Raw genomic sequence first — 71873 nt, 5'->3', positions numbered from 1 at the left:
TGGACTTTCTATTTACTTTTATGTTGTGTCATCACCTTCTGAAACAAGCGCTAGAAACTGAGAGAGCACAGCTGTCAAGATTTATGCATTGTGTGTAGCTAATGTTGGGTGTATCATGAGTAGATCTTGTCTACCATGAATTACAATGTTTAGTCGCTGCTTGAACTTTGGAGGTGCTCTGCATTTATGTTTTGCGGTCTCAGAAAGGGCTAGCGAGATACCACTATTGTCATATTATATCATGGTTGTTTGGACAACATGTTGCTGTTTGAGATATCTTATTATTGCTCACTAGTTGATTATGTCATTGATATGAGTTAATATAATCTTTAAGAGTTATTGTTGACATGTTTAGTTATAATGTTGGCTGAAAACCTCGGTCCTGTTTAAGCCTATTTATGCAAACAAGAGCAAAATAGTTCGTAAAAGTTTTTCTTTCTCACTTTCAGTTTATCAACTGAATTGCTTGAGGACAAGCAAAGGTTTAAGCTTGGGGGAGTTGATACGTCTCCAACGTATCTACTTTTTCTCACCCTTTTCCTCTTGTTTTGGACTCTAATTTGCATGATTTGAATGCTTAGTACTAGCACTAAAAAGAAAACCCAAAAAGATTTCCTTGTTCTTCTTTTGCTTGTGGGAGCTTTCCCGTGTAAATAGTTTTTCTTGTCTTTGCTTTTCCCTTTTATTTGCTTGTTCAAGAAAACCAAAAACTCCAAAAATATTTCGGTGTGTTTTCTGAATTTCTTTTCTTTTTATTCGAGTTGTACCATGGAGAAGACCACGATGAAAATGTTGAGTGGCTCTCATATGAATAACTGTTGACCTAATAAAGAGCCCATTTTACCTTGTCTTCTCCTGTTGAATAAAATGTTTTGCAGATTCCAGCTTAGTCCACGACATTCTTGCACCATTATTATTTTCATATCATTCGATCGTGCAAGTGAAAGGCAATAATGACGATATTCGATGAACTGGTCGTGGCAAAGAGAAACTGGTATGAACTCGACTTGTTCTGTTTGTGTAAATATGTTTAACCAAGTATCCATGCTTCAGCCCATTATGATTAAACATGTTTGCAATGACAATTAGAGATTATAGTTTCTCATGCCATGCATAAGTAGCTGGGAGTTGATAATGATTTATCTTGGATATCAACATAGCGTTAAAATGATTGTGATGTAGTATGATGATATGATATCCTCCTCTGAATGTTCGAGTGGCTTGACTTGGCACATGTTCATGCATGTAGTTGAATCAAAACTAACATAGCCTGTATGATATTTATGTTCATGGTGTTCATATCCTACTCATGCTAGTGTCCAATGTTACTTATGCATAATGCATGGTTATGATCGTTGTTGCTCTCTAGCTGGCCGCTTCTCAATCTAATTGCTAGCCTTCACCTATACTAAGTGGGAACTTTGCTTGTACATCAAAAACCTTGAACCCAAAGTTATTCCAGATGAGTCCACCATACCTACCTATATGCGGTATTACCCTGCCGTCCTAAGTAAATTTGCATGTGCCACCTCTAAAAACTTCTAAAAATTATCCTTTTTGTGTGCCTGGATCGTCCATGGAACGACAGGAGGTGGTCGGTATCTTCCATGCTAAGTGGGTTATTCTCAGGTCGAGTGCTTATTCACTCGCCATCGCACGAGAAAATGGGCGGTAATAGGGATTCCCAGTCCCGAACTCAAAAATGCAAATAATTAAACAAAACTCCCTCGGGACTGATGTTGGTATGGACGGCACCCGTTGTTTCGGACAAGCCATGGAGTGTGATTGATGGTGGATGGGGAGTAAACCTTTACTTTTATCGCTTCGGAACCGCCACTAGTGTGCTTAGCATGGAAGATGTTGATAACTGATGGTCGTGAAGTGAATAAGAAGGGTGCATGTCTCAAAATACCATTTATCTTTGTTTTATAAATTGTGCTCTGGCACCTCTGCAAATCACTGCTTCCCTCTGCGAATGGACTTTCTATTTACTTTTATGTTGTGTCATCACCTTCTGAAACAAGCGCTAGAAACTGAGAGAGCACAGCTGTCAAGATTTATGCATTGTGTGTAGCTAATGTTGGGTGCATCATGACTAGATCTTGTCTACCATGAATTACAATGTTTAGTCGCTGCTTGAACTTTGGAGGTGCTCTGCATTTATGTTTTGCGGTCTCAGAAGGGGCTAGCGAGATACCACTATTGTCATATTATATCATGGTTGTTTTGACAACGTGTTGCTGTTTGAGATATCTTATTATTGCTCACTAGTTGATTATGTCATTGATATGAGTTAATATAATCTTTAAGAGTTATTGTTGACATGGTTAGTTATAATGTTGGCTGAAAACCTCGGTCCTGTTTAAGCCTATTTATGCAAACAAGAGCAAAATAGTTCGTAAAAGTTTTTCTTTCTCACTTTCAGTTTATCAACTGAATTGCTTGAGGACAAGCAAAGGTTTAAGCTTGGGGGAGTTGATACGTCTCCAACGTATCTACTTTTTGGCACGCTTTTCCTCTTGTTTTGGACTCTAATTTGTATGATTTGAATGCTTAGTACTAGCACTAAAAAGAAAACCCAAAAAGATTTCCTTGTTCTTCTTTTGCTTGTTTGGAGATTTCCTGTGTAAATAGTTTTTCTCGTCTTTGCTTTTCCCTTTTATTTGCTTGTTCAAGAAAACCAAAAACTCCAAAAAAATCCAAAAATATTTCCGTGTGTTTCTCTGAATTTCTTTTCTTTTTATTCGAGTTTTACTAAGGAGAAGACCACGATGAAAATGTTGAGTGGCTCTCATATGAATAATTGTTGAACTAATAAAGAGCCCATTTTACCTTGTCTTCTCGTGTTAAATAAGATGTTTTGCAGATTCCAGCTTAGTCCACGACATTCTTGCACTATTATTATTTTCATATCATTCGGTCGTGCAAGTGAAAGGCAATAATGACGATATTAGATGAACTGGTGGTGGCAAAGAGAAACTGGTATGAACTCGACTTGTTCTGTTTGTGTAAATATGTTTAACCAAGTATCCATGCTTCAGCCCATTATGATTAAACATGTTTGCAATGACAATTAGAGATTATAGTTTCTCATGCCATGCATAAGTAGCTGGGAGTTGATAATGATTTATCTTGGATATCAACATAGCGTTAAAATGATTGTGATGTAGTATGATGATATGATATCCTCCTCTGAATGTTCGAGTGGCTTGACTTGGCACATGTTCATGCATGTAGTTGAATCAAAACCAACATAGCCTGTATGATATTTATGTTCATGGTGTTCATATCCTACTCATGCTAGTGTCCAATGTTACTTATGCATAATGCATGGTTATGATCGTTGTTGCTCTCTAGCTGGCCGCTTCTCAATCTAATTGCTAGCCTTCACATGTACTAAGTGGGAACTCTGCTTGTACATCAAAAACCTTGAACCCAAAGTTATTCCAGATGAGTCCACCATACCTACCTATATGCGGTATTATCCTGCCGTCCTAAGTAAATTTGCATGTGCCACCTCTAAAAACTTATAAAAATTATCCTTTTTGTGTGCCTGGATCGTCCATGGAACGACAGGAGGTGGTCGGTATCTTCCATGCTAAGCAGGTTATTCTCAGGTCGAGTGCTTATTCACTCGCCATCGCACGAGAAAATGGGCGGTAATAGGGATTCCCAGTCCCGAACTCAAAAATGCAAATAATTAAACAAAACTCCCTCGGGACTGATGTTGGTATGGACGGCACCCATTGTTTTGGACAAGCCATGGAGTGTGATTGATGGTGGATGGGGAGTAAACCTTTACTTTTATCGCTTCGGAACCGCCACTAGTGTGCTTAGCATGGAAGATGTTGATAACTGATGGTCGTGAAGTGAATAAGAAGGGTGCATGTCTCAAAATACCATTTATCTTTGTTTTATAAATTGAGCTCTGGCACCTCTGCAAATCACTGCTTCCCTCTGCGAATGGACTTCTATTTACTTTTATGTTGTGTCATCACCTTCTGAAACAAGCGCTAGAAACTGAGAGAGCACAGCTGTCATGATTTATGCATTGTGTGTAGCTGATGTTGGGTGCATCATGACTAGATCTTTTCTACCATCAATTACAATGTTTAGTCGCTGCTTGAACTTTGGAGGTGCTCTGCATTTATGTTTTGCGGTCTCAGAAAGGGCTAGCGAGATACCACTATTGTCATATTATATCATGGTTGTTTTGACAACGTGTTGCTGTTTGAGATATCTTATTATTGCTCACTAGCTGGTTATGTCATTGATATGAGTTAATATAATCTTTAAGAGTTATTGTCGACATGGTTAGTTATAATGTTGGCTGAAAACATGGGTGCTGTTTAAGCCTATTTATGCAAACAAGAGCAAAAGAGTTCGTAAAAGTTTTTCTTTCTCACTTTCAGTTTATCAACTGAATTGCTTGAGGACAAGCAAAGGTTTAAGCTTGGGGGAGTTGATACGTCTCCAACGTATCTACTTTTTCTCACGCTTTTCCTCTTGTTTTGGACTCTAATTTGTATGATTTGAATGCTTAGTACTAGCACTAAAAAGAAAACCCAAAAAGATTTCCTTGTTCTTCTTTTGCTTGTTGGGAGCTTTCCTGTGTAAATAGTTTTTCTCGTCTTTGCTTTTCCCTTTTATTTGCTTGTTCAAGAAAACCAAAAACTCCAAAAAAAATCCAAAAATATTTCAGTGTGTTTCTCTGAATTTCTTTTCTTTTTATTCGAGTTGTACTAAGGAGAAGACCACGATGAAAATGTTGAGTGGCTCTCATATGAATAATTGTTGAACTAATAAAGAGCCCATTTTACCTTGTCTTCTCTTGTTAAATAAAATGTTTTGCAGATTCCAGCTTAGTCCACGACATTCTTGCACTATTATTATTTTCATATCATTCGGTCGTGCAAGTGAACGGAAATAATGACGATATTCGATGAACTGGTCGTGGCAAAGAGAAACTGGTATGAACTCGACTTGTTCTGTTTGTGTAAATATGTTTAACCAAGTATCCATGCTTCAGCCCATTATGATTAAACATGTTTGCAATGACAATTAGAGATTATAGTTTCTCATGCCATGCATAAGTAGCTGGGAGTTGATAATGATTTATCTTGGATATCAACATAGCGTTAAAATGATTGTGATGTAGTATGATGATATGATATCCTCCTCTGAATGTTCGAGTGGCTTGACTTGGCACATGTTCATGCATGTAGTTGAATCAAAACCAACATAGCCTGTATGATATTTATGTTCATGGGGTTCATATCCTACTCATGCTAGTGTCCAATGTTACTTATGCATAATGCATGGTTATGATCGTTGTTGCTCTCTAGCTGGCCGCTTCTCAATCTAATTGCTAGCCTTCACCTGTACTAAGTGGGAACTCTGCTTGTACATCAAAAACTTTGAACCCAAAGTTATTCCAGATGAGTCCACCATACCTACCTATACGCGGTATTATCCTGCCGTCCTAAGTAAATTTGCATGTGCCACCTCTAAAAACTTATAAAAATTATCCTTTTTGTGTGCCTGGATCGTCCATGGAATGACAGGAGGTGGTCGGTATCTTCCATGCTAAGCGGTTTATTCTCAGGTCGAGTGCTTATTCACTCGCCATCGCATGAGAAAATGGGCGGTAATAGGGATTCCCAGTCCCGAACTCAAAAATGCAAATAATTAAACAAAACTCCCTCGGGACTGATGTTGGTATGGACGGCACCCGTTGTTTCGGACAAGCCATGGAGTGTGATTGATGGTGGATGGGGAGTAAACCTTTACTTTTATCGCTTCGGAACCGCCACTAGTGTGCTTAGCATGGAAGATGTTGATAACTGATGGTCGTGAAGTGAATAAGAAGGGTGCATGTCTCAAAATACCATTTATCTTTGTTTTATAAATTGAGCTCTGGCACCTCTGCAAATCACTGCTTCCCTCTGCGAATGGACTTTCTATTTACTTTTATGTTGTGTCATCGCCTTCTAAAACAAGCGCTAGAAACTGAGAGAGCACAGCTGTCATGATTTATGCATTGTGTGTAGCTAATGTTGGGTGCATCATGACTGGATATTTTCTACCATGAATTACAATGTTTAGTCGCTGCTTGAACTTTGGAGGTGCTCTGCATTTATTTTTTGCGGTCTCAGAAAGGGCTAGCGAGATACCACTATTGTCATATTATATCATGGTTGTTTTGACAATGTGTTGCTGTTTGAGATATCTTATTATTGCTCACTAGCTGGTTATGTCATTGATATGAGTTAATATAATCTTTAAGAGTCATTGTCGACATGGTTAGTTATAATGTTGGCTGAAAACATGGGTGTTGTTTAAGCCTATTTATGCAAACAAGAGTAAAAGAGTTCGTAAGAGTTTTTCTTTCTCAGTTTCAGTTTATCAACTGAATTGCTTGAGGATAAGCAAAGGTTTAAGCTTGGGGGAGTCGATATGTCTCCAACGTATCTACTTTTTCTCACGCTTTTCCTCTTGTTTTGGACTCTAATTTGCATGATTTGAATGAAACTAACCCCGAACTGACGTTGTTTTCAGCAGAACTACCATGGTGTTGTTTCTGTGCATAAATAAAAGTTCTCGGAATAAAGTGAAACTTTGCGAGGATTTTTTATGGAATAAAAGAGAATTACTAGAGCCAAGAACCACCAGAGAGGGGCCCCTGGGTGGGCACAACCCACCAGGGCGCGCCCCCCTCTCCTGGCGCGCCCAGGTGGGTTGTAACCACCTGATGGCCTCGCAGACCTCAACCCTGACACTATAAATTCCTATTTTCGGAGAAAAAAATCAGGGAGAAAGAATTATCGCGTTTCACGAGACGGAGCCGCCGCCAAGCCCTGTTCTTCCTCGGGAGGGCAGATCTGGAGTCCATTTGGGGCTCCGGAGAGGGGGATCTTCGTTCTTCGTCATCACCAACCAATCTCCATCGCCAATTCCATGATGCTCCCCACAGGGAGTGAGTAATTCCTTCGTAGGCTCGCTGGGCGGTGAGGAGTTGGATGAGATTCATCATGTAATCGAGTTAGTTTTGTTAGGGCCTGATCCCTAGTATCCACTATGTTCTTAGATTGATGTTGCTATGACTTTGCTATGCTTAATGCCTGTCACTTTGGGCCCGGGTGCCATGAACTCAGATCTGAACCGTTTATGAATTCATCATTATATCCATGTTTTAGATCCGATCTTGCAAGTTACAGTCACCAACTACGTGTTATGATCCGACAACCCCGGAGTGACAACAACCGGGCCCACTCCCGGTGATGACCGTAGTTTGAGGAGTTCATGTATTCACTATGTGTTAATGCTTTGTTCATGTTCTCTATTAAAAGGCGGCCTTAATATCCCTTAGTTTCCAATCTGGACCCCGCTGCCACGGGAGGGTAGGAAAAAAGATGTCATGCAAGTTCTTTTAATAAAGCATGTATGACTATTTACAGAATACATGCCTACATTATATCGATGAACTGGAGCTAGTGCCGTATCGCCCTAGGTTATAACGGTCACATGATGAATATCATCCAACAAGTCACCAATCCAATGCCTACGAATTTATTTATATTGATCTTGCTGCGTTACTATTGCTATCATCACTGTTACACTTGCTACAAATTACTGCTACCACTGTTACTGCTGCCGTTGCTGCTGTCACTATAATCAAAACTATCAAACTACTTTCCTACTGATCACTTTGCTGCAGATAATTAATCTTCAGGTGTGGTTGAATTGACAACTCAGCTGCTAATACCTTCAAATATTCTTTGGCTCCCCTTATGTCGAATCTATAAATTTGTGTTGAATACTCTACCCTCGAAAATTGTTGTGATCCCCTATACTTGTGGGTTATCACGTACTAAGCAAAATAGGATGCATAAAGGATAAACATCACATGCAATCAAAATATGTGACATGATATGGCCATCATCATCTTGAGCCTTTGATATCCATCTCCAAAGTACCGTCATGATCTCCATCGTCACCGGCTTGACACCTTGATCTCCATCGTAGCGTCGTTGTCGTCTCGCCAACTATTGCTACCACGACTATCACTACCGCTTAGTGATAAAGTAAAGCAATTACATGGCGATTGCATTTCATACAATAAAGCGACAACCATAAGGCTCCTGCCAGTTGTTGATAACTTTTACAAAACATGATCATCTCATACACAAATTTATATTTCATCATGTCTTGACCATATCACATCACAACATGCCCTACAAAAACAAGTTAGACGTCCTCTACTTTGTTGTTGCAAGTTTTACGTGGCTGCCATGGGCTTCTAGTAAGAACGTTCTTACCTACGCATCAGAACCACAACGATTTTTTGTCAAGTGTGCTGTTTTAACCTTCAACAAGGACCAGCCGTAGTCAAAGTCAATTCAACTAAAGTTGGAGAAACAGACACCCGCCAGCCACCTGTGTGCGAAGCACGTCGGTAGAACCAGTCTCAACGCGGTCATGTAATGTCGGTCCGGGCCACTTCATCCAACAATACCGCCGAATCAAAGTAAGACATTGGTGGTAAGCAGTATGACTATTATCGCCCACAACTCTTTGTGTTCAACTCGTGCATATCATCTACGCATAAACCTGGCTCGGATACCACTGTTGGGGAACGTAGCATGCAATTTCAAAAAAATTCATACGCTCACGCAATGCATAGCAATTAGAGGGGGAGAGTGTGTCCACGTACCCTCGTAGACCGAAAGCGGAAGCGTTAGGTTAACGCGGTTGATGTAGTCGAACGTCTTCACGATCCAACCGATCCAAGTACCGAACGTATGGCACCTCCGTGTTCAGCACACGTTCAGCTCGATGGCGTCACTCGAACTCTTGATCTAGTAGAGGATCGAGGGAGAGTTTTGTTAGCATGACGATGTGGTGATGGTGATGGTGATGTGATTCGCGCAGGGCTTCGCCTAAGCACTACGACGCTATGACCGGAGGAGTAAACTGTGGAGGGGGGCACCGCACACGGCTAAGAGAATTCTTGGTGTGTCTTTGGGGTGCCCCCTGCCCCCGTATATAAAGGAGGGGAGGAGGAGGCCGGCGGCCTAGCAGGGGCGCGCCAAGGGGGGGTCCTACTTGGACTCCCAGTCCAAGTAGGATTCGCCCCCTTCCTTCCAACGGAGAGGGGAAAGGGGGGAAGGGAGAAGGAAAGGGGGGCCGCGCCCCCACCCCTTGTCCAATTTGGATTGGTCTTGGGGGGAGGGGCGCCACTACTACCTCTTGAGCATGCGTTGGTTTTCCCTTGAAGAGGAAAGGGTGATGCAGCAAAGTAGCATAAGTATTTCCCTCAGTTATTGAGAACCAAGGTATCAATCCAGTAGGAGACTACACGCAAATCACCTAGTACCTGCACAAACAATCAAGAACCTCGCAACCAACACGATAAAGGGGTTGTCAATCCCTTCACAGCCACTTGCAAAAGTGAGATCTGATAGAGATAATAAGATAAATATTTTTGGTATTTTTGTTGTATAGATTGAAAAGTAAAGATTGCAAAATAAACGGCGATAGAAATAGCTTGTTGACGGGAGATTAATATGATGGAAAATAGACCCGGGGGCCATAGGTTTCACTAGTGGCTTCTCTCAAGATAGCATATTTTACGGTGGGTGAACAAATTACTGCCGAGCAATTGATAGAAAAGCGCATAGTTATGAGAATATCTAGGCATGATCATGTATATAGGCATCACGTCCGTGACAAGTAGACCGAAATGATTCTGCATCTACTACTATTACTCCACACATCGACCACTATCCAGCATGCATCTAGAGTATTAAGTTCATAAGAACAGAGTAACACATTAGGCAAGATGACACGATGTAGAGGGATAAACTCAAGCAATATGATATAAACCCCATCTTTTTATCCTCGATGGCAACAATACAATATGTGCCTTGCTGCCCCTGCTGTCACTGGGAAAGGACACCGCAAGGTTGAACCCAAAGCTAAGAACTTCTCCCATAGCAAGAAAGATCAATCTAGTAGGCCAAACCAAACTGATAATTCGAAGAGACTTGCAAAGATATCAAATCATGCATATAAGAATTCAGAGAAGAATCAAATATTGTTCATAGATAATCTTGATCATAAACCCACAATTCATCGGATCTTGACAAACACACCGCAAAAAGAATTACGTCGAGTAGATCTCCAAGAGAATCAAGGAGAACTTTGTATTGAGATCCAAAGAGAGAGAAGAAGCCATCTAGCTAATAACTATGGACCCGAAGGTCTGTGGTAAACTACTCACACATCATCCGAGAGGCTATGGTGTTGATAGAAGCCCTCCGTGATCGATTCCCTCTCCGGCGGAGCGCCGGAAAAGGCCCCAAGATGGGATCTCATGGGTACAGAAGGTTGTGGCGGTGAAAAATAGGTTTCTTGGCTCCCCTGGATGTTTTCAGGGTATAAGAGTATATATAGGCGAAAGAAGTAGGTCGGTGGAGCTACGAGGGGCCCACGAGGGTGGGGGCGCGCCTACCCCCTGGGCGCGCCTCCCTGCCTCGTGGCCGCCTCGTTGCTACCTTGACGTCCACTCCAAGTCTCCTGGATTGCGTTTGTTCCAAAAACGATCCTCGCGAAGGTTTCATTCCGTTTGGATTCCGTTTGATATTCCTTTTCCGCAAAACACTGAAATAGGCAAAAAAAACAGCAATTTGCACTGGGCCTTCGGTTAGTAGGTTAGTCCCAAAAATAATGTAGAAGTGCATAATAAAGCCCATTAAACATCCAAAACAGATAATATAATAGCATGGAACAATCAAAAATTATAGATACGTTGGAGACGTATCAAGCATCCCCAAGCTTAATTCCTGCTCGTCCTCAAGTAGGTAAATGGTAAAAACAGAATTTTTGATGTGGAATGCTACCCAACATAATTTGCAATGTAATTTTCTTTATTGTGGCATGAATGTTCAGATCCGAAAGATTCAAGACAAAAGTTTAATATTAACATAAAAATAATAATACTTCAAGCATACTAACTAAGCAATCATGTCTTCTCAAAATAACAAGGCCAAAGAAAGCTTATCCCTACGAAATCATATAGTTTAGTCATGTTTCATTTTCGTCACACAAAATGCTCTCATCATGCACACCCCGATGACAAGCCAAGAAATTGTTTCATACTTTAGTATTCTCAAACTTTTTTCAACTTTCACGCAATACATGAGCGTGAGCCATGGACATAGCACTATGGGTGGAATAGAATATGATGATGGGGGTTGTGTGGAGAAGACAAAAAAGGAGAAAGTCTCACATTGACGCGTCTAATAAACAGGCTAGGGATATGCCCATCAATTGACGTCAATGCAAGGAGTAGGGATTGCCATGCAACGGATGCACTAGAGCTATAAATGTATGAAAGCTCAACAAAAGAAACTAAGTGGGTGTGCATCCAACTTGCTTGCTCACGAAGACCTAGGGCATTTGAGGAAGCCCATTGTTCGAATATACAAGCCAATTTCTATAATGAAAAATTCTCACTAGTATATGAAAGTGACAAAATAAGAGACTCTCTATCATAAAGATCATGGTGCTACTTTGAAGCGCAAGTGTGGAAAAAGGATAGTAGCATTGTCCCTTCTTTTTTTTGGGCCTTCCCTTTTTTTATTTCGCCTTTCTTTTTCTTTTTATTTGGCCTTTCTCTTTTTTCATGGGACAATGATCTATTAATGATGATCATCACACTTCTATTTATTTACAACTCAAAGATTACAACTCGATACTAGAACAAAATATGACTCTATATGAATGCCTCCGGCGGTGTACCGGGATGGGCAATGAATCAAGAGTGACATGTATGAAAAATTATGCATGGCGGCCTTGCCACAAATACGATGTCAACTACATGATCATGCAAGGCAATATGACAATGATGAAGCGTGTCATAATAAATGACACGGTGGAAAGTTGCATGGCAATATACCTCGGAATGGCTATGGAAATGCCATAATAGGTAGGTATGGTGGCTGTTTTGAGAAAGATATAAGGAGGTTTATATGTGATAGAGCGTATCATATCACGGGGTTTGGATGCACCGGCGAAGTTTGCACCAACTCTCAAGGTGAGAAAGGGCAATGCACGGTACCGAAGAGGCTAGCAATGATGGAAAGGTGAGAGTGCGTACAATCCATGGACTCAACATTAGTCATAAAGAACTCACATACTTATTGCAAAAATCTACAAGTCACCAAAAACCAAGCATTACGCGCATGCTCCTAGGGGGATAGATTGGTAGGAAAAGACCATCGCTCGTCCCCGACCGCCACTCATAAGGATGTGGAACGGTTTGAGCGGCAAAGCCGAAAATTTGGATAAGATAAGTTAAAAGTTTCGTTCGCAAATTCTTTAGCTGACAAGGACACAGTGAAGATTTTGAACGAGTTTCAAATAGAACGCACATGAAGAATTTGTGAATAGATTGGGTTGAGTTTAGCATAGAGGGGGTAGGGTCCGATCACATTCACTTAGCAAAAAAAACAACTTGAAGAATTAGCCATAAGTGAATGCTGTAGAGGACATAAACTCATATATATATATATATATATATATATATATATATATATATATATATATATATATATATAGCCAATGAAGAAAAACGACGGAAGTAGTGAAGACAATGCAAAGTTGAAGAAAATGAATAGCTGAGGAATTTCAAAACTGAGGAAAAACTCAAATTGAAGATTTTCAACTTTTGGTGGTGGCGTGACCCACCGTATAAGAATTATGATTTCAGACACCGCGTACAATTGTCGTAGGGTTCTGAGAATCAAATTATTCGTTAATTTCTTCACACTAAGAGTGTTATTCTTCATTGATTGAAGAAAAACTTTTCTTCATGTGTTGCACATCTAAGTCATCAATTTGCATAAGTGTTAGGATGAGTGTCCTTTTCAAAGAACATTCGAAGATTCTAAGATATTTAGCTCACACCGCAACTTGCTAAATCTCTTCTCATCCAAGGGCTTTGTGAAGATATCGGCTAGCTGTTCTTCAGTCTTCACATGCTCAATAGAAATGCCGCCCTTCAACACATGATCTCGAAGAAAATGATGACGAATCTGAATGTGCTTTGTCTTCGAGTGCTGAACTGGGTTGTGAGAAATCTTGATGGCACTCTCATTGTCACAGAAGAGAGGCACATTCTTCACGTTGACACCGTAGTCCTGGAGAGTTTGTTTCATCCACAGCAATTGAGCACGGCAAGAACCAGCAGCAATGTACTCAGCTTCAGCAGTAGACAATGATACGCAGTTCTGTTTCTTCGAGGACCAACAGACCAAAGATCGTCCGACGAAATGACATGTACCAGATGTTGACTTGTGGTCCACACGATCACCAGCATAGTCAGAGTTAGAATATCCAATGAGATCAAAAGCCGAGCCCTTGGGGTACCATAATCCAAGTGTTGGTGTGTGAGCTAGATATCGAAGAATATGCTTCACAGCCTTATGGTGTGATTCCTTCGGTGTAGCTTGAAATCGGGCACACATGCAAACACTAAGCATTATATCTAGCCTAGATGCACATAAGTACAATAAAGAACCAATCATGAAGCGGTATACCTTATGATCGAAGTCAATACCATTTTCATCAGTGCACAGATGGCCATTTGTGGGCATAGGAATTTTGACGCCTTTGCAATCTTGCATGCCGAATTTCCTCAGTACATCCTTGAGGTATTTCTCCTGAGATATGAATATGCCATTGCGTTGTTGACGAATTTGAAGACCTAAGAAGAATTTCAATTCTCCCATCATAGACATTTGATATTCTTCACTCATCATATAGGCAAATTCATCACTATAACGTTGGTCAGTACAGCCAAAGATAATATCATCAACATATATTTGGCACACAAACAGTTCACCATCATAAGATTTAGTGAAAAGAGTAGGGTCGAGTGAACCAGGGTTTGAAGCCTTTCTTCATGAGGAATTCCTTCAAAGTATCATACCACGCCCGAGGGGCCTGCTTGAGGCCATAGAGGGCCTTGTTGAGTCTGAAGACTTTGTCAGGATGCTTTGGATGTTCAAAACCTGGGGGTTGAGCAACATATACTTCTTCCTCAAGCTTACCATTGAGGAATGCTGAAAGATCGTGGATGTCGCCTAGAGGGGGGGTGAATAGGCGCTTTAAAATAATCACGGTTTAGGCTTGAACAAATGCGGAATAAACCTAGTGGTTAATTTGACAAGCACAAAACCTACAACAACTAGGCTCACCTATGTGCACCAACAACTTATGCTAAGCAAGATAAACAACTAGGTGATAGCAAGATATATGACAAGAAAGAATATGGCTATCACAAAGTAAAGTGCATAAGTAAAGGGCTCGGGTAAGAGATAACCGAGGCACGCGGAGACGACGATGTATCCCGAAGTTCACACCCTTGCGGATGCTAATCTCCGTTTGGAGCGGTGTGGAGGCACAATGCTCCCCAAGAAGCCACTAGGGCCACCGTAATCTCCTCACGCCCTCGCACAATGCAAGATGCCGTGATTCCACTAAGGGACCCTTGAGGGCGGTCACCGAACCCGTACAAATGGCAACCCTTGGGGGCGGTCACCGAACCCGTACACTTTGGCAACCCTTGGGGCGGTCACCGAAACCCGTCAAATTGCTCGAGGTGATCTCCACAACCTAATTGGAGACCCCGACGCTTGCCCGGAGCTTTACACCACAATGATTGAGCTCCGAACACCACCAACCATCTAGGGCGCCCAAGCACCCAAGAGGAACAAGCTCAAGGGTACCAAGCACCCAAGAGTAATAAGCTTCTCAACTTGTAACTTCCACGTATCACCATGGAGAACTCAAACCGATGCACAAATGCAATGGCAAGGGCACACGGAGTGCCCAAGTCCTTCTCTCTCAAATCCCACCGAAGAAACTAATGCTAGGGAGGCAAAAGAGAGGAAGAACAAGAAGGAGAACACCAAGAACTCCAAGATCTAGATCCAATGGGTTCCCCTCACATAGAGGAGAAAGTGATTGGTGGAAATGTGGATCTAGATCTCCTCTCTCTTTTCCCTCAAAAACTAGCAAGAATCCATGGAGGGATTGAGAGTTAGCAAGCTCGAAGAAGGTCAACAATGGGGGAAGAACACGAGCTAAAAGGATAAGGTTGAATGAGGAAGAAGACCCCCTTTTATAGGAGCTCCCGAATCCAACCGTTATGTGCTCAGTCCGCGCACGAGCGGTACTACCGCCCGGGCGGTAGAACAAATAGAGCGGAGCAAAACAGAGGGTGAGGCAGAGCCGAATGAGCGGCACTACCGCTGGAGCCAATGGTACTATCGTTGGCCGCAGCGGTACTGCCGCTTGGCCCAGCGGTACTAGGGGCGGTGGTAGCCGCGGTACTACCGCACACGAGCGGTGCTACCGCTCCTACTGCTGCTACTACTGCCACTGAACTCGACACGAGAAAACCACGTCTCGAGTCGAGGCGGTACCAGCGCGGAACCGGAGCCGTACTACCGCTTATGGCCATAGGCGGTACTACCGCTGTGGGATGGCGGTACTACCGCTGGTGGCGATACGCGGTACTGCCGCTCCGGTCCAGCGGTACTACTGCTGGCGCCAACCTTATGCCAAGGCCACGAAAACAAGTACACTCCAAGGAAGACTAGAACTGCCAAAACTTCTGCAAATGAGCTCCGAATTGAGCAAACTCAAGCTTGTTGGATAGAGGAAGAAGAGGCAGGGGAGGTATGCCAACAAATAGAGGAGTGAAACCTCCAACCGAGAAGAACCGGCATAACCTCCAACATCGAAAACATCATAGAAGATGTGAGTGAACTCCGTTTTCGATGAACTCGAGCTTGTCATCAAGATGACCATAAGCTCCAAAACTCACAAAGAGAAGAACCAAACAAGAACCAATAAAGATGATGCAAGGATGCAATGGTTTGAGCTCTCTATGAACGATATGATCAAGCTACTCATCGAGAGCCCCCCTTGATAGTACGGCAATCGATCCTATAACCCGGTCTCCCAACTACCATCATGAGACCGGTAAAATAGAAAACCTATCAAGAGCAAACCTTTGCCTTGCACATGGTCCACTTGAGCTAGATGATGACGATCTTGACTCCCTAAAGATGGACCACCTTTCTTGATTGCGTTGGCTCGATGAAGACTAGTTGATTGCTCCCCCATACTCCACTATGGGTGAGCCACCCTTCCGCACATCTTCACAAGTCCATTGTCACCACAATGGCTTCAAGCATTTGATCTCTTCGTGATGCTTTACTTGAACTTGCCCGCTTCACTTGAACTTGCACACTGCAACCTAACCCCACAAAGAACTCTCACAAAGACCATGGGTTAGTACACAAAGCGTAATTGACAATGCTTACCATACCATGGGATCGCTTGATCCCTCGGTACATCTTGTGCGCTTTGTGTGTTGATCAACTTGATTCACTCTTGACTTAGTCTAGATCAACCTTGACTCTTTCCAACTCTCTTCATTTGGATGATGTCTTGAAGGTAAACATGAATGATCACACAATCTTCTTCTTCAAGACATGCTTGCAATAAGCTCAACTCTCACATGACCAATCTTTGGATAATTCCTTAATAACACCTTGGTCACCACATAAACTCCTTGAAACCAACACATGGACTTCAAGAAATGCCTATGGATAAATCCTTCAAATATAACTCAAGGCAACCATTAGTCCATAGAGATTGTCATCAATTACCAAAACCAAACATGGGGGCACCGCATGTTCTTTCAACGGGTACAGAAGGTTTCGGCGGTGGAAAATAGGTTTCGCGGCTCCCCTGGATGTTTTCAGGGTATAAGAGTATATATAGGCGAAAGAAGTAGGTCGGTGGAGTCACGAGGGGCCCACGAGGGTGGGGGCACGCCTACCCCCCTGGGCGCGCCTCCCTGCCTCGTGGCCGCCTCGTTGCTTCCTTGACGTCCACTGCAAGTCTCCTGGATTGAGTTTGTTCCAAAAACGATCCTCGCGAAGGTTTCATTCCGTTTGGATGCTGTTTGATATTCCTTTTCTGCGGAACACTGAAATAGGCAAAAAAACAGCAATTTGCACTGGGCCTTCGGTTAGTAGGTTAGTCCCAAAAATAATATAAAAGTGAATAATAAAGCCCATTAAACATCCAAAACATATAATATAATAGCATGGAACAATCAAAAATTATAGATACGTTGGAGACGTATCAGCCACCTCTTATGGCAGCCTCCCTGATGCGGAGCATCCCTCGACCATCCCCATGGACGTCACACCACCACCACAAGCACTGAGAGGAACGATGAAAAGAGCACGTGCACGCACCATCGAAACCGAGGTGAACTCTTTCCTCTTCGAGATTCATTTGGATTCACACGTGAGTCAGATTCTACCTCAAATGGAAACATTATGCATTCTTAGGTACTTCGAAGATCGTCACGAGGAAGCACGGAGGAATCACCAAGTTCGCCGGAGACCCAAGGAGAAGGAGGAGGAAGAAGGACGCGTGAGAAGCACGAAGCAAAGGAGGTCCCGACCACCCCGTCCCTCCCCTACAGCCGGCGGATCCCCTGGCTACCCCGGGTGCCCGGCCACTCCGGCCCCTGGTGCCTGCTACCTCTTGAGCACTGCGTTAGTTTTCCCTTGAAGAGGAAAGGGTGATGCAGCAAAGTAGTGTAAGTATTTCCCTCAGTTTTTGAGAACCAAGGTATCAATCCAGTAGGAGGCTACGCGCGAGTCCCTCGCACCTACACAAAACAAATAAATCCTTGCAACCAACGCGATAAGGGGTTGTCAATCCCTACACGGTCACTTATGAGAGTGAGATCTGATAGATATGATAAGATAATATGTTTGGTATTTTTATGATAAAGATGCAAAGTAAAATAAAAGCAACGGAAATAACTAAGTGTTGGAAGATTAATATGATGGAAAATAGACCCAGGGCCATAGGTTTCACTAGTGGCTTCTCTCAAGAGCATAAGTATTTTACGGTGGGTGAAAAAATTACTGTTGAGCAATTGACAGAATTGAGCATAGTTATGAGAATATCTAGGTATGATCATGTATATAGGCATCACGTCCGAGACAAGTAGACCGACTCCTGCCTGCATCTACTACTATTACTCCACACATCGACTGCTATCCAGCATGCATCTAGAGTGTTAAGTTCATAAGAACAGAGTAACGCTTTAAGCAAGATGACATGATGTAGAGGGATAAATTCATGCAATATGATAAAAAACCCATCTTGTTATCCTCGATGGCAACAATACAATATGTGCCTTGCTGCCCATACTGTCACTGGGAAAGGACACCGCAAGATTGAACCCAAAGCTAAGCACTTCTCCCATTGCAAGAAAGATCAATCTAGTAGGCCAAACCAAACTGATAATTTGAAGAGACTTGCAAAGATAACCAATCATACATAAAAGAATTCAGAAGATTCAAATATTGTTCATAGATAAACTTGATCATAAACCCACAATTCATCGGTCTCAACAAACACACCGCAAAAGAAGATTATATCGAATAGATCTCCACGAGAGAGGGGGAGAACATTGTATTGAGATCCAAAAAGAGAGAAGAAGCCATCTAGCTAATAACTATGGACCCGAAAGTCTGAGGTAAACTACTCACACTTCATCGGAGAGGCTATGGTGTTGATGTAGAAGCCCCCCGATCGATGCCCCCTCCGGCGGAGCTTCGGAACAGGCCCCAAGATGGGATCTTGTGGGTACAGAAGGTTGCGGTGGTGGAATTAGGTTTTTGGCTTTGTATCTGATCGTTTGCGGGTACGTAGGTATATATAGGAGGAAGGAGTACGTCGGTGGAGCAACGTGGGGCCCATGAGGGTGGAGGGCGCGCCTGGGGGGGGGGGGGTAGGCGCGCCCCCTACCTCATGGCTTCCTCTTTGCTTTCTTGACTTAGGGTCCAAGTCTCCTGGATCATGTTCGTTCCAAAATCACGTTCCCGAAGGTTTCATTCCGTTTGGACTCCGTTTGATATTCTTTTTCTGCGAAACTCTGGAATAGGCAAAAAACAACAATTCTGGGCTGGGCCTCCGGTTAATAGGTTAGTCCCAAAAATAATATAAAAGTGAATAATAAAGCCCAATAATGTCCAAAACAGAAGATAATATAGCATGGAGCAATAAAAAATTATAGATACGTTGGAGACGTATCAAGCATCTCCAAGCTTAATTCCTTCTCGTCCTCGAGTAGGTAAATGATAAAAACAGAATTTTTGATGCGGAATGCTATATGTAATCATTCTCATTGTGGCATGAATGTTCAGATTTGATATGATTCAAGATAAAAGTTTAATGTTGACATAAAAACAATAATATTTCAAGCATACTAACTAAGCAATTATGTCTTATCAAAATAACATAGCCAAAGCAAATTATCCCTACAAAATCATATAGTCTGGCTATGCTCCATCTTCCCCACACAAAATATTCATATCATGTACGACCCCGGTTTTAGCCAAGCAATTGGTTCATACTTTTAACGCGCTTCAGCCTTTTCAACTCTTACGCAATACATGAGCGCAAGCCATGGATATAGCACTATGGTGGAATAAGGTATAATGGTAGGGGTTATGTGGGAAGACAAAAAAGGAGAAAGTCTCACATCAACGAGGCTAATCAACGGGCTATGGAGATGCCCATCAATTGATGTTAATGCGAGGAGTAGGGATTGCCATGCAACGGATGCACTAGAGCTATAAGTGTATGAAAGCTCAAAAGGAAACTAAGTGGGTGTGCATCCAACTTGCTTGCTCACGAAGACCTCGGGCATTTGAGAAAGCCCATCATTGGAATATACAAGCAAAGTTCTATAATGAAATTTCCCACTAGTATATGAAAGTGACAAAATGAGAGACTCTCTATCATGAAGATCACGGTGCTACTTTGAAGCACAAGTGTGGTAAAAGGATAGTAGCATTGTCCCTTCTCTCTTTTTCTCTCATTTTTTTATTTGGGTCTTTTCTCTTTTTTTATGGCCTCTTTTTTTTATTTTTTTATTTAGTCCGGAGTCTCATCCCGACTTGTGGGAGAATCATAGTCTCCATCATCCTTTCCTCACTTGGGACAATGCTCTAATAATGATGATCATCACACTTCTATTTACTTACAACTCATGAATTACAACTCAATACTTAGAACAAAATATGACTCTATATGAATGCCTCCTGCGGTGTACCGGGATATGCAATGAATCAAGAGCGACATGTATGAAAGAATTATGAACGGTGGCTTTGCCACAAATACAGTGTCAACTACATGATCATGCAAAGCAATATGACAATGATGGAGCATGTCATGATAAATGAAATGGTGGAAAGTTGCATGGCAATATATCTCGGAATGGCTATGGAAATGCCATGATAGGTAGGTATGGTGGCTGTTTTGAGGAAGATATAAGGAGGTTTATGTGTGATAGAGCGTATCATATCACGGGGTTTGGATGCACCGGCGAAGTTTGCACCAACTCTCAAGGTGAGAAAGGGCAATGCACGGTACCGAAGAGGCTAGAAAATTGTGGAAAGGTAAGTGTGCGTATAATCCATGGACTCACATTAGTCATAAAGAACTCATATACTTATTGCAAAAATTTATTAGCCCTCGAAGCAAAGTACTACTACGCATGCTCCTAGGGGAAGGGTTGGTAGGAGTTAACCATCGCGCGATCCCGAGCGCCACACAAAGGAAGACAATCAACAAGTACTTCATGCTCCGACTTTGTTACATAACAGTTCACCATACGTGCATGCTACGAGAATCACAAACTCCAACACATGTATTTTTCAATTCCACAATTACTCAACTAGCACAACTATGATATTACCACCTTTATATCTCAAAACAATTATCAAGCATCAAATTTCTCATGATATTAATTAAAGAAAACTGCCATGCTATTTTAAGACTCTCAAAATAATATAAGTGAAGCATGAGAGATCAATAGTTTCTATAAAACAAATCCACCACCGTGCTCTAAAAGATATAAGTGAAGCACTAGAGCAAAACTATATAGCTCAAAAGATATAAGTGAAGCACATAGAGTATTCTAATAATTTCCGAATCATGTGTGTCTCTCTCAAAAGGTGTGTACAGCAAGGATGATTGTGGTAAACTAAAAAGCAAAGACTCAAATCATACAAGACGCTCCAAGCAAAACACATATCATGTGGTGAATAAAAATATAGCTCCAAGTAAAGTTACCGATGGAAGTAGACGAAAGAGGGGATGCCTTCCGGGGCATCCCCAAGCTTTGGCTTTATGGTGTCCTTAGATTATCTTGGGGGTGCCATGGGCATCCCCAAGCTTAGGCTCTTGCCACTCCTTGTTCCATAATCCATCAAATCTTTCACCCAAAACTTGAAAACTTCACAACACAAAACTCAGCAGAAAATCTCGTGAGCTCCGTTAGCGAAAGAAAACAAAAGACCACTTCAAGGTACTTTAATGAACTCATTATTTATTTATATTGGTGTTAAACCTACTTTATTACAACTTCTCTATGGTTTATAAACTATTTTACTAGCCATAGATTCATCAAAATAAGCAAACAACACACGAAAAACAGAATCTGTCAAAAACAGAACAGTCTGTAGTAATCTGTAACTAACGCAAATTTCTGGAACTCCAAAAAATCAGCCAAAATAGGAAGACCTAGGAAATTTGTTTATTGATCAGCAGCAATTGGAATCAATATTTTATCACATTCTGGTGATTTTTAACAATTATTTTCGTGAACAGAAAGTTTCTGGAAATTACAGCAAGATCAAATAACTATCATCCAAGAAGATCCTATAGGTTTAACTTGGCACAAACACTAATTAAAACATAAAAACACATCTAACCAGAGGCTAGATCAAATATTTATTCCTAAACAGAAGCAAAAATAAAAAAAATAAAAATAAAATTGGGTTGCCTCCCAACAAGCGCTATCGTTTAACGCCCCTAGCTAGGCATAAAAGCAAGGATAGATCCAGGTATTGTCATCTTTGGTGGGCAATTCTTCAATAAGACATCTATCATCCTTTAGAGTTTCTTTCTTTCTATTAATTATCAAACTTTTAGGAACAAGATCGAAAAAATCATTTGTAGCAAATGGTTCCTTAATGATAGCAAAAAGATTGGGATGAATACTTATAGATTTAAGATCCGCAGTTTCTTTACTAGAGGATTCACCCTTATTTTTAGGAACATACATAAGCTTGGCAATTTTAGTGGGAGGACTAGGAGTATTCTTTACGGAAGAAAAAGCAGTTCCCAAGTTGGTAATGATACCCTCAAGTTTATCGATTCTAGTGGAATCTTGATTTATTCTTTCATTAACTATGGGTTCCTTCTCCTTAATATTTTTCAAAGTGACTCCTACTTTGGATCTATATTGGGTAATTTGATTGTGGATCTTTTTATCCAAATTTTTGATGAACTCTATAGTAGCAACTTTATTTTCAATAATTTCAAGTCTTTGCATTACATGCTCCAAAGTTAACATAGTTCCATTAACCAAAAGAGGTGGTGAGCCAAACAAATCTATCATAGCATTATAAGAATCAAAAGTATGGCTACCCAAGAAGTTCCCTCCGGTAATGGTGTCAAGAATATATCTATACCAAGGATTGGCGCCTACATAAAAATTGCGGAGAAGAACGGAAGTAGATTGCTTCCTGGTAGATCTATTTTGAGCATTGCAAATTCTATACCAAGCGTCTTTTAGATTTTCTCCCTCCCTTTGTTTAAAATTGAGAACTTCATTTTCGAGAGACAACGGAGGAGATAAAGGACTAGCCATGACGACAAGGCAAGCAAAAGAAAAAGAGGCGAATGAAAAAGAGAGGGCGAATAAAACGGCAAGGGTGAAGTGGGGGGAGAGGAAAACGAGAGGCAAATGGCAAATAATGTAATGCGGGAGATAAGGGTTTGTGATGGGTACTTGGTATGTTGACTTTTGCGTAGACCTCCCTGGCAACGGCACCAGATATCCTTCTTGCTACCTCTTGAGCACTGCGTTGGTTTTCCCTTGAAGAGGAAAGGGTGATGCATCAAAATAGCGTAAGTATTTCCCTCAGTTTTTGAGAACCAAGGTATCAATCCAGTAGGAGGCTACGCGCGAGTCCCTCGACCTACACAAAACAAATAAATCCTCACAACCAACGCGATAAGGGGTTGTCAATCCCTACACGGTCACTTACGAGAGTGAGATCTGATAGATATGATAAGATAATATTTTTGGTATTTTTATGATAAAGATGCAAAGTAAAATAAAAGCAACGGAAATAACTAAGTGTTGGAAGATTAATATGATGGAAAATAGACCGGGGGGCCATAGGTTTCACTAGTGGATTCTCTCAAGAGCATAGGTATTTTACGGTGGGTGAACAAATTACTGTTGAGCAATTGACAGAATTGAGCATAGTTATGAGAATATCTAGGTATGATCATGTATATAGGCATCACGTCCGAGACAAGTAGACCGACTCCTGCCTGCATCTACTACTACTACTCCACACATCGACCGCTATCCAGCATGCATCTAGAGTATTAAGTTCATAAGAACAGAGTAATGCTTTAAGCAAGATGACATGATGTAGAGGGATAAATTCATGCAATATGATAAAAAAACCATCTTGTTATCCTCGATGGCAACAATACAATACGTGCCTTGCTGCCCCTACTGTCACTGGGAAAGGACACCGCAAGATTGAACCCAAAGCTAAGCACTTCTCCCATTGCAAGAAAGATCAATCTAGTAGGCCAAACCAAACTGATAATTCGAAGAGACTTGCAAAGATAACCAATCATACATAAAAGAATTCAGAAGATTCAAATATTGTTCATAGATAAACTTGATCATAAACCCACAATTCATCGGTCTCAACAAACACACCGCAAAAGAAGATTACATCGAATAGATCTCCACGAGAGAGGGGGAGAACATTGTATTGAGATCCAAAAAGAGAGAAGAATCCATCTAGCTAATAACTATGGACCCGAAGGTCTGAGGTAAACTACTCACACTTCATCGGAGAGGCTATGGTGTTGATGTAGAAGCCCTCCGTGATCGATGCCCCCTCCGGCGGAGCTCCGGAACAGGCCCCAAGATGGGATCTCGTGGGTACAGAAGGTTGCGGCGGTGGAATTAGGTTTTTGGCTCAGTATCTGATCGTTTGGGGGTACGTAGGTATATATAGGAGGAAGGAGTACGTCGGTGGAGCAACATGGGGCCCACGAGGGTGGAGGGCGCGCCTGGGGGGGGGGTAGGCGCGCCCCCCTACCTCGTGGCTTCCTCTTTGCTTTCTTGACTTAGGGTCCAAGTCTCCTGGATCATGTTCGTTCCAAAAATCACGTTCCCGAAGGTTTCATTCCGTTTGGACTCAGTTTGATATTCTTTTTCTGCGAAACTCTGAAATAGGCAAAAAAAACAGCAATTCTGGGCTGGGCCTCCGGTTAATAGGTTAGTCCCAAAAATAATATAAAAGTGAATAATAAAGCCCAATAATGTCCAAAACAGAAGATAATATAGCATGGAGCAATCAAAAATTATAGATACGTTGGAGACGTATCAGTGCCCGGCCCTAACCTGGGCGCAGCCCCTGCCGGCCCCGGGTGCCCGCACCCCCCTGGGCGCTGCCCCAGCCGGCCCCGGGTGCCCGGCCTTGGAGCACCGGGTGCCCGGCCCCCTCCCGCCGGGTGCCGCCAGCCACCACCCCGGGTGCCCGGGCCAATGGCGTAGCCTCCCTGACCGGACCGGGTGCCCGGTCCTCCGCACCCCGGGAGCCCGGACCCCTCCGAGATTGTCTGCGTTTTCAGGGTCATTTTGGACCTTTGTATCCCTCTCCCCCCCCCCCAATTTGGTCCCTAGACTATATAAACACCTACCCTAGCTCATTTAGAGGATAGCAAAGAATATGAGAGATATTGAGAGAGCTTTTCTCATCTTCCTCCCCTTGGAGATCATGCCCTCCTAAGGGAGAATATCCTCTTGTGGATATCAAGACCCCATCTAGGGAAGGATCCCCATCATAGGATCATCAAGACCTCTCTCCTCTTAGGATTGGGATGAACTAGTTACCTCTTGTATCTTCTTGTGTTGGATTTTGACCCTTGTATCTCTCTTTTTGTGATTGGATCTAGCACATGTGTGATTGGATCAAGTCAATTTGAGTGTTCCTCTTGTTTTTCCCCTTTGTGTTCTTCTTGTTCTTGGGGATTTCCCCTCCAATTCATGAAAGATCTCCATATAGGGTTCCACCCTACAACACTCCCTCTCTCCACTATGGCCCAATAGGCCCGTTAACTTTCCCGGGGGGTTCCGGTAACCTCCCGGTACTCCGAAAAATCCCCGATCTTCTTCGGAACCATTCCGGTGTCCGTATATAACCTTCCAATATATCAATCTTTACCTCTTGACCATTTCGAGACTCCTCGTCATGTCCGTGATCTCATTCAGGACTCCGAACAAACTTCAGTCACCAAAACACATAACTCATAATACAAATCGTCATTGAATGTTAAGCGTGCAGACCCTACGGGTTCGAGAACTATGTAGACATGACCGAGACACATCTCCGGTGAATAACCAATAGCGGAACCTGGATGCTCATATTGGCTCCTACATATTCTACGAAGATCTTTTATCAGTCAAACGCATAACAACATACGTTATTCCCTTTGTCATCGGTATGTTACTTGCCCGAGATTCGATCGTCGGTATCATCATACCTAGTTCAATCTTGTTACCAGCAAGTCTCTTTACTCGTTCTGTAATGCATCATCCCGTAACTAACTCATTAGTCACATTGCTTGCAAGGCTTATAGTGATGTGCATTACCGAGAGGGCCCAGAGATACCTCTCCGATACACGGAGTGACAAATCCTAATCTTGATATATGCCAACTCAACAAACACCTTCGGAGACATCTGTAGAGCATCTTTATAATCACCAAGTTATGTTGTGACGTTTGATAGCACACAAGGTGTTCCTCCGGTATTCGGGAGGTGCATAATCTCATAGTCAGAGGAACATGTATAAGTCATGAAGAAAGCAATAGCAATAAAACTAAACGATCATAATGCTAAGCTAACGGATGGGTCTTGTCCATCACATCATTCTCTAATGATGTGATCCCGTTCATCAAATGACAACACATGTCTATGGTCAGGAAACTTAACCATCTTTGATTAACGAGCTAGTCAAGTAGAGGCATACTAGGGACACTGTTTTGTCTATGTATTCACACATGTACTAAGTTTCCGGTTAATACAATTCTAGCATGAATAATAAACATTTATCATGATATAAGGAAATATAAATAACAACTTCATTATTGCCTCTAGGGCATATTTCCTTCATGATATTCGAGTGAACATTTGGTTATCATGTGATGTTACCTTTGCTTCACAATACTTTACAAAATCCTTGGTGCATAGGTATCCTCCTGAGTCATCACATGCTCACTATACCAAAAACGTCATTATCGGTTTTGTTCTTCTTTCTCGTTGTCGTGTTCCAGCATCCCCGTGACGTAGTCACCTGTGTCTGGCTAGACGATGATGGATGTTATCACACCGAGATGGCCATAAGAATATCTCTCCATCGTCAGAGGAGCAAATCCCTCTCTCGAGCAATCTAGTCCCTTGTCAAACTTTCCGATGAACCTGTAAGTTATCGTTATGATCACCGTGTTACAGGTGACGTTTGAGCAACCTTAAAGTTCACCGTATGGTAAGAAGTGACTATGATTCTCTCATGGTCTAAGGAGCAAAATCACATGTTTAACACTCTATGTTATTACAATTGATTACAGACAATATTATCTCAATTCGTAACAAACAATTCTGGATCGATTCAATATGATCGTTCTTCCAACGTTATAATCTCAATGTTGTTTTAGGAGTATCGTTAAACTTAACGATATCCTAAGATCCGAAAAACATGATCAGCAACAACACTTAAGCTAGTCTTAGAGGCGAGACTAGAAACCTTTATTTTATCCATTTATCATTTCACATGTGCATATGAGTTTTTCACTGAATCGCATATTCCAGGATAATAACAATTATAACATGGAATATAGACACTTAGTTATAAATATGGAAATATAATAATACATATTATTGCCTCTAGGACATATTTTCAACAGTCCCCCACTTGCACTAGAGTCAATAATCTAGTTAGCACTTTTAACTTTTACACCAATGTCAATCCGGTGTTAGTCCATGCTTTGCTTGTGGTATAGACTTCGTCCTACCGAATCTCAAAATCTTTAGATCCATGTGTTAGTCCATGCTTTGCATGTCAATGCATCTATCATGCTTTCATAAAAATTCATAATTTATGTGAAATGAGCTTTGTATATATTGAATCACTGGTAGAACCATTAATTCCTTACATTGAGCTACATAACAACTATCGAGAATAGTGTTCCATTTGCACAATCATCTAGAAAACATAACAGATTCATAATTGAACCTTCGATTCATTACCATCTATTGTTGTTTCTAAAACGACAACATACTCAGCCTTATGTTATAGAATTCACCACAATAACTTTTTTGGACCAATTCCAACTTACTGTGCCACCAGTAATCATTTATTTGAAATCAAAAATCGCTTAGAGCACTGATGAAGATTTTATCGATGTACTACTTATAACGAGCCTGTATTGATGTAACTTCTTACAGCAATCTATTCATCTTCTTCGTATGCAAGAAACATGCCGTTAGTACTTAACGACATTTTCACTGTTGTCCTATGATCAACAATTTGGTCATTCTGGTAACTTTACTCACAACTTACTTGGAGAACTAGACATATCTGGTTGTTTAGAAACCATGGAACATATTTAACACTTCCACATGATTTTGCAAGAAACTCTTCTTGCATATTTCATACTGAACTGATGTATTGAATATCGTTCGCTGACATGGCTCGGGTCCGCTGCTTTAAGATGTGTAAATCCAACGGAGAAAACAATGTTTCGGAACCAAATTCTAAAATCCTGGTCGTTCGGGAGTTATCTTTACTGAAAGAAATATGTTTTCGCAAGAAGAAGAAGAAAGCTACGCACTCCTTTATATCTTTTGATAGATTGATTTTCAAACAAGAGGTCAGGTCGAAGCAATGCTACATGACCACATGAAACATGTGGTAAGCAATCCAAACAATTCAAAAAGAGGGCAATGCTACATGGACTGTCCTTCACGGGCTTATTACACGATGAATTTAGGAAAAACTATTCTTTTCAACCGACTGAATACACACTCGCGTGAACCGCCCGCTCTACGCACCACGTGTCCCGTGAGGCCCCACCCACCGCCCATCTTTCCTTATCTCTACCGGGAGATGCGAGGCCATCCGTTTTTCCCTTCCTTTTCCCTGAACCAAATCCTCCATCGCTTTCCATCTCCTGCTAGATCCCCACCATGGACGCGGCCCTCCAAGCAAGCTGCCTCCCGCGACCGCTGTCGTTGCTGCACAAATCGCCGCGGCCGTCGTCGCAGCGACTTCGGCTGTGCTGCAACGGAGTGCTCGCCGGTGCTCCCTTCCGGCTGCAATGGAGAGCCCACCGGTGCTTGCCGGCGCTCCCTCCTGGAGCTGCAATGGAGAGCTCACCGACGCTGAAGTGGAGCGCTCGCCGACGCTCCCTCCCGGAGCTGCAATGGAGAGCTCACCGGCGCTCTTGACGCTGCAACGAAGCGTCACTGGAGGCTGCAATGGAGCTTCACTGACGGCGCCCGGAGCTGCAATAAAGCTTTTACCGGCGCTGCAATGGAGCTTCACCGGCGAGCCCGGAACTGCACTACAGCGGGCGGTGCTGCATTGTAGCTTCATCGGCGGCTGCATTGGAGCTTCACCGGAGACCCTGAGCTGCAATGCAGGCATGCAGCAGGGTAGGACCGTAGGAGCTGCAGTGTAGCTTCGTCGGCGCCCTCGACGAAGTGTCGCTGCGCTGCCAGCGAGGGGGGCGTGGCTCCTACTGTGAGCATGCAGCCTTGCGTCCCTACGGCGATGCGGTCGTTGCTTGTGTTGACCCGATCAAGCGGCTCTGGGAGGATGCATCGAACGGCTGGCGACCCGACTGATTTCCCCAGGAAATCAGTCGGTTGACGCCTAGCAGCTGCCATGAATTTAAGGTGGCAACCTGCAATTGGATTAAGGGGGAAAGAATGGGTCCCACCCAGCCGAAATTCAGGGGAGGCAAGTTTAATTAGTTGGAAGGGTTCGTTGAGTGCCCGTAGTAATCCCGTGCGTCTGCATTTTTGGGTGAGGTCGTGCGTGTGTCCTCTTGTGTGCACAAGATCCACGGTCGGTGCTGTCTGTAAAACCGCGTGGTGAACTCGTGATGGAGACCCGCCCGCGGGGAGTATAGCAGATCCGATAGCCCGTGATGTCGAAACGGGGGGAGCGCCATCACTCCCAGTGGCGGCCAGTTGTAGCCAGCAACGTCGCAGCTGAGGAGGAGATTGAATTGAATTGACCTGAGCCCGCACATGACGCGGTGACTTTTTCCAACGTTTAAACCCGCGTCGCTATCTCCTCCTCTCATCCACCTCGAGCTCAACACATCGCGTCGTTCCTCACCCCTGAGATGCGGGTCTACATATCGCTGCGGTCCCAGCCGTCAGTTGCACGGTAGGTAAACGTGCTGCGTGTGCGTAGCCTGGGAGCTGGGCCTGTGTCGGTCGATGGGCATTCACTGTTCATTTGTTTTGGTTTGCTTGCTGTGAGATGGCGAGGGCAATTAAGAGACCCTGATCAAACGACTAAATTATGGCCTGCCTACGTAAGCGAAAAGCAAGCCTGTGAGTCCAGAAGATTATGGTTTGGAGCAGTGTAGGAGTATTTTTTTTCAGCCACGTGACATCACCGTGGACTGCCCAAGTATGCACACAGAACAAACTAGTCCTAGTCTTCACGCAGTATATACGTTTTAAACGAGGCAGCTGAGTGGGTCAGCTTCACGGCCGTTCTGGTAGACAGCAGTAACCAAAACCGACACTAGTTTTGCAATTCTTGCGGAGTAAGTTGTGCACTGGTACTGTACCATCCGTCTGTACGTGGTGACGCAGACCAGCAGATCCGATCTTTCATTACGGTGGATCTCTGGGGCGGGGGATTCCTCCTCCAGTTAAGAAGAGGAGTGTGGTGGCATGGACCCTTGATTGCCGGCGAGCACTGCAGGGATCCATCCATCCCTTTATTATTGTAAGCGTAAGCGGCCGGTGGCAGTCGCCGTCAACGGAAGCGGCCCAGTGCCGCCCAGAAACTCGCACGTATGTAGGCATAAAAAGTTGATTTGTTTCCTCTGGCCGGCCACTTGCCAGGCAGGGCCATGGCATTGCCGCGGCACATGGAGTGATGGCGAGCGGAGCCAAGGAAAGAGAAATAGTGCTGATGGATGGATACTTGCCGTGCTTCCACTGCTCGCCAAACGTACATTACACGGGAATCGGCAGCATGGTTACACGGGCACGCCGCGTCCTGCTGACGACGAGACGCGGCAGCGGTTTCGGCGCCATGCTTTCCCCTTTTCCTCGATCATCTTTTCTTCTGCAACAAAAGGCAGCACAGCACGCCGATGGATGTTTCCATGGGCACAGCCAGCAACTGGGTCGTGCAAGCAACGCCTCAACGGGTCTGCGCGTATCTGGCTCAACAAAACGTGCAACCATGAACCCAACCAACCATGGAGGAAATGGCACATGGGACCATGCCAAACGCACAAATTTGTCGTTGCAAAAAATCGCTTTTAACACAAGGCAACTACCAAACACACGATGTTCATGGAATATCCTATATGCATGGAACAGATAAAACGTAGGGTAGCCATCAAAATTTCAACTCCTAAAAAAGGGGCAATGTGGAGACTCTCTACTTTACATGCAGTCAATGCCGAAAGCGAAAATGCAAGAAGTCTCGAATAACAGACCAACGAGATAGACCAGAATCCTAACGAGTAATCCCCAAAACCGTCCAAGGTGTCCACATAAAGAGACGAAGAATCCTATATAACGAAATAAAGATGCACACTGAACCGGCAATGCTGGCGACCACAACTATTTCACATCAAATGCTCTAGATGGCCCCAGTGGCTAAATAGTAGACCAAGCCCAATGTAGCGAGCTAATTGGGACCATGGCCCTGCATTGAAGTTGACATCTAAAAAAAAAATCTATCTGGCTTGGAACGCCTGTCTTCAGGTTGAAATGCAAGGTAGACCATCACTTTCAAGTTCCAACTCCCCCTGGTGAAACAACAGAGCAAAATATGGGTTACTAGGACTATCTTTCATTAACACAGCTTACAGAGCAAAATATAGGTTACTAGGACTCCCTTGCATCTCTATCTTGCTCCCGCTAAAAGGCCAGGCAGATAAAACAACAAAGCTAACAACAAGATCAAGAGAATAGATTCAAACTACATTGATTTTTGACTAACTTGTTTTCCGAAGGAATATGCCCATACATTGCAGATGCAGGTGCAGGTGCATACAGCAAACAAAATGGTGATTAGCAATTAGCATAGCTTTAGAATCCAAAAACACAACATCAAATAAGCTTATACCTATCTAACTTTTACAATAACTATTGGCCCTTCACTTGTTCAAGCAATAGATGCATCAATGGGCATAGGAAAATTCTCAGCTCTTGGAACATTCTATTAGAAAAATCTCTCAGAATTAGTGCATTTACTTAAATTACTCGTATCATAATACACATTTGACAGGGGATAGTGTGTACTGATAAAACACAATAAATCATGCCAAAGTGAACCGTTGCTTATTAGTGGATCACATGCATTGACCATATGCATGAGCTTTTGTAGATTAACAACAAAGTTAAATGGGGGGAGTTACAAACCTGCAGCAGCAGACGCCACTCTGTGGAACAGGTAAACATTACTACGGCCTTGAGATTGACGTAGGATATAACTGAACCCATGCAAACTCTTCCTTGTAGCTAATATTTTGATCACATGATCCTTGACACGTGTACACAACAATTGTTGCCCAATCAAGAGAGTCTGGTTCATTTCTCACACCAAAGTAATAAAGCAATTGTGGCATTATCTGGAGATACAGTAAACACAGTGTAAGGATATGTAAGCACATGATCCTGTATACGCAAGCACGAGGGAGGGAAATGTAATGATTACTGATAAGCATGTTGGAGGCATCACTGAGACACTGACTAAGCATAAACTTCACACATGAAGTTCCATAGGTACAATTATTTGGACATTGCTCTCATGGGGGTTGAAAGGAAAACATGATACCATAAGTTCACAGAAGTAACTCATTAACAACATTCTTTTAGTTTCCTATTCGGACACAAGGAAAAACAGCCTGGTCATAACTTATAGGCACAAACCATGCCATGCATACCCTGCCACAGCCTATTACTGCTACAAGGGGGAGTTATCATGGAAAAACAATTGGGTTTTTGAGTTTACTAGTTGTGTGGAAATGTGTTGCTATATCAGAAATGCAAATATTTTTGGCCCTAGACAAATTGACCAACCTGAAATTCATAGCATAGTGGACCTTTACAGTAGCTACATGAAGGGATGTCAGGATTTGATGGACGCCCAGCTGATAAAGCCCACAGAGGTTTTACATTTGGATCTCGACAGTATCTGCGTAATTTAGACTTTTATTAGTAATATGCATATAACATATATTGCTGAGAATAAATATGCAAGCACTGAAAACGATTGAAACAATATCGAACTACTATTTTCCTGAACAGGCAAAAGTAAATTGAAAACATCACCGAACAAGGAGAGGATTCATGCAAGTTATGCATACCTCAATACTTGCTCTGGTGCTCTTGAGATACGCTCTTGAAAATATGCCCAGCATTGGTTGTCAGCATCGGCCTATATAACATAGCAGTGAATAAACAGTGGTTGCTATGTTGGCAAGCATAAAAGAGAGAATGCACGGCTAAAAACCTCAAATTGATCCATCCATGACTGCATTGTATCATCTGGTTTACCATGCTTTTGCACCACCAAGGACTTTGAGCTGTCTTCATCACAACCATCAGAATCCAAATCAACTTCATCGTCAATTGCTATCTGATATTCCGGCCAAGAAGTCCTAGCTGGAACTGCAAATAGAGAGGAATTATAAGAGGATAAAGACATTCAATAATTACGACCTTAATAGCATTATTAGTCTTCAAACATTGTTACCTTTTCCTACAGCTGGCAGCACAGAACTTGAAGCTTCAGAAGAATTGATTATCTGTAGGCAATCATTTTTATGACCAGAGCGCCAGTGCAGTGCCTGAGAAAGAGTCACAAAAATTTGTTCATCCAAAGTAGGACCTGGCTGCCAAAGGGATATGTAGGGTCTGTTTGGTTGGTGTCCAAGCCAGTCAATACTTTATTGTATTGGAGGTGGACAAAGGATCATGAGTGTGTCCAAAAATTGGCAAGGATCAAACCAAAGGCTGTATAATTGGACATGACAAAGGGGTAGATTTAACACAAACATGAGATGCCCAAGAGATCTCTAGGATGATTAAATGATTTGGGAATACCTGATGTTTCTCAGAACAGTAACGTGATTTCTTGCAGCCACCACATATTTTATCCCCTTTCCATGTACCACACCAATGACACAGAGCAGCTGGCAACTCAGAGTCAAGTAAACGAAGGAAATCAATATAAATTACTTGGAATATGGCCATCTATTAACATAACCAGTTTGACTGACAGAAGATGGCCATTGTTGCCTACGGAATGTAAGCGCATCAATATACTAAATTAATCAGCATCTAACAAACCCCACCAAACTTAGTCTCAGCAGTCGGCACATTGACAGTGCGATGCTTTTCTAGGAAAAAAACAGAAAGCAAAAGATTATATGTTTCCCAAGGAAGACATTAGAAGCAAGGTGCGATATGTGGAGCAACCAGCATAAACAAATGAAGATGATAACTTCAAGATTTTAGCATATTGAAAATATGATCTAGGAATTCGTAAGTGTAAATGAAGAACGTATTTATGCAATAGCTAGATAGAGTGAAAGAGATCTGCTGGACATAAGCACATTTTCTCTAGGATAACTAGCTAATTACTACGTAATGCAGGAAATGTAGCACTAATAGCATACCAAACTTATTAGGCACAGTAAATCTAAGATGCCATGTAACTGAACAAAAAGGAAAACTACCTCCGGCACATAGTGGCTTGTCAGAGTTATTGCGACTTGGAGGTTCACTTGAGTAGAACACGTTGGTACGAGGCAGCTGGCACCGGAAAACCCTCACGCTGCAATCCAACGAGGCAGTCAGGATCAGCAAAATGTTTTCAGTCTCTAGTCTAAAAGCCAACACAGCAGCTATGGGACTTGCTTCACCTTCTACGAGGATTGCCTTGGTTGCGTGTCCACTGTTTGTGCTGGTCTCGGTGCAAGCATGCCATCGACGGGCACATGAACATGAACAGAGTGCGGTGGAATGCTGCTGCATTGCTCTCAATCGGAGCATAAATCTACAGAGATCCAAACCCAATTTGAGATGAAGTTTTCATCGATTTAACTAGTACAAGTTCCGGAAAGAAAATAACAGGTACAATTGCTTCTAGGCACAAAGCAATAACCTGGAGGACAAAGTGCAGGGGCTCGCCACAGAAGCCACAGCAGCTGGAGTTCCCCGTGGGCAAGTTCACGGGATCCAACCACGCCTGGACAAAATACACAAACACCTCACATTAATACCTGCTCCAATCGCATCAAAAATCAAAGTGTGTCGCTTAATATGATGGGCATTATTCCACGGACCGGGATGCCTCCAGCCTTGCTAGGAAAGAGGTGGCGGAGGAGGAGGCCGGGATGCTTCGGCTTCTCCAGGAACCCAAGCATGACTTCTGCTTCTTCATCTTCGTCCTCGTCATCATAGCCCGAGGCGGCCGCAGCCACGGTCACGGTGGAGGCGGGCAGAGGTTGGTTGGGCAGTTCTGTCTCATCATCGTCTTCATCGTCCAGGGAGGTGATGCAAAGACCACGTAGCTTGTCGGCGTTGGGCTCCATCGATCAACTGCGGTGGAAGAGATGGATGAGGCGGGATTGAGAAAATGGCCAAAATACCACAAGTCAAAACCAGAGGTTCCAACATACCACTAGTGATGAAAACCAAAGTGTAGTTAGTTCAGTTTACATGACAAAATACCACTAGCGTCTGTCCAAGATACTCAAAAGAAAGGCATATACACTCGCCTCTTCACACTATACTTACAATTCAGCAGCAAATGAGAAGCATTTGTAAATTCGCTTCACGCCGCCGTGAAGAATACTACGCGTCAGGTTGCAAGGTGGACGGGATATCCCGCCAGGCTGCAGCGCTCACAAAAGAGCCCGCCAAACTGCCGCTGGGCTGACCGCGGGCTCAACGGGATGAGCCGCATAACCGCGTCACCCCCTGCTTCTCAAAAAAAAAACCCGTGTCACCCCCGCCTCTTCTCCAAAAAAAAAGACGTACTCTCTTCCGATGGGGCACCCTTCCTCCGACCTGACGCCCATCCTCCGACCCCGACATAACGCCTGCATCAGTGCGCCGCTCCTCGCACCTGCTAGCCATTCCTGCTGATGGGGTCGACGGCGACACCGCCGCCATCTCCACATCAGAACTGCCTCACGCCTCCCTCACGTCTCCTCCAAGAGGATGTTCCTCCGTCGCTTCCCTTGCCAACCGGAGTTGTCGTTTCATCGCCGTCCACTTCTGCATGGTCTGCATCCTCGCTGCTCCCTTTCCTCTCCTCCAAGAACCCAAGACCTGAAGATGTCACTGCAACCAAGCAGCAACGTTTATGAGTCGAAGAGTCGACGAGTCGTTCCAAGGTTGAGACTCATAGACTAGTCTAGACTAGTGCGAGACTAGTCGACATGGTACTGTAGCACTGAACTTACAGTACATAACTAATAATACCTAGTAGTAGTATGTAGTATTACACTATATAAGTATACAAGTACAGTATACAATTGAAACAAGCAAAGTGGAGTCACTGAGGCAGAGCAGCACCAGCAACTAGCAGCAGTGGCGGACCCAGGATTGGCTGACGTCCCAGGCGAGAAACTAAGGGCTAAAAACTACCCCAAAAAAAACTCCAGTTTCAAGGCATACAAAAGTCAATCTATCTTGCATAACTAATAACAAACCAAACATAATATTCAATGGCAGCATTTGTTCCATGATGGGTCAACTAATAAAGCAAGACAAATCAAAAGACTATATGTAGCATATATAGATGATACAAAAAATTGATACCAAATCAAAGGATTGGTTGATCTGAGCCTCCCATGGGTCTAACAAACAGTGGCATCTAGCAACTAAAATCATCATAAAAAATTACTCAAAACAGTTCATTTGAAGTTATGCTTCCTTACAAAAGAACTTGGTTCTTCTACACTATGCTATTCTGCCACATGTATCACCAAATACATGGCTTCCCTTTTCTGCCTATTCGGCACAAAGCTTTGTCCTATAGTAACATAAGAAAGAAAGAAACATGGGTCTAATTTGAACATTTATAACCATCTTTCAGCACTAATTTAAGTTGTTGCCAACTTTTGCAAGACCTAACTTGGTGTGCTAACAAAATACAAGTAATAGATTAAGGCAGCTTTTATTTCTTTCCAAACGGCCATCAAGTCTTCTTCTGCTATTTAATCACAATTTTTTCTTCAAGTACTGAAATTTGTCTCGTAGCTTTGCGCTGTGCCACGGCTGATTTAAAAGATCAAACAGAAGATTCATTACCCTGACTACTGCAAGGTTTAAGGTATGCTATGCTATCCAACAGCTTCATGAAGACTACATGGTCATGAATAGAATGTGTATTCACTCATGGCATTTAAGTTATTTCTCCAGTTAAAGCAGAAACAGTTTCTCAATGCATAATTTATACTATTCATGGCATTACAGAACTGACCAGAACCCTGTGCAGATAATGACTTGGCCAAGTTTTGGAGTCCTCTTATATCATTAACCTTGTTCTTCTTCAGAGTTGAATTAGTAGAGTCCAAGTCGCTGGGATACTGGCTGGGATGAATGTGCACAACAGCACAAGAGCATTTGCAAAAGCCTAGAAGTACATAAAAAAAGTAACAAATGTAACAGATGAGACTAACAATACAATCAGGGGTCATTCAGAATACAAAGTTGCAGTTCAAGCAGCACAATAGACTTCTCCAGAAAATTTAATCACAAAGAGCTAATCATACTGACATGTAGCCTCGCGCCCTAGCCGCCGTAGCTGCCTAGCCGGGGTCGCCGCCTCGCGCCCTCGCCGGACAGGCCAGCAGCCGGCAGCGGCGCAACCTGACGCGGGGACGCCGCAGAAGCAGAAGGGAGCGAAGACTGGAAGGTGGGGGGAGCCCGGGGCGCTGCCGGACGGAGCTGGCAGGCACGACGGCAGGCGGTGGCGGCACCGACGGCAGGCGGTGGCGGCGCCTAGGGTTTGTCAAGTCGGGGGAAGAAGCAGAAGGGGCGGCTGCGGCTGGTTCGTCTCTGCGGGCGGTGAGGGTTGCGCGTTCGTGCGGGCAGAGGGAGTCGGCCTGGGCGACCGGGCCAGTTCGCCTGGGCTGCCTGGGCTGCCTGGGCTTGGAAGTGGGCTGCGCCCTAGGCCGAACACTTTAAAAAAAAAATCTAGGCCTAGAAAATTTCCCACGCCCCAGGCAATGGCCTGGGCTGCCTGGGGCCCAAATCCGCCCATGACTAGCAGCAAGCACAGCAACACCAGCAGTCTATCTGCGAGCAGAGCAGCACCAACAGCAAGCAGAGCAGCACCAGCAGTCCAGCAGCCGAGCAGAGCAACAGCAGCGGCAAGCCAAGAAGAAAGAGGAGGAGAAAGGAGGGGCAAGGCAGAGCAACACCAGCAGTCCAGCAGCGAGGCAGAGCAGCACTGAGGCTCACCTGCCTGAAGAGGAGAAGAGCACGAGGGGCCGGCGGCGCGAGGAGGGGCGCGAGACGAAGGAGCAGGAGGGGCGCGAGACGAAGGCGATGGTGGAGCTTCAGATCCGCGACGTGGGGCCGGCGACGGTGGAGCTTCAGATCCGCGGCGGCGGGCGCCCAGCGGCCGGCGGCGCGAGGAGGGCTCGACGGGCGCGTCCAGGTGAGGAGGGGAAAGAAAGGATTAGGTCTCCCGCGGGATGAGGCATCGTATTTATACTCCCCCAGTTTTTTGAGTCAATACTCCCCCAGTTTTTTGAGTCGTTCGACTCGAACATGTCGACTAGTCTGGACTAGTCGTCGACTAGTCGATGACTGGCTCGACTCGTACAAGTAGTCTACACGAGAAACCGAGTCGACAGCCAGTTTGCGACTCATAGACTAGTCGTTCGACTCGTAATCGTTGCCAAGCAGTAGTTTGTAATCCCGTTGAGTTTACTAAATGGGCATCAGGATTACTGAATATTGGTTTTACTCAATGGGAGTTATGTTTCAGATTTAGAGGGTTCTCTCACTGTACAGTGAATCCTGTGTCTTTATGTACACTTTTCTGAATCTTGTGTCTTTCTGAATGAGCAAGAAACCAAGCAAAACGTTGAGTTTACTGAATCGTGTTTCTTTCCGTACACTGGCTAGTGATCCTCGGCTGTACATACACTGCAGTAGTTTGTGTCTTTCTGTAACTGAAAAGTAGACAAGCATCATCGGCCGCACTAAATAGTGTTAATTCTTACGTACATATTGACGTTTCCTTGTCAAATTGGCTTATGCGGAGGCTGCCGCACTGCCCGCGGCTAATTCTAGCGGTGTGTGGCGGGCAGCCGCATCCCGCCCCGCCTGCAACCTGAACTACGAGGAACGAACAAAACAGGAGAAAATAATCATACTTGGCCGTCGGAGGTCGCGGCGGCGAGTCGGGGTAGGCGTGGCGACGCGGTCGAAGTCCAGCAGTAGCAGGCAGGGGCGTGGGATTGGTTCAGTTCACAGCCGAGGTCGCCGAGCAGCTTCTGGGCGTCAAGGTCGGCGTGGGCGCCGAGCAGCAGCAGTCGTCCTCCTGGTCCGGGAATGGGCGTCAAGGTCGGCGTGGGCGTCGTGGGAACTCGAGCCAGGGGCAGGAGCAGGGGGATGGCGGCGGGGCATGAAATAGCGAAACGGTTTGCTGTTTCTGTTAGGGTGGAAGGAAAACCCTAGCCCGTCCTCCTGGTCCGGCCTAGCCGCGTCCCACGCGCCACAAAGCGAAACCGACCGGGGTCGAGCCGAGATAGATAGGCTCCGACCACTCGCTCCCTCGAAACCCTTCCCTGCCGCGCCGCCGCATAAACCCCTCTTCTCCCTCCCCACCCGCCGCCGCCGCCGCGACGACCATCCGCCCAGCGCGGCCATGGCGCCGGCCCTCGCCCCGATTCGCGACCTCCTCACCTCCTTCAGCCCCTCCTCCGACTTCCTCGCCCTCTCGTCCGGCGACGGCCGCATCAAGGTGCGGAATCAAACGCCGCCCATCCACGCCGGAGCGGCTGGAGTTGCCGCTTCCTCTGTTAACCCGACGGTTTGCCTCTGTCGCAGGTATGGGACGCCGTGCGCAGCCACTTGCAGACGGAGTTCGCCGACATCCCCGCGGTGGAGGTCGGGGCGCTCCCCGAGACGAAGCGCGGCCACCTCGCCCTCGACTACACCTGCATGAAGTGGGTACAACTCTCCACCAAGGTGAGGAATCACTCCCATTTTTCGAGCTGTTGCTGTCTGGCGCTGTGCCATGTGTTCGTGTGCTGTGCGTCATTGGTCGTGTTTTTGCCTAGCAGAAGAAGCGAAAGGCTGGGAGTTCGCTGCTCGTGCTTGGGACGGGCAGTGGGGATGTCCTTGCGCTCGACGTTGCTGCGGGCCATTGGAAGTGGAGGATCAGCGACTGTCATCCTGGGTATGGCTGGTGGTTCAGTGCATTTGTGTCATGCTGGGAGGGGAACCTCGTTGTTCATTTGTGGAAACCGCATTTTCTTAGTACGAAATGTTCATAATACCATGCCAATTACGAAATTCCTTTTGACGCATTGTTTAAGCACATATCCGCAGCTGTAATCTTGGCTTTGTTTGCTATTTCCTGTTGGGGTTAATCTCTGCAGAGCTTAGGCTCAGATGTGTTCACTTATGTCGGTGTGTGTTTCGTATTTGTTCAGGGGTGTGACAGCAGTGGCATACTCGAGACATGGGCGGAGTGTGTATACAGCAGGCGCTGATGGCATGGTCTGTAAGATTGATGTCTCAGATGGATCTGTTGCAGGGAAATTCAAATCTTCCTCCAAGGCAATATCTGCGTTGGCAGTTTCATCAGGTATCTCTTCTTGATTTATATCTATTTTCAGTGTTTCACTACTCTCTATGTTGCTAAATCATCCATGTCTTGCTTTTTCATCTGCACCATGGATGTTTTTGCATCTGTCTTATGATTTCTCCTTCAGACATAGTTTAACTGCTCTGACTTACCCTTACAACAGTAAATAGTTGATGATCGTAATGACCTTTATATTCAACAAACAGATATTGACCATCTTTTATCCATGTTGTCATGTTGGCGCCCTCATGTTGTTGGCCATGTCATGGCCTAGAATCTCTAAATGATCTCCACAGTTTGCTTTCCAAACTATAATGGTAATGATCTGTTCGAAGTAGAGATGGAAATGCAACACACCTATTATCTACCAGACACATGGATCCATTTAAAGAAAATCCCACTGTCCTGAAAAATGCCGCTTTTACTTGTTTATAATCCTTTTTTGTGAAATCTGAACTTTATCTATCTGTTTATATGATATATGCGCAAATGTATGCTATTGTTAACATTATATGTATCCTTTGAGCTAAGGGCCTTTTAGTATATAATATCTGTCTGTATGTGTATTAATCTTATGCTGCAATGAGGCATGCATGCCCATTTTGTTTTGCTTGTATCTGCTCTCCTTCATACCAATCATTTCCACCCCAGTTCAAAGAAATGAAATGCACTTTGTATTTGATCTTATCAGATGGAACAGTTTTGGCAACAGCAGCTGGTCAGTTGAGGACCTTTGACGCTTCTGACAACAAAAAAATTCAAAAATTCTCTGGGCATCCGGTGAGTTTGTCTTGTATGCCCTCCTGTACTGTGATCCTCTTCTGAATTTGTTATCTTTTCAATTGTATTGCTTTTTCTAAGTGCACACCTGTTGCTATTGACTACATGAACATTTAGGTGTCTGTGAGAAACATGATTTTTAGTAACAATGGCAAATATGTTCTGTCATCTGGAGTTGGGGAACGCTATGTTGCCATTTGGAAGTTGGGCAGTGGTAAAAGTCAGAGTTCAAGCTGTATACTCTCTATGGAACACCCAGCAATCTTTGTGGACTGCATGTGTTCAGGTACTAATGCTACTGAAGGAGAAATAGATGTGTTGGCTATCTCTGAGGTTGGTATCTGCTATTTCTGGTCTGGGAATAACATGGATGACTTGCGCAATAAGAAGCCTACTAAGATTGCCTTGTCCGAGTCCTCCCTTTCAAGAACGAATCAGGATTTCACGATATTTGCCGCAAAACTTCAAGGAATAGATGGACCTAATTCGGCTCATGTCCTTCTGGCATATGGATCCGTGGTGAAACCATCTTTCGATAAGCTGCTGGTTTGTTATGGTAAGGATGTTAATTTGGGTGTATCTGAAGATGGAGTTATCTTACCTACAGTTCAACCCACCATGCACCAGAAAGGTCAATCTGCTAAAACAAAAGGTATGCTAATGCTCATCAGTTATGGTGGTAATTCACCTTATGTGTTATTTATTTATATGAATATCCGAATGGGTCAACCATTCAAACCCTGTTTACAAATGGGGATTTTGGTAGGAGCTTTATTGTTACCGCCTTCATTTGAGAAGGTTATTATTAATGGCGAATCTTGGGCTGAACTTTGTCTGTTTTTTTGTAGTAACTATCACTGCTCTAGACCGTGCAAATGCGGAAGATGCCATTCTTCCTCTTCCGAAGCTTCATACACAAGAAAAGAAAAGGAAACATGGTGTAACAAAACCGAGTGGCGTCAAACTTGCGATTGATGGTGACCTTGGTACCACTTCAAGGTTGACTGAGAAAAGAGGTAAATTATCTCTTGCCATGTCTTCTCTTCTGCAAGTGATGAAACACAACCAACAGTTGGAGTCTACATAAACTATGAACTGCAGGGGCATAACCTTGTTGTGTTCTCCACGTGGGACGATGTAGCAACTAATTCTGTGACAACTTGAGTAATGTATTGCTATTTATTAGCATATTTGAGTTTTATGCTACTTTTTTGTAGGGAGAACCAGGATGTGCCTGTTATATTTACTATTCCAAATCATTTATTTTCAGAATGTTCTAGTATACAGCTTGGTCACATCACTAAAATACCATTTTCCTTATTTAGTTCCGGTGCAAAGAATTGAAAACGACAGCATATGCATTGAAGATCTGATGAGGAAATATGGCGTCATTGATCAGAGTCTCGTCGGCCATCCTGACATGGCCACTAAAATCTTATCAGATATGTTTAGTAGCAGTGGCATAACAATTGACGCTAATTTACCCAGCAAGAAGGTTTGTGGTAACTCAGTTTCAGCTTAAAGTTCTATCACTGTTTGCATCTTTACTATGTACGTGTAGCTATCGAAGTTAATTCGTTGATGTGAAGGGGTACAATTTTGATGTTGTGTTCTGTTGTTCAATAGATTCGAGCACATCTAAGATCTTTAAAGCCTGGAGATGCTTGCAAGCTTCTAGAGAATTTAGTATGTGCATGGAGATCAAGGTGCTCTGCATCCATGTCTTTCACCACTGCACATTTTCACCACCGTTTATTCTGTGTTGGTTGCTGATATGTATCTCTCGACAGATCTGGTAGCGCTGAGCTTGTTTTGCGTTGGATATACTGCTTACTAGTAATTCATGGTCGTTTTATCCCCTCGGAGAAATCAAGAAAACTAATTAGCGACCTGGAGAAGGTACTATTTCTTCTTACCACTTAGCAGTACTAGTTGGAGCTTGTTGTCTGTTTGTTTCTCCCATGAGCTTTGTAGATCATTCGAAACATACCCCCTCCAATAGGAGGGGTGACATTGTCTAGATTTGTAGTTTAGGTATGTGAAAATCATATGTGTTTTGTTTCATTTTTCTTGATATAAGACTTCTTGAGTTTCCAAATAGATGATAACAAACTATTGTGGTTAAATTGGCATCTTAATGAGTTGCAAAGGTTCATGTACTTATGTGTACTGTATTATGGAGTACTACTAGTATTGTTCTTGTTATGGAGAAGGGTTGTGCTATAGCGACTGACATGTTTGGTACTCCCTCCGTCCGGAAATACTTGTCACCAAAATGGATAAAAGGCGATGTATCTAGACGTATTTTAGTTCTAGATACATCCTTTTTTGTTCATTTTGATGACAAGTATTTTCGGACGGAGGGAGTATTAGATAATGCACAACGCATGTATGCACTGGCCACTGCACCATGTTCAGAATGTTCGTGATGTAACTGTTATTGTAGTTTCCTGGCAACCTCTTTGAGAAAGATGTATCAATGGTGGCGAGAACTCACCTGCTGCAATTGAACACACTGTGCACATTCAAATTGGCCTACAGGAAACCTCTATTAGTGAAAAAGCCCACATGCAAACTCTCGATTGTAACCTTCTATAGTCAGTGTGAAGAGCAGTCTGGAAGGTGAAACACATTATTGTGCTGATGATATTTGCCCCTACACTTGTATAGCTTAGATCTCGAATTTTCATGTCATCTTTGCAAGATGGATTTTCATTTAGGATCTCAAGTTGTATCTGTAGTAGTGTAGTTGGCAGTGACAAGTTATACTTCGGCTTCACATTGAGCAGATGATTGTAGAGTTAAAGATAAATCTGGGAGATGGTAGTTAAACTAGTAAATACTGCTGCCATGTGTTTTTGCTTCCTAATCTATTTGGGAGAGAAATGCAACATCAGTGCCTTACCTTATTTGGATCACATGATTAATTTGAATAAGCTACCAACCAATGTGGTTAAAGTTGATATGCCAACTACGAGACAGTCTTTGTCTGCTGGATGTTTGGCCATGAATTGGCATGCCACTAATCTAAGCAAAACTGATCTTTCTTTTGCAGATGTGTGCAGAAAGATACACAGCAACTGAAGATTTACTGAAGCTTTCTGGTCGTCTTCGGCTGATAATGGCACAGGTTTTCATCCATTTACAAGGCTGAAAATAAGTTAATAGTTAGTCCTACTGCTACAGTTATCAATTATTAAGTTATTATGTGTTTCACTTTCTTTAGGTTGACAAGGATGTGAAAGATGTATCGGCGAAGGCCGCAGTCCAATCTGATGAAGAGGAAGAAGATGAAATTGATGAAATGGATGGTGAAGACGTGGATTTGTCTGAAAATAGTGACGATGATGCTGAGTAGAATCGCCGCATTGTTGGCATGTCTCCAAGAGACTTTTCGACTTTGTGTACGGTCAAGATGTATTTTTCAAGCTTAGAGCCCATAGTCGAGTTTGTAAAACCGCGCAACGACGGAAGGTTGCACTAATTTTGACAACAGGAGGTAATATTTGAAGGGCATTTTTGTATGGAGACTTATCCTATCTATGCATCCGAGAGACTTTGCGCATCCATCCATCTGAATTGCAGGAGCAACATCGAAACAGTGATTAATTTGCAGTTTTTTTTTTGCGATGAGTAACATCACCGGAGTCGTAGAACTTGCGCTCGATGTTTAGTTTGGTGTTAAAACTTTAAAAATACGGATTTGTGGTCATCCAACTTGCGTTCTAGTGCAAATACGGTCACGTTGCTCATATTCAGACGTATCCCGTGCTTATGTGGCACGCCAGCATGGTTGTGGCCCACTGTTAGTGACTGAAACAGCTTAGCGCGTTTTTTCCTATGCAGAAGCACCCTCGCTCTGTACTTAATTTATTTAATTGAGCATAAGCCCCTCTATGGGTCCCACTTGTCAGCATGAGTGAAGGGAGAGAGTAGAATAAAAAGTGCACACGCACAAATTTGAACTCCAAACCTCAGGTACATGCATGCACAAGCAAACCACTGCACCGACTACATATTCCTGCCTATAAAGAGGCACGCCTGATTTTATATTAGATGCATTTTTTAGCTAAATTCCCCTTTTTCCTGGGTTCGACCAGTAAAAGCTGGATCCAGGAAAACCTCACCTTTTTTCGCCAAAAATGTTCAACTTAAAAAAAACGTGTCAAAATGTATAATGCATAACCCAAAACATACAAAACGTTGTCGTGAGCGAGAATTTTTTCGACTCCATTTTTTCTGAGAATGGCCAGAAAAATCGGGTTTCCAAATATCTTGGCAGTTCCAGTTTTTTATCGACCAAAATTTCTAAATGAGTTTTGAATTCAAATATTTTAACGTCTAAATATATTTAGTTTATAAAAAACAAAGTGATTCCTGTTACATTGGCCAGCTCGACTCCTCTCTTATATAGAAGTTCGCATGTTTAATTCATTGTTACAGTTCGAGACCATTTTTATAAATGAGCATGAATAAAGAAAAAATATATTTCACAATACAGGGGATAGAAACATGGACCTGCCACTAAGCTAACTATGTGATTACTAGTAAATTGCACATGCTATGCACGTTATACTTCTTAAGTGAATAAGAAAGTGACGTGAATGAGAACTTCTACGGAGTGAACATTTTCTTTTGTTCGGTATGAGACGAACAATCAAGTCTTTTTATATTGTATTACAAATAACATTTAATCATTTGCTCATATTTGTAACCACGTTGGGGTATGTGTGAGTCTATATTCCTTTTGTGATGTAGGGGGAATGGACACATTTTTTTTTGAAAAATCATTACAAGTCCAATGATTCGATTGATGGATAATGTGGTCCGTAGGCAAACTGTCAAATGCATGGTAGTTTGATATCATTTTATCGATCTCACATTTTTGTAATCTATGTATGCTAATATTCACAAGAAAACAAATTGATATGATTAAATAGTCACGTTTTCAGTTTGACAACAACAAAATGGCATGTCTCTACAACAACCGTATTAGTTATTTTTCTTTGTGTGAGCTATCGTAGGAGTAGTTTATTTACAAAGCTATTGTTGTAGATAATGTCAGCGTGTACATTGGTTGTACGGTAGGCCGTAATGTCTCCATTTACACAAGATCTTGGGAGGTGTATGACCATGTCGGTCTCCCAGCTCACAAGCCCAATTCACGTGTACTAATCGCAGATAGCGGAACTTTCTTTGTTGACGTGATGTACCTGTCCAGAAGTGTCCAGCGGCTTCAACACAGAAGTTCGCACGCGGGAAGGCATGATGGCGAATCCAATCATTTTCAACCATCTGATCTGTTGAGTAGCGTTCTGATGAGTGGTGGATAGCAATCATAACTTGCAAATAAACGGCTTGGATCTATCCAGTGGGAATTTGGTGGGATGCTGCAGTGGACTTCCAAGTTCAAAAAATTATGTGTACTATGTAGTGGTATAGATATGATATTGTATGCATGCGAAAGTTATTATATTTGACATATTTCCTGTCGTTTAAATTCAAAATTTTCGGGCGATATCAATTTTTCCGGGGACCAATCGGTTATCGAAAATTCGGTCCGAGAGAAAAAGAACATGAATACGAGTAGTTGTCATGGACAATATATAAAATTTGGTGTTTCTCTTTATAGACACTGATAGATGCTTAGTGTAGCGGTTAGCTCATGTGCTTTCCACGCTCGAGGTTGAGAGATCGCCATCATTTTTTATTATATTTGATGGCTTTATGCGCAATTAAATAAATTGTGAGGGGGTTCTCTATGAAAAAATCGGTCTGCTATGTCACCTAACGCCTTGTGCACACCCAACCACTGACAGATGGGCCTCCACCAGTCTGGCACGCCATGTGGATAGGCCATGCGGCTGGATACGAAAGGAAGCACCGTATTTACACGCAGGGACAAGTTATGTGACCACAAATCCGTATTTTAAAAGTTTTAGCACCAAACTGAACATTGAGCGCAAGTTTTTTTTGAAACGAAGGCAAAAGATTTGCCTCTTTAATTAAATAAGAGAGAGAATAGTTTAGAGTTTTTTACAATGCACTCACAAATGCGGCATGGCAGTTACTCGGACACTATTATGTTCCCTAGTTTGTTTGCGCCGGCGGTCACCCATAGTTTTGCATCTTCTAAAATGTTGGTAAGAAGAATCGTCGGCGGTGCGCTTTTGTGGCGGAAAACGCGGGCGTTTCTCTCGTTCCAAATTACCCAAGAAACGAGCATGGTGAGGGAGGCCATTGCGTCTCGGTTAGGAATATTATTGTCGGTTCTTTTTTGCCACCACGCGTTGACGGTTTCATCCAAGTGCCACTCGGAGGTGTCCATGTGTGCAAGTCCAAGCTGCTCTATGATCAATCTCCAAAGCCTAAGCGTGTAGCGACACTTGAAGAAGAGATGTGTCCCCGTTTCTTGTTCCCTCTTGCAAAGCGGGCAAAGGCCACAGTTTTGCCAACCACGCTTCTCCAGACGATCGGCTGTCCAAATCCTATCTTGCAAGGCCAACCAAGCAAAGAATTTAATCTTCGGAGGTGCCCAAGCCTTCCAAACCATACGGTCCAAGGGGGATAGGGTCAAGCCAAGAAACTGAGCCTTGTAGGCGGAGCTCGCCGTGTATATCCCGTCGTTCGCATGCTTCCAAATGATATCATCTTCCGCTTGCATATCAAGGCGGAAGTCATGCAAGAGCATCCAAAGGTTGAAGAATTCCGAGATGTGGTTGACAGAGATAGTGGTGCCTTGCTTTATTTTGAGGATCCAAGCATTCTCCTTGAGAGCCTCGCGCACCCTTCAATTCTTTCTTGTCGAGGCCTAAAAAATTAGCGGTGCAATGTCCTTGGGCATACGACCAAGAAGCCAAGGGGAGTCCAAAAAGGCGTTTTGGCGCCATCCCCGACGGTGATAGTCGTAGATGCATAGAAGAACTCACGGTCCTCTACGATGCAGGGGTTTCCAAGGCCAACCCAAAGTTTTCTGGGCTCCTTCCATTCAAACCATAGCCATCGTAACCGCAAGGCCCTTGCGAACTTTTCGGTATTGAGCACTCCAAGGCCACCGTACTCCTTTGGTCTGCAAATCGCATTCCAGTTGACCTTACATTTGGCTCTTTATGACTCCCAATAATATTACCTCTTAATTTGCAGTTAAACGTCCGCCGGAATCCTAAGTCACTGCGTACTAGTACAAGAGAGTTCACACAGAACATGCATGCCAGATCGTAGTTCTACATGTAAACACGCGAGGTTGCATGTCACTGATGGTCGCCGCCGGTGGACGCGCTGTGTGTCGTCGTCGCTCGCGTTGGTGTTAATTCGTTCTAACCACACCAACCCCCACTATCTATCTCTTGCTTTGACTAGGAGTCCGTCATTCTTCTTCTTTAACTAAACATTCTGGAACAATTTGCCCACGCGGTCCGTGGTGCCAATTGGACAACACATTGTTCGCCGTTAACTAAATATATATTGAGAAAGGGCGAGCTTTCAGACCCTGCAATGATAAAAGCTCAGCCGACCGACGGTGCCATCCAATTTGGAAAAACTCGACCCTGGCTTGGTGCCTTCACCAGCCCCCACTACTCACCACACCTATCCGTTCAAGCTTCACCAACCCCCGCCTTGGAGCCTCTATTTATAGCGCTCACTTCCGCTCTCCAGGAAACCAAGCAGCTCTAAGCCATTACAACTACAGCTCAACACATCATTTGCACCGGTCGTCCTTGATCATCACAGCAATGGCCTCCACCGACAGCTGGACCCACGAGATCGAATCGCCGGTGGCCGCAGCGCGCCTCTTCCGCGCCGGCGTCATGGACTGGCACACACTGGCCCCTAAGCTCGCACCGCACATCGTCGCCAGCGCCCACCCTGTTGAGGGCGAAGGCGGCATCGGCAGCGTCAGGCAGTTCAACTTCACCTCAGGTACCACACGTCACGCACAATTTTTTTTGGGTCTGCCTATGTCACATCTAGATGTGAGATATTATCTCACATCTAACTTCCTCACCCTTAAAATCCATGGGAGACTTAAAAAAAATCAAGGATGAGTGAGTGGAAGACTTTAAAAAAATCAAGGGTGAGTGAGTTAGATGTGAGATAATATTTCACATCTAGATGTGAAATAGCAAACCCGATTTTCTTTTTGAAACGGAACGTCACGCACAATTCATGTCAGCTCCAGTCTGGTACACATCCTGGGTCAAAGCATAACACACAGTTGATCTTGCAGCCATGCCCTTCAGCCTCATGAAAGAGAGGCTCGAGTTCATCGACGCCGACAAGTGCGAGTGCAAGTCCACCCTCATCGAGGGCGGCGGCATCGGCACCGCCATCGAGACGACCACCTCGCACATCAAGGTGGAGCCGGCGGCCAACGGTGGGAGCGTCGTTAAGGTGGAGTCGACCTACAAGCTGCTGCCGGGCGTGGAGGTAAACGATGAGATCACCAAGGCCAAGGAGTCTGTCACGGCCATCTTCAAGGCCGCCGAGGCCTACCTCGTCGCCAACCCGGACGCCTACAACTGAACCAGCTGAGAGGGAACACATATGGTTATGATTATGATTATGCTGGCCCTGGTATGATTTTTGTGTGCTTTTTTCCTGATCTAATAAAGCCGCTCCAATCGCAAGTAGTGACGCGGGAGCACTGAGCAGAGTGTGGACTTGACAAGTTAAAAAGGTCGTGTATTCAGTATTTGTAACTATCAAAGGGTGCCATGCTGTTGTTTGATGATGTTGTTGCTTGCTTATGTATCTTCCTCATGGTTTTGCCCGGAATGAAAGGAAATATTTGTTTGCTTTACTGAACATAATTTCGTTTGCTCTCTTCAAATAGGAAGCGACAATGTGTTGGCATTTTTCAATTTGGCATCACCTTTTTTCTGGCAAGTGCATCTATTTATTCCCTTGTTGGCGAGGATCCAGGTCCAAGTTTGGCTCATTTACAAGTCGGTGTTCTCTCTGCTAATGAAATGAATGGCAGCAACAGCTGGATCTTAAAAAAAAGTCGGTGTTTGAAAAGAAAATCAGGAAGCTGGATCTTTTAAAAAAAGTCGGTGTTCGAAGGAGTACAATTTAGCACTGCAAGACGTCTAGATAGATAAACACAAGCAAAAAGATCAACATGTGGTAATTAAACTGTCTTAAATCCTGTTCTATTTGAGTCGTAAGTTGTCCAATTGTGAGCATGGGTGTCCGAAAGAGCAGTGTACACGCACATACATTCTACATTCTACATTGACATGCATCTCACATATACTGTACGACGATACACAGATGATATACATCAACAACAGTGTACGTACAACCGATCCTCTATCCATAAAATTAACAACCCTTGTCCACAATCCATCTTCATCCTCGACCCCGAAAGAACGCTAGCTTGGCTCAGTGTCAGTGTGGGCGGCCTGCTCCTGCGGCAGCAACCCCGGGATGAAGGGCACGCCGTACTTGGAGATCCAGAGATTCCCCTGGATGAACCTCTCGACGGTGTACTTCTCTTGCGCCTGCCGGTAGGTGACGTGCTTGACGCCCTTCCACGTGACGCGATTGCTCATGTCGGCCCCCGGCCCCCGGTTGTCCACCTCGGCGTAGTAGCAGGTGCTGAGCGCGAAGTCGCCGAGCCACGGCAGCCACCCCTGCGGGTCGATGAGGTCGCCGATCTCCGACTGGATGTAGAGGGTGCGGGAGTGCTCCTTCCACGGCCGCCCCAGGAACGTCCGGAGCCTGCCGATGTGGTCCTTGAACTCCGGGTGCGGCTCGATGGTGCAGTTGTGGATGACGATGCCGCCGGCGGAGTGCCTCTCCTTGCGCCCCTGCGCCGTGATGATGTTCTGCTGGTTCTCCATGCACTTGCGCACCTGGAGGACGCAGTTCTGGAACACCACCTGCGCGTTGCCGAAGATGAAGTCGATGGTGCCGCTCACGGTGCAGTCGCGGTAGTACTGCCGGCTGGTGTGCGTGTACAGCGTGTCCTGGTACCCGTCGAACTGGCACTCGTAGAACACCGACTGGTCGCTCTGCACCCTCAGCGCCACGGCCTGGTGGTTCTTGGCGCCCGCCGTGTTCTCCACCGTGATCCCGCGCATGAAGAAGCCGTTGCCGATCGCCTCCATGGTGGCCGTGTCCTTGGTGGTGATGTTCATCATGAAGTTCTTGTCCCCCGTGATGACCGTCTTGCCGGCCCCGTCGCCGATCATGACGAGGTTCGTCACGTTGCGCGCCACGGAGACGTACTCCTTGTACGTGCCCTCCTTGACGTGCATCACGAACGTGTCCTCGCTCTTGAGCGGCACCTTGGCCAGCGCCTCGTTGATGGTCTTGTAGTCGCCGCTGCCGTCCGCCGCCACCGTCATGTCCGGCTTGAAGTCGGGCTCGCTGGGAGACACCTCCAGCAGCCTCCGCTTGGCGTCCGACATCCACCTGGGCGCGCCGTCGTGCCCGAGCAGCCGCCGGCTGAAGATGGACAGGTCCAGGTTGGCGATGGTGTCCCCGAACTCGTCCACGATGGACAGGATGTTCTCCGTCAGCTCCTGGGAGACGTTAAGCGCCTTGCGCATCTTGGCGGAGGCGTCGGTCGTGGTGTTGGCGAAGCCGTCAATGCAGGTCTCCTGGTACGTGAGCGCGGAGGTGAGCCACGTCTTGAGGTCGTCCATGGCGTGCTTGAAGTTGGTCATCTCGAAGCCGCCGAGCTGGTCGAAGGTGGTCTTGAGGTCGTCGATGGCATAGTGGAGCATCTCCTTGCAGTTCTTGAGCGCGCCCGACGTGCGTGGGTCATGTTTGAGCTCGTTGAGCAGGCTGGACTCCTGCACGGCCTTCTCGATCCGCTCCGAGGTGGCCTTGAAGATGGCCTTGGCCAGCTCCGTCGTGGTCGTCGCATTGCCGGCCGTCTCCCCCAGCGTCTTCTCGCACGCCGCCTTGTAGTCCACGGGCTGGCAGAAGGACTTGATCGACTTGATCGACGTCGTCAGCTCCGTGCTGTCCTCCTCATTTTTAGCTTCTTTGAAGGACACGACGCAGACGGCAGCGACGACCGCCACCACCAGGACGGTGGACGCGCCGATTATGGCGCCTTTGCTCATGGTTTACGACGATCAACACCTCCCGATCAGTTGATACAATTATACAATCAAATGGGAGGTGTTTAGGAGGTTTGAGCCCCTCAACCAATGGAAGGGGTCTACTTTATTTCTTACAAGTTGGACTAAATAGGAGCCGGAGATGAGGATTCGTCATTTTATAAGCGCGTGCTAATTTGGGACAAGCCCGAGAATGAGGGTTGCGCATGGGCCTTGAGCTCGCAAACAAGCCGAGGTTACAGGACAGCCGTACGAGGAGGACGAGCCTCTTCTTGTGTTCATCGTGCGTTTCTGGCGTTCAATTGCGCGGCGACTATATCCAGCTTGAGCAATGCCACACTTAGGAAAGAAGTTAACGTAATGTTACGTGATTAGGTAGTTGATAAATTTTGGTTGGTGTTAGGCAGAGGCGGGGCCCACCCCCACTGAAAATAGGGGGGAGGGGGATAGAATTAGGAAGGAAGGTTTACGTAGCCTCTTTGTACGTGTAGAATTATTGATCAGCTTAGCGCGAGTGCTTCTTTCGTCTCGACCTTCAGTACCACGCGCTAAGCTGGATCAATAATCCTACACCCCCTAGCCCTGTAGCGCCCCCCCCACCCACCTCCTCTGCCTGCCTTTTGGGCCGGCCCATGTGGGCCGCGAGGTCCCCCAGTTTTTTATATTTCTTTTTCTGTTTTTATTCTTCAAATTTTAATTTCTTCTTCATCACCGTTTTTCATAAAATACAAAAAAGATTCTGCATAATTTTAGAAAATGTTCATCCAGTTTTCAAAAATTTCATCCGATTTTTCAAAAAAAGTGATCTTGAATTAAGAATGTATTCATCAAGTTCAAAAACTGAAGAATGTTCATCTAATTCAAAAATTGTTCATCTTACTCAAAGTTTGGTTCAACGTCAATTTTTAAAATGTTCATCAAATTCAAAAAGTTTTCATCCATTTTTCAGAAATGTCATCCAACTTTTTAAGAAAATGTTCTTGATAAAAATTTGTTCATAAATTTCAAAAAATGTTCGTCAAATTCACAATTTGTTCATCTGATAAAAAAAGGTCATCATTATCAAAATTCATGGACATTTTTTCAAATTCATCAACATTATTCAAATTGAGCTACGTTTTTGGCTCCACGAGCATTTTTGAAGTTCGCATATTTTTCAAATTTTGGAATGTTTTTGAAATCCTGAATCATAAAAAAACGAAATAAGAAGGAAACAAGAAAATAGGGGGCCTCCCCGCTGCAGCTCATGGGCCTGCCCAAAATGGGCGCGCGTCCGCTGCCTGGCATGTGCTATGCCATATAGGGTGTGTTTGGTAGAGTGCTGGAGGGTGCATGAGCACAAAAGTACCCTTCTCGAGCCATTTTTGGGTGTTTGGCACGCTGCACGGAGCCGCCTCAACATGCACGAGCTCAGCCTAAATACTTTCTTTTTTAGGGAACCCAAATACCCTCTTAGCATGCACGAAGAGAGAACACCCAACAGTCGTTCGCTGGTCAGCATGCATGAACGAAGCGAGCGATAACGTGTTTCAAAAAATATTTAGAACTTCTAAAATAATTTAATTTACAGAAAATGTTAAAAATACAAAAAAATCAAGATTTTCAAAATTTGTTAAAGTTTTAAAAAATGTCCAGATTTTCTACAAAATATATCAAATTTTATTTAAATTTTCAAAAAATGATCGACTTAAAAAATTGATTTTTTCCCAAAAAATTCAGAATTTTCCTAAATTAATTTTCCAGAAATTTTTCATATTTTCATATTTTTTATATTATAAAAAGATCGAACTTTCAAATTTTTAGCACTGGTCACTCCCCAGCATGCCATTTTGGGTCATCCCATGTGCGTCGCGCTTGATTTTTAATTTATTCTTTTCTTTTCGGATTTTCTCTATTTTAGTTAATTTGGGATTTCAAAATGTTCTGAAATTTCTTTTAAAAATTAAAATAAAAACATGTTCAGGACATCAAAAAGTATTCGTGGTTTCAAAAAATATTCCTGATTTTCCAAAAAATGTTATGAAATTGAAAAAATAAATTGTGAATCAAAAATGGTTATGAAATTGAAAAAACAATTGTGAATCAAAAACTGGTATGAATTTTTAAAAATATTCCCTGATACAATAAATATCCATACATTTCTAAATATTCATCAAAACAAAAATATGTTCTTTAATTACAAAAACTGTTCTACCAATTTCAGAAAAATGCGCCTCTATTGGAAAATTTTCACCGATCTAAAAAATGGTTCATGGGATAAAAAAAGTGTTCACAATTTCAAGAAATGTTTGCAAATTTATAAAAATGTTTGTCATTTCCAAAAAAAATCGCGACTTGGTGAAAAATGTTCACAAATTTGAAAAACTTTCACATGTTGACGAGTAAAAATATGTTCAAGATTTTAAAAAAGCGTTCGCGATTTGAGAAAATATGTTCACAAAATTGAGAAATGGTCAGAAAGGAGAAAAATAAAAGGAAAATTAAAATAGGAAAGAAGAAGAAAAATACAACAGAATAGAAAAGAAAAAAGAAAATAAAAAATAACGTAAAAAGAAAAAGAAAGAAAAATAAAAAAACAGAGGAAAAAACGGCTTCAGATTAGATTCTACAACCTTCCCAAAACTGATGGAGAAGGAGCCCGAAATGGGATGGCGCAAAAGAAAATCAGATCCTGTAAGGGGTAGGGGCTAGGTCGCTAACGAACGACCTACCTGTCAAATAGGAGACGCAAACTGAAGGCCGGCCCATTTTCAGCGCAATGTAGCGGCCCCCGCAATGTAGCTACTAGGCCGGCCCATGTTCACCTTTTTTTTCCACTGGGTTCCTTTGTTCGAGTTCGCTGGTTTGCTAGCTCGCTTGGTGGGTTGGTTGCTGAATGGTTTAGTCTAGTTTTATCCGGGAATTTTTGTTTCTTTTTTACTTGTTTTTCTTTCTTTATTCTTTGTTTTATACATGTTTTCTCCTATTTTCTTTGCTTATTCATTGATTTTCTTAGTTTCTTTCTTGATTTTCACTTGTTTTTTGTTTTTTATTTTTTATTTCCTTTTGCCTTTCTTTCTTTATTCTGATTTTTATTACTTTTTGGGTTTTCTTTGTTTTTCTTATTTTTTATTTTCATTCTTTGAAGTGATTTGCTAGTTTATATATTTTATTTTTCTTTCTTTTTGGTTTTATTGGGTTTCTTCTTTTTTTACTTTGTGTTTGGCCGCTTTTGATTGGTTCTTTTTTGTTCACCATATGTTAACTTTTTCGTGAGTACATAGTAAAAAAATTGTATATTTTTATAAACACTTAATATTTTTGAAACACATGATAATTTTTTTGAGAGCTTATATTTTCATTATTACTTTACATACAAATTGTATATTTTTGGTATATATCTAATACATGTTCCGAATACAGGTTTGAAATTATTTAAATACAAGGTTAACATTTTTCGAATACATGGTCAACAGTTTTCCAATAGACATTAAAAAAATTAAAATGCTCGATTAACATTTTTTTCTATATACATATAACATTTTTCAAGTGCTTGATTATCAATTTTTAAATACAAATTAACATTTTTTCAATTGCTTGATTAATATCTTCTAAATACACGATCAACTGTTTTCACACACATTGTATATTTTTTGTATACATTTTTATTATACATGAGATGTCGTGGATATAATCCTAACAATACTACATGGTTTTTGAAGACTATCGTTACACTTAACGATATCCTAAGATCCGAAAACATGATCACAAACAACACTTGAGGTTGTCTTAGAGGCGAGACTATGAGTCAGGTTTTACTGTTTATCATCTTGCATATGAGTTTTCCACTAAATCAGAAGTTCCGCCGCCGCAAGCCTCTGTAGCCACAAGAAATCAATCTAGGCCCTCTCTGGCACCCTGCTGGAGGGGGCCATCATCACCGGAGGCCATGGAGGAGGATCCCGGAGGGGCCATCATCGCCATGAAGGCCAAGGACCAGAGGGAGAACCTCTCCCCATCTAGGGGGGGGGGAGGCCATGGAGGAGGAAGCACAAGGGGGAGAACCTCTCCTCCTCTCTCTTGGTGGCACCGGAGTGCCATCGAGAGGGGAATCATCGCCGCGGTGATCGTCTTCATCAACATCACCACCACCATCACCATCCTCATCTCTTTTACGCGGTCCACTCTCCCGCACCCCGCTGTAATCCCTACTTGAACATGGTGCTTTATGCCACATATTATGATCCAATGATGTGTTGCCATCCTATGATGTTTTGAGTAGATATCCTTTGTCTTTGGGTTGATTGATGATCTAGATTGGTAGGAGTTGTATGTTTTATTTTGGTGCTGTCCTATGGTGCCCTCCGTGTCGCGCAAGCGTGAGGGATTCCCGCTGTAGGGTGTTGCAATACGTTCATGATTCGCTTATAGTGGGTTGGTGAGTGCCTGAAACACAAACCCGAGTAAGGGGGTTGTTGCGTATGGGAATAAAGAGGACTTGATGCTTTAATGCTATGGTTGGGTTTTACCTTAATGATCTTTAGTAGTTGCGGATGCTTGCTAGAGTTCCAATCATAAGTGCATATGATCCAAGTAGAGAAAGTATGTTAGCTTATGCCTCTCCCTCATATGAAATTGCAATGACGACTACCGGTCTTGTTAACAATTGCCTAGGACAATTCCGCACACCGATCCATCATTATTCCACACTCGCTATTTATAATATATTCTAACTTTATGATAACAACACCTACTTTTATATTTTAGCTCTCCGATACCATGCAAAGTTATCCTCTTCATACCCACAATGTAGTTTTAGTTCTCGTTTCTAGTTGGAAGCAAACGTTCGGTGTACATAGAGTCATATCAGTGGCAGATAGGACTTGAGAGAATATTGATCTTACCTTTAGCTCCTTGTGGGTTCGACACTCCATACTTATCACTTCCACCATTGGGAATTGCTACGATGATTCCCTGCACTTGGGGATTATCAAGCTCTTTTCTGGCGCCGTTGCCGGGGAGTAATAGCGTGGGGTTGATATTCTCGTGTGTGCTTTCTTGCTTTCTTCACTAAGTAGATTTTGTTTTTCCTTTTTGTTTATGTTTAGTTGTGGGTGAAACATACAAAAAAAATTTAAGAATGAAAATACCAAAAAAAAATTTACTTGCCTCTCATGCCTAAAAAGTTTTTCAAAAAGAGAAGTGATTGAAAAGTTTTGCATTGAAGAAGTGAGGGTCGACCTTGAGCACTTGTGTTCATGCTCACGGAAACAATGTAGAATTTTTCATGAAAGGTTCTCTATAAATAATTATCCCCTTGTATATATCCATTGTATTATAAAAATAATATGCCAAGTTTTGGTTTTAGGATGATTAGATCGCTTGTTTACTATGTGCAGAACAAAAACAGAAACTTTGGCTGTAGCGCATGATTTTACATTTTTTACTGGAAAGTCAAATGGGTCTGAAACGTTTTTCACATTACTTCTGTACAAATTGTTCAAATTGTCAAATTTATTTCATAATTTTTGGAGTTACAGAAGTTTGCTAAACCTCCAGATTACTACAGACTGTCTTGTTTTTGACAGATTCTGTTTTGCGTGTGTTGTTTGCTTATTTTGATCAATCTATGGCTAGTATCGGGGGGTATGAACCATAAAGAAGTTGGAATACAGTAGGTTTAACACCAATATAAATAAATAATGAGTTCATTACAGTACCTTAAAGTGGTAGTTTGCTTTATTACACTAACGGATCTCACAAATTTTTTGTTAAAGTTCTGTGTGGATGAAGTGTTTGAAGATCGAGGAACTATCAATATGAGAAGAATAAAGAGAGGCAAGAGTTCAAGCTTGGGGATGACCAAGGCACCCCAAGTAAATATTTTAAAGGATACTCAAGCATCTAAGCTTGGGGATGCCCCGGTTGGCATCCCATCTTTCTTCTTCAGCAAATATCGGTATACCTCGGTTTTTGTTTTGTTCACATGATTTGTGTCCTTTGTGTTTTTGTTTTTCCTTTACGAACCATGCTAGCATGAGATAGCCCTTCATTGATTTATAGAATACTTCATGTGCTTCACTTATATCTTTTAAGTATGATCTTATAGAATTGCCCTTTGTGCTTCACTTAAATCTTTTGAGTATGGTTTTATAGAATGTTTCGTGTGCTTCACTTACATATTTTGAGCTTGGATATTGGTTAGTCTATATTAATTGTGGAATGCTCCATGAAATTCACTTATATCTTTTGGAGTATGAATAATACTATCATCTAAGGTGGGTTTGGAAGAGTGTCGACTTTAGGAATTAGTGATCCCACTATTCTGAATGAGAAGAATTTTGCTTATGTGAAGAGTAGAAAAATTTCTATGCTTATAGATCATGAAAAGAATGCTCTATGTGATGGTTATATTGTTGAATTCATTCATGATGCTACTGAAAATTATGATGATGGAGGAATATATGCCTGTAGGAGTTGCAATAATATCAAGTTTCCTCTCTATGTGCTTAAAGTTTTGAAGTTATACTTGTTTTGCCTTCCTATGCTAGTTGATTCTTGTTCCTATAAATTATGTGAAAGGATCGATATAGTTGACTAGAGGGGGGGGGGTGAATAGGCAACTAACAATTTTTAGCTTTTCTTTACCAATTTAAAGTTTGCATCAAAGTAGGTTGTCTAGATATGCAACTAGGTGAGCAACCTATATGATGCAACAACAATAAGCACACAAGCAAGCAAGAGATATAGCACAAATAAGCTTGCACAAGTAAAGGCACGAGATAACCAAGAGTGGAGCCGGTGAAGACGAGGATGTGTTACCGAAGTTCCTTTCCTTTGAAGGGAAGTACGTCTCCGTTGGAGCGGTGTGGAGGCACAATGCTCCCCAAGAAGCCACTAGGGCCACCGTATTCTCCTCACGCCCTCACACAATGCGAGATGCCATGATTCCACTATTGGTGCCCTTGGAGGCGGCGACCGAACCTTTACAAACAAGGTTGGGGCAATCTCCACAAGTTAATTGGAGGCTCCCAATGACACCATGAAGCTTCACCACAATGGACTATGGCTCCGCGGTGACCTCAACCGTCTAGGGTGCTCAAACACCCAAGAGTAACAAGATCCGCAAGGGATTAGTGGGGGGAAGTCAAATTTCTCTTGGTGGAAGTGTAGATCGGGGCCTTCTCAACCACTCCCGAGCAAATCAACAAGTTTGATTGGCTAGGGAGTGAGATCGGGCGAAAAAGGAGCTCGGAGCAACAATGGAGCTTAGGGTTGGAAGAGGTGGTCAACTAGAGGAAGAAGACACCCCTTTTATAGTCGAGAACTAAATCCAACTGTTATCCACCTAACCAGCCCGCGACTCGCGGCACTACCGCCCCTGACAAGCGGTACTACCGCACGGCCACACGGTACTACCGCGGGTGACCGCGGTACTACCGCTGCTACGGCAGGAACTAGGTCAAGCCTGAAGCACAGAGGCTGAGAGCAGTACTTCCGCAGGAGCGGTACTACCGCTCCCCCTTGCGGTACTACCGCAAGGCAGGAATGGCCTAGCCTGGGAAAGACGCGGATGAATAAAAATACATCCGTGCCTACTTCCGCTGAAAATCAAACGATGCAAAAATCCGACACGGTACTACAGCTGGAGGAGTGGTACTACCGCGTGGCGGATGAGCCAGGCCGCGCGCGGTACTACCGCGCACAAGGTGCGGTACTACCGCGGAGGCGCGGATGTAAAAAACTACATCCGCCCCTACTACCGCAATGTAGCGGCACTTGGCCTGGGGGCCACGGTACTACAGCTCCAGAGGAGCGGTTCTACCTGTTGGGGATCGTAGCAGAATTTTAAAATTTCCTACGCATCACCAAGATCCATCTATGGAGTATACTAGCAACGAGGGGAAATGAGTGCATCTACATACCCTTGTAGATCGCGAGCGGAAGCGTTCTAGTGAACGGGGATGATGGAGTCGTACTCGCCGTGATCCAAATCACCGATGACCGAGTGCCGAACGAACGGCACCCCCGCGTTCAACACACGTACGGAGCAGCGACGTCTCCTCCTTCTTGATCCAGCAAGGGGGAAGGAGAGGTTGATGGAGATCCAGCAGCACGACGGCGTGGTGGTGGATGTAGCGGGGATCTCGGCAGGGCTTCGCCAAGCTTCTGCGAGAGGGAGAGGTGTTGCAGGGGGAGAGGGAGGCGCCAGGGGCTGTGGTGTTGCTGCCCTCCCTCCCCCCACTATATATAGGACCCCTGGAGGGGGGGGGGGGGCGGCCCTGGGAGATCAGATCTCCAAGGGGGGGGTGGCTTCCCCCCAAGCCAAGTGGGGCGCCCCCACCCCTAGGGTTTCCAACCCTAGGCGCAGGGGGAGGCCCAAGGGGGGGCGCCCCAGCCCACTAAGGGCTGGTTCCCTTCCCACTTCAGCCCATGGGGCCCTCCGGGATAGGTGGCCCCACCCGGTGGACCCCCGGGACCCTTCCGGTGGTCCCGGTACAATACTGATAACCCCCGAAACTTTCCCGGTGGCCGAAACTGGACTTCCTATATATAATTCTTCACCTCCGGACCATTCCGGAACTCCTGGTGACGTCCGGGATCTCATCCGGGACTCCGAACAACTTTCGGGTTTCCGCATACTCATATCTCTACAACCCTAGCGTCACCGAACCTTAAGTGTGTAGACCCTACGGGTTCGGGAGACATGCAGACATGACCGAGACGCCTCTCCGATCAATAACCAGCAGCGGGATCTGGATACCCATGTTGGCTCCCACATGTTCCACGATGATCTCATCGGATGAACCACGATGTCGAGGATTCAATCAATCCCGTATACAATTCCCTTTGTCAATCGGTATGTTACTTGCCCGAGATTCGATCGTCGGTATCCCAATACCTTGTTCAATCTCGTTACCGGCAAGTCTCTTTACTCGTACCGCAATGCATGATCCCGTGACTAACTCCTTAGTCACATTGAGCTCATTATGATGATGCATTACCGAGTGGGCCCAGAGATACCTCTCCGTCATACGGAGTGACAAATCCCAGTCTCGATCCGTGTCAACCCAACAGACACTTTCAGAGATACCCGTAGTGTACCTTTATAGTCACCCAGTTACGTTGTGACGTTTGGCACACCCAAAGCACTCCTACGGCATCCGGGAGTTACACGATCTCATGGTCTAAGGAAAAGATACTTGACATTGGAAAAGCTCTAGCAAACGAACTACACGATCTTTGAGCTATGCTTAGGATTGGGTCTTGTCCATCACATCATTCTCCTAATGATGTGATCCCGTTATCAATGACATCCAATGTCCATAGTCAGGAAACCATGACTATCTGTTGATCAACGAGCTAGTCAACTAGAGGCTTACTAGGGACACATTGTGGTCTATGTATTCACACATGTATTACGATTTTCGGATAACACAATTATAGCATGAACAAAGAAATATAATAATAACCATTTATTATTGCCTCTAGGGCATATTTCCAATAGTCTCCCACTTGCACTAGAGTCAATAATCTAGTTACATTGTGATGAATCGAACACCCATAGCGTTCTGGTGTTGATCATGTTTTGATCTAGGGAGAGGTTTAGTCAACGGATCTGCTACATTCAGGTCCGTATGTACTTTACAAATATCTATGTCTCAATTTTGAACACTTTCACGAATGGAGTTGAAGCGACACTTGATATGCCTGGTCTTCCTGTGAAACCTGGGCTCCTTGGCAAGGGCAATAGCTCCAGTGTTGTCACAGAAGAGAGTCATCGGGCCCGACGCATTGGGAATCACCCCTAGGTCGGTGATGAACTCCTTTATCCAGACTGCTTCCTGTGCTGCCTCTGAGGCTGCCATGTACTCCGCTTCACATGTAGATCCCGCCACGACGCTTTGCTTGCAACTGCACCAGCTTACTGCCCCTCCATTCAAAATATACACGTATCCGGTTTGTGACTTGGAGTCATCCAGATCTGTGTCGAAGCTAGCGTCGACGTAACCCTTTACGACGAGCTCTTCGTCACCTCCATAAACGAGAAACATATCCTTAGTCCTTTTCAGGTACTTCAGGATATTCTTGACCGCTGTCCAGTGTTCCATGCCGGGATTACTTTGGTACCTTCCTACCAAACTTACGGCAAGGTTTACATCAGGTCTGGTACACAACATGGCATACATTATAGACCCTATGGCCGAGGCATAGGGGATGACACTCATCTTTTCTCTATCTTCTGCCGTGGTCGGGCATTGAGCCGTGCTCAATTGCACACCTTGCAATACAGGCAAGAACCCCTTCTTGGACTGATCCATATTGGACTTCTTCAATATCTTGTCAAGGTATGTACTCTGTGAAAGACCAATGAGGCGTCTTGATATATCTCTATAGATCTTGATGCCTAATATATAAGCAGCTTCTCCAAGGTCCTTCATTGAAAAACACTTATTCAAATATGCCTTTATACTTTCCAAGAATTCTATATCATTTCCCATCAATAGTATGTCATCCACATATAATATGAGAAATGCTACAGAGCTCCCACTCACTTTCTTGTAAACACAGGCTTCTCCATAAGTCTGTGTAAACCCAAACGCTTTGATCATCTCATCAAAGCGAATGTTCCAACTCCGAGATGCTTGCACCAGCCCATAGATTGAGCGTTGGAGCTTGCATACTTTGTTAGCATTCTTAGGATCGACAAAACCTTCCGGCTGCATCATATACAATTCTTCCTTAAGGAAGCCGTTAAGGAATGCCGTTTTGACGTCCATCTGCCATATCTCATAATCATAGTATGCGGCAATTGCTAACATGATTCGGACGGACTTCAGCTTCGCTATGGGTGAGAAAGTCTCATCGTAGTCAACCCCTTGAACTTGTCGATAACCCTTAGCGACAAGTCGAGCCTTATAGATGGTCACATTACCATCCGCGTCTGTCTTCTTCTTAAAGATCCATTTGTTTTCTATGGCTCGCCGATCATCGGGCAAGTCAGTCAAAGTCCATACTTCGTTTTCATACATGGATCCTATCTCGGATTGCATGGCTTCTAGCCATTTGTCGGAATCCGGGCCCGCCATCGCTTCTTCATAGTTCGAAGGTTCACCGTTGTCTAACAACATGATTTCCAGGACAGGGTTGCCGTACCACTCTGGTGCGGAACGTGTCCTTGTGGACCTTCGAAGTTCAGCAGTAACTTGATCCGAAGCTTCATGATCATCATCATTAACTTCCTCTCCAGTCGGTGTAGGCACCACAGGAACATCTTCCCGCGCTGCGCTACTTTCCGGTTCGGAAGGGATGACTATCACCTCATCAAGTTCCACTTTCCTCCCACTTAATTCTTTTGAGAGAAACTCTTTCTCCAGAAAGGACCAGTTCTTGGCAACAAAGATCTTGCCTTCGGATCTAAGGTAGAAGGTATACCCAATGGTTTCCTTAGGGTATCCTATGAAGACGCATTTCTCTGACTTGGGTTTGAGCTTTTCAGGTTGAAGTTTCTTGACATAAGCATCACATCCCCAAACTTTTAGAAACGACAGCTTAGGTTTCTTCCCAAACCATAATTCATACGGTGTCGTCTCAACGGATTTCGACGGAGCCCTATTTAAAATGAATGCGGCAGTCTCTAAAGCATAGCCCCAAAATGAGAGCGGTAGATCGGTAAGAGACATCATAGATCGCACCATATCCAATAGAGTGCGATTACGACGTTCGGACACACCATTTCACTGAGGTGTTCCACGTGGCGTGAGTTGTGAAACTATTCCACATTTCCTTAAGTGTGTACCAAATTCGTGACTTAAATATTCTCCTCCACGATCTGATCGTAGGAACTTTATTTTTCTGTCACGTTGATTCTCAACCTCACTATGAAATTCCTTGAACTTTTCAAAGGTTTCAGACTTGTGTTTCATTAGGTAGACATACCCATATCTACTTAAATCATCAGTGAGAGTGAGAACATAACGATAGCCTCCGCGAGCCTCAACATTCATTGGACCGCACACATTGGTATGTATGATTTCCAATAAGTTGGTTGCTCGCTCCATTGTTCCGGAGAACGGAGTCTTGGTCATCTTACCCATGAGGCATGGTTCGCACGTGTCAAATGATTCGTAATCAAGAGACTCCAAAAGTCCATCTGCATGGAGCTTCTTCATACGCTTGACACCAATGTGACCAAGGCGGCAGTGCCACAAGTATGTGGGACTATCGTTATCAACTTTACATCTTTTGGTATTCACACTATGAATATGTGTAACATCACGTTCGAGATTCATCAAGAATAAACCATTGACCAGCGGGGCATGACCATAAAACATATCTCTCATATAAATAGAACAACCATTATTCTCGGATTTAAATGAGTAGCCATCTCGAATTAAACGAGATCCAGATACAATGTTCATGCTCAAAGCTGGCACTAAATAACAATTATTGAGGTTTAAAACTAATCCCGTAGGTAAATGTAGAGGTAGCGTGCCGACGGCGATCACATCGACCTTGGAACCATTCCCGACGCGCATCGTCACCTCGTCCTTCGCCAGTCTCCGTTTATTCCGCAGCTCCTGTTTTGAGTTACAAATATGAGCAACCGCACCGGTATCAAATACCCAGGAGCTACTACGAGTACTGGTAAGGTACACATCAATTACATGTATATCACATATACCTTTGGTGTTGCCGGCCTTCTTGTCCGCTAAGTATTTGGGGCAGTTCCGCTTCCAGTGACCACTTCCCTTGCAATAAAAGCACTCAGTCTCAGGCTTGGGTCCATTCCTTGGCTTCTTCCCGGCAACTGGCTTACCGGGCGCGACAACTCCCTTGCCGTCCTTCTTGAAGTTCTTCTTACCCTTGCCCTTCTTGAACTTAGTGGTTTTATTCACCATCAACACTTGATGTTCCTTTCTGATCTCCACCTCCGCTGATTTCAGCATTGAATATACCTCAGGAATGGTCTTTTCCATCCCTTGCATATTGAAGTTCATCACAAAGCTCTTGTAGCTCGGTGGAAGCGACTGAAGGATTCTGTCAATGACCGCGTCATCCGGGAGATTAACTCCCAGCTGAGACAAGCGGTTGTGTAACCCAGACATTCTGAGTATGTGCTCACTAACAGAACTATTTTCCTCCATTTTACAGCTGAAGCACTTGTCGGAGACTTCATATCTCTCGACCCGGGCATGAGCTTGGAAAACCATTTTCAGCTCTTCGAACATCTCATATGCTCCATGTTTCTCAAAACGCTTTTGGAGCCCCGGTTCTAAGCTGTAAAGCATGCCGCACTGAACGAGGGAGTAATCATCAGCACGTGATTGCCAAGCGTTCATAACGTCTTGGTTCTCTGGGATGGGTGCTTCACCTAGCGGTGCTTCTAGGACATAATCTTTCTTGGCAGCTATGAGGATGATCCTCAGGTTCCGGACCCAGTCCGTATAGTTGCTGCCATCATCTTTCAGCTTGGTTTTCTCTAGGAACGCGTTGAAGTTGAGGACAACGTGGGCCATTTGATCTACAAGACATATTGTAAAGATTTTAGACTAAGTTCATGATAATTAAGTTCATCTAATCAAATTATTCAATGAACTCCCACTCAGATAGACATCCCTCTAGTCATCTAAGTGAAACATGATCCGAGTTAACTAGGCCGTGTCCGATCATCACGTGAGACAGACTAGTCAAGATCGGTGAACATCTCCATGTTGATCGTATCTTCTATACGACTCATGCTCGACCTTTCGGTCTTCCGTGTTCCGAGGCCATGTCTGTACATGCTAGGCTCGTCAAGTCAACCTAAGTGTATTGCGTGTGTTCCGAGGCCATGTCTGTACATGCTAGGCTCGTCAACACCCGTTGTATGCGAACGTTAGAATCTATCACACCCGATCATCACGTGGTGCTTCGAAACAACGAACCTTCGCAACGGTGCACAGTTAGGGGGAACACTTTCTTGAAATTATTATAAGGGATCATCTTACTTACTACCGTCGTTCTAAGCAAATAAGATGCAAAACATGATAAACATCACATGCAATCAAATAGTGACATGATATGGCCAATATCATTTTGCTCCTTTGATCTCCATCTTCGGGGCGCCATGATCATCTTCGTCACCGGCATGACACCATGATCTCCATCATCATGATCTCCATCATCGTGTCTTCATGAAGTTGTCACGCCAACGATTACTTCTACTTCTATGGCTAACGCGTTTAGCAATAAAGTAAAGTAATTTACATGGCGTTATTCAATGACACGCAGGTCATACAAAATAATAAAGACAACTCCTATGGCTCCTGCCGGTTGTCATACTCATCGACATGCAAGTCGTGATTCCTATTACAAGAATATGATCAATCTCATACATCACATATATCATTCATCACATCCTTTTGGCCATATCACATCACAAGGCACATGCTGCAAAAACAAGTTAGACGTCCTCTAATTGTTGTTGCAAGTTTTTACGTGGCTTCTATAGGTTTCTAGCAAGAACGTTTCTTACCTACGTAAAACCACAACGTGATATGCCAATTTCTATTTACCCTTCATAAGGACCCTTTTCATCGAATCCGTTTCGACTAAAGTGGGAGAGACATACACCCGCTAGCCACCTTATGCAACTAGTGCATGTCAGTCGGTGGAACCTGTCTCACGTAAGCGTACGTGTAAGGTCGGTCCGGGCCGCTTCATCCCACAATACTGCCGAAACAAGATAAGACTAGTAGCGGCAAGAAGAATTGGCAACATCTACGCCCACAACTGCTTTGTGTTCTACTCGTGCATAGTAACTACGCATAGGCCTGGCTCATGATGCCACTGTTGGGGATCGTAGCAGAATTTTAAAATTTCCTACGCATCACCAAGATCCATCTATGGAGTATACTAGCAACGAGGGGAAAGGAGTGCATCTACATACCCTTGTAGATCGCGAGCGGAAGCGTTCTAGTGAACGGGGATGATGGAGTCGTACTCGCCGTGATCCAAATCACCGATGACCGAGTGCCGAACGGACGGCACCTCCGCGTTCAACACACGTATGGAGCAGCGACGTCTCCTCCTTCTTGATCCAGCAATGGGGAAGGAGAGGTTGATGGAGATCCAGCAGCACGACGGCGTGGTGGTGGATGTGGCGGGGATCTCGGCAGGGCTTCGCCAAGCTTCTGCGAGAGGGAGAGGTGTTGCAGGGGGAGAGGGAGGCGCCAGGGGCTGTGGTGTTGCTGCCCTCCCTCCCCCCACTATATATAGGACCCCTGGGGGGGGGGGCGCCGGCCCTGGGAGATCAGATCTCCAAGGGGGGGCGGCGGCCAAGGGGGAAGGGGGGTGGCTTCCCCCCCAAGCCAAGTGGGGCGCCCCCACCCCTAGGGTTTCCAACCCTAGGCGCAGGGGGAGGCCCAAGGGGGGGCGCCCCAGCCCACTAAGGGCTGGTTCCCTTCCCACTTCAGCCCATGGGGCCCTCCGGGATAGGTGGCCCCACCCGATGGACCCCCGGGACCCTTCCGGTGGTCCCGGTACAATACCGATAACCCCCGAAACTTTCCCGGTGGCCGAAACTGGACTTCCTATATATAATTCTTCACATCCGGACCATTCCGGAACTCCTCGTGACGTCCGGGATCTCATCCGGGACTCCGAACAACTTTCGGGTTTCCGCATACTCATATCTCTACAACCCTAGCGTCACCGAACCTTAAGTGTGTAGACCCTACGGGTTCGGGAGACATGCAGACATGACCGAGACGCCTCTCCGGTCAATAACCAACAGCGGGATCTGTATACCCATGTTGGCTCCCACATGTTCCACGATGATCTCATCAGATGAACCACGATGTCGAGGATTCAATCAATCCCGTATACAATTCCCTTTGTCAATCGGTATGTTACTTGCCCGAGATTCGATCGTCGGTATCCCAATACCTTGTTCAATCTCGTTACCGGCAAGTCTCTTTACTCGTACCGCAATGCATGATCCCGTGACTAACTCCTTAGTCACATTGAGCTCATTATGATGATGCATTACCGAGTGGGCCCAGAGATACCTCTCCGTCATACAGAGTGACAAATCCTAGTCTCGATCCGTGTCAACCCAACAGACACTTTCAGAGATACCCGTAGTGTACCTTTATAGTCACCCAGTTACATTGTGAAGTTTGGCACACCCAAAGCACTCCTACGGCATCCGGGAGTTACACGATCTCATGGTCTAAGGAAAAGATACTTGACATTGGAAAAGCTCTAGCAAACGAACTACACGATCTTTGAGCTATGCTTAGGATTGGGTCTTGTCCATCACATCATTCTCCTAATGATGTGATCCCGTTATCAATGACATCCAATGTCCATAGTCAGGAAACCATGACTATCTGTTGATCAACGAGCTAGTCAACTAGAGGCTTACTAGGGACACGTTGTGGTCTATGTATTAACACATGTATTACGATTTCCGGATAACACAATTATAGCATGAACAATAGACAATTATCATGAACAAAGAAATATAATAATAACCATTTATTATTGCCTCTAGGGCATATTTCCAACACTACCGTGGGCTCTTGCGGTACTACCGCAGGTGCCTGCGGTACTACCGCTCCAGGGAGCAGTACTACCGCAAGCCCAATATCAGCAACCAAGACATATTGCATAGAGGATAAACGGAGGATGCTCCAAAGCGCAGGGGGAAAGGTGGAGACAACGAAGAAAACGTGTACATGATGATTCCACCCAAACCTTTCCGAAGCGGACCCCTTCTTGATAGTACGGCTTTCCTACGACTCAATTCCACCGAAAAGAAACATAAAAAGAACACCGTCTTCAATAGTCTTCGAGGGGCACCAAACCGTCTTGTGCCTAGCGATGAAACGTCTGAGAAACTCAAGGCACACGATTAGTCCGCAAAAGCATTGTCATCAATCACCAAAACACCTTAGGGATAAATATGCCCTTACAATCTCCCCCTTTTTGGTGGATTGATGACAATACGGGATTTGCACAAAGGAAAATAATATTGAGCAAACGCAAACCCCTCCTCTCTAAAATATAGACGGGCTTCCCCTAGATGTGTGCAATCTGGATGGGTGCTTTGGACTGCACGACACACATACTAGGATCAACACTCCCCCTATATTTTATAGACAAGGCCTATCTTGCAAAAGTAAGGCTAACACTAGACAAGATAGCAAACAAGAGCATAACATAAGTAGCACAATTATATCATAGGCTCACTAAGATAGGATAGAGTGCATATGTCTTACACCATATGAAGGATAAGTCTCAAAGGCGCAAACCAAACCAAAGCAAACGAGGTTCAAACGATAAAGCAAATACACCAAACACGACACACGACTCGCAAGCACGCAAATCCCTACACTCTCTCCCCCTTTGGCATCGAGACGCCAAAAAGGCAGAGAGGACACCTACACACAAGGGGTGGCTCGGGCAGAGAAATCGCTCCAACGCTCACCGTCAGACTCGGCGGTGGGGACGGTCTCCTCGATGTCCTCCTCAGAATCAGTCCACTTGTAGCCTTGCTTCGCCATCCATTCGGCCTCCGGGGTGATGTGCCTCTCTGACCCACTGGATTCTGCCTCACCAAAGACCTTCATGATCCTCTTGTCACGGCGGCGACTCTCCTTGGAAGCAACGTGAGTCCTGTACTGCCCTTTTGCCTGCATGCAGAACAGAGTCTTCATCTTGTCCTTCAGCTTCTTGGCCCACGAGGGCTCAGAGGAACGATGGGTATACCCAGCAGCACGGTCCTCAGCAACATCCTCTGCCTCAGCCTCCTCCTCATCAACAACCCTCCTAGCAGCAGACGCCTCAGCACGAGTGGTAGTGTTGGCCCACTTGGGCTTGACACGGAGACTGATGGACTCATGCCGAATCCAGTCTGGAGCAAGGAACTCATCACCAGGGAACAACTTCTCCCAAGTCTTGGAGATCAACAGAAACAGGTACGGTCCATAGATAGGTACCTTGCGGTTGAACACCGCGAACCGAAGCTCACACCACATGATGTGTGAGACATCAAGTGGTTGGGTCTGAGACACACGCGCCTCCTCGCACAGGAGCATCATATCCACCAGATAGGCATGCACCTTGTCCAGGTGGAAGGAGATCACATGTTCAATACCAAACTGCTCCACCAAATCCAGAGCCTCTCCAAAGTACTCACGATGCTTGTCCTTCCTCATGTGATTCATGTCAATCCACTTGACATCCACGTAGGTGTTTTGCTTGGCCTTGATCACATCCAGATAAATGAGAGTCTGCTGCTTGGTCCAAAACAAGTCATTGCCTCTAAAGATAGCCTGGGCATTCACATATGGGTTGATCTGCCTTCGAGGGATAAACTCAGAAAGTGGAATCTCGTCCATGCCCTTGGCGGGTTCCTTGTACTTGCTAGCGGAGGACTTGACATTGCGCTTGGGGGCACTGGAGCCCTCTGGAGCTTCATCTTGATTGCGCAGTCGCTTGGAGCCAGTGTCACGACTGGGATTGGAACGGCGAGCAGGGGCACCGGAGCCACCACCTAAGACACAAAGCAAAAGCACACACAAAGAGCGAGAATAATCAATGCAAAGACCTTAGCAAGACAAGGGAAACAAGTAGAAAGCATACGTGGTAATTGCCAAGAAGAAGATTGGACAACAACGGTAGTACTGCCAGGTCGCGCGGTACTAAAATCTTAGTACCGCTCCTAGTCGTGGTAGTACCGTGTGAAGACACGGTAGTACCGGGACTTGGAGCGGTAGTAGGACCTTAGTACCACAGCTCATGCGGTAGTACCGCACCTGACGGGCGGTAGTACCGCACGGCGGCGGATCCAAACCACTTTGAATCTGAGAAGAACCGCGAAAACACGGTGGTACTACGGTTGATCAAATCTACCACGGGACAACATATCAAGTATAATTTCTACGCAACACTACTCTCCTACATCCTACTCTTGCAAAGATTTGGCCTAAAATCTCAAGAACACATGCATCTCCCCAAAAACCTAGAGGCAAAAGAACAACCAAGAGAGAGAGGGATTTGGGGAGAAACCTTGGTCCATGGCAAGAGGAAGTGGTGGGGAACGATCCCACCGGTCGGAATCCGAGGAGAGTGGCCGGAGACGGAGATCCGGCGAGGGTCTCCGGCGCCGTTCTTGAGCAAGAGAGAGAGAGGCGGCGTGGAGAGAGACAAGTGAATGGGTATGGGGAGTTGAAACTCCCCCTGCCCGAGTCATAACCCCCCACGCGCACTCGTCAGCACGGTAGTACCGCGCTTCATCGCGGCAGTACCGCTCGGGCGGAAGTACCGCACCGAAGCGGTAGTACCGCTCTCCCAGGCGGCAGTAAAAAATTACTGCCGCGCTAGGTGCGGTAGTACCGTGCACACCACACGCGGTAGTACCGTGGCTGACCGCGGTAGTACCGCGAGCTCAAGAAGATGCACGTTTCAAACACAAGAAAAAAAGGTCTTCGCACGGAATCTTCAAGCCAACAAGACACCACAAGAACACGCTCAACACGAAGAGAGAAAGGCAAAGGACAACAAGAAACAACCTCGAGACACAACCTCTCCAAAGAGAGGGCGGTGGCCGGAGCCACCTATGTTTGAGTCAATTGGTATGGCACCGCGAAGAATTATCCTTGGGCCCATGACCAAAACTCGTCTTTGAAGCACAAGTACCATAAAAAATGGCTAATGTGAAAGAGTTG

General features: G+C 44.4%; 4 protein-coding genes across 9 annotated transcripts; 2 read left to right on the top strand and 2 right to left on the bottom strand.

The window, feature by feature from the left end:
- Window positions 1-30957: 30957 nt before the first annotated feature.
- LOC123097718 (programmed cell death protein 2) lies at window positions 30958-39159 on the bottom strand. 6 transcript variants are annotated; one of them, XM_044519532.1, is made up of 15 exons: window positions 37273-37579; window positions 36977-37129; window positions 35557-35832; window positions 35284-35466; window positions 34830-35085; window positions 34649-34732; window positions 34407-34540; window positions 34221-34318; window positions 33586-33674; window positions 33236-33329; window positions 32993-33150; window positions 32847-32917; window positions 32560-32674; window positions 31900-32108; window positions 30958-31283 (listed from the first exon to the last, which is right to left on the bottom strand). In XM_044519532.1, exons 5-14 carry the CDS (start codon window positions 35076-35078, stop codon window positions 31941-31943), a joined length of 1260 nt encoding a protein of 419 aa, XP_044375467.1. In that variant the 5' UTR covers window positions 35079-35085; window positions 35284-35466; window positions 35557-35832; window positions 36977-37129; window positions 37273-37579; the 3' UTR covers window positions 30958-31283; window positions 31900-31940. The 6 variants fall into 6 exon arrangements, with proteins under 6 accessions (XP_044375467.1, XP_044375468.1, XP_044375469.1 ...); XM_044519533.1 differs by lacking the exon at window positions 35284-35466 and having other exon boundaries at window positions 35527-35832; XM_044519534.1 differs by lacking the exons at window positions 35284-35466; window positions 35557-35832; window positions 37273-37579 and adding an exon at window positions 38883-39159.
- Window positions 39160-39210: 51 nt separating this feature from the next.
- Window positions 39211-44640, top strand: LOC123097717 (uncharacterized). The gene is made up of 12 exons (XM_044519530.1): window positions 39211-39472; window positions 39559-39699; window positions 39795-39910; window positions 40167-40321; window positions 41013-41101; window positions 41219-41753; window positions 41950-42117; window positions 42427-42596; window positions 42728-42807; window positions 42892-43000; window positions 44157-44231; window positions 44328-44640. Exons 1-12 carry the CDS (start codon window positions 39377-39379, stop codon window positions 44457-44459), a joined length of 1866 nt encoding a protein of 621 aa, XP_044375465.1. The 5' UTR covers window positions 39211-39376; the 3' UTR covers window positions 44460-44640.
- Window positions 44641-48682: 4042 nt separating this feature from the next.
- Window positions 48683-49906, top strand: LOC100192197 (pathogenesis-related protein 1). The gene is made up of 2 exons (XM_044519529.1): window positions 48683-49021; window positions 49329-49906. The coding sequence occupies exons 1-2, from the start codon at window positions 48835-48837 to the stop codon at window positions 49622-49624; spliced, it is 483 nt and encodes a 160-aa protein (XP_044375464.1). The 5' UTR covers window positions 48683-48834; the 3' UTR covers window positions 49625-49906.
- Window positions 49907-50225: 319 nt separating this feature from the next.
- LOC123097716 (pectinesterase) lies at window positions 50226-52283 on the bottom strand. The gene has a single exon (XM_044519528.1). It carries the CDS (start codon window positions 52177-52179, stop codon window positions 50476-50478), a length of 1704 nt encoding a protein of 567 aa, XP_044375463.1. The 5' UTR covers window positions 52180-52283; the 3' UTR covers window positions 50226-50475.
- Between the last annotated feature and the right edge of the window lie 19590 nt (window positions 52284-71873).

Source organism: Triticum aestivum, chromosome 4D, assembly GCF_018294505.1.
Source record: "Triticum aestivum cultivar Chinese Spring chromosome 4D, IWGSC CS RefSeq v2.1, whole genome shotgun sequence".
NCBI lineage: Eukaryota > Viridiplantae > Streptophyta > Magnoliopsida > Poales > Poaceae > Triticum > Triticum aestivum.
The sequence above is the reverse complement of the archived record's forward strand: the minus strand, read 5'-3'. Positions and strand labels throughout refer to the sequence as shown.

Bases quoted from the DNA above. Each gene is read 5' to 3' on its own strand.
- LOC123097718 (XM_044519534.1), bottom strand. From the start codon at position 35,078: ATGGAGCCCAACGCCGACAAGCTACGTGGTCTTTGCATCACCTCCCTG. The intron at 34,733-34,829 runs GTCCGTGGAATA...TATTTTGTCCAG, and splicing joins GCAAGGCTGGAGGCATCCCG to GCGTGGTTGGATCCCGTGAA. The intron at 34,319-34,406 runs GTGAAGCAAGTC...GTTGGATTGCAG, and splicing joins CAAGGCAATCCTCGTAGAAG to CGTGAGGGTTTTCCGGTGCC.
- LOC123097717 (XM_044519530.1), top strand. From the start codon at position 39,377: ATGGCGCCGGCCCTCGCCCCGATTCGCGACCTCCTCACCTCCTTCAGC. The intron at 41,102-41,218 runs GTGAGTTTGTCT...ATGAACATTTAG, and splicing joins AAAAATTCTCTGGGCATCCG to GTGTCTGTGAGAAACATGAT. The intron at 44,232-44,327 runs GTTTTCATCCAT...CACTTTCTTTAG, and splicing joins TTCGGCTGATAATGGCACAG to GTTGACAAGGATGTGAAAGA.
- LOC100192197 (XM_044519529.1), top strand. From the start codon at position 48,835: ATGGCCTCCACCGACAGCTGGACCCACGAGATCGAATCGCCGGTGGCC. The intron at 49,022-49,328 runs GTACCACACGTC...TTGATCTTGCAG, and splicing joins GCAGTTCAACTTCACCTCAG to CCATGCCCTTCAGCCTCATG.
- LOC123097716 (XM_044519528.1), bottom strand. From the start codon at position 52,179: ATGAGCAAAGGCGCCATAATCGGCGCGTCCACCGTCCTGGTGGTGGCG.